This window comes from Ascaphus truei, chromosome 2, assembly GCF_040206685.1.
Source record: "Ascaphus truei isolate aAscTru1 chromosome 2, aAscTru1.hap1, whole genome shotgun sequence".
Classification (NCBI taxonomy): domain Eukaryota; kingdom Metazoa; phylum Chordata; class Amphibia; order Anura; family Ascaphidae; genus Ascaphus; species Ascaphus truei.
Window position 1 is genome coordinate 395,249,879 of NC_134484.1, and position 72,089 is coordinate 395,321,967.

Sequence of the window (72,089 nt, forward strand, 5' to 3'; positions counted from 1 at the left end):
GTTCGTGTTTTTAATTATTTAGTCTTAGAATACATTCTATTAGACCATTCACAATGTGTTTTGTTTACATTGCTGTTTCCCCATGGCACAGACAGGCTCCCAGACCATACCCACAGGGGAGGCGAATCTCCAGCTGACTATACCATTGGTTGCTTATCCACCTATGGGATAGCTAGTTTTACCACTCTCGCGAGATTTGGAGCCCCGTGACGTCATCGTTGGGGGCGGGAGCCCTAGTATGTAATGGGGAATACAGCTGACGCGAGCCTACTCTTTGATAAAGGGACTTAGGTCCTGAAACGCGTCAGAGTGTTTTCTGTACTCCCTATGACCACCTAATAAATTGCTATTATTTTGCCAAACTGGTTTGCAGCCCCCACTATTTGCACTGCTGTGCTCCGACCACCGGACCCCACGGGACCACACTCTCTATAATTAGCTAATGCTAAAAAACGTGCCTTAAATTAAATGGTGTGCATACTTAATTGCGCCTACAATATAATAAAGTGCACATACAATATCAAGTGAACATGATGACTAAAAAACAAACAAATAAAGCAGCCTAAGTTGCCCCACAGTGCAGGTTATCTCCTCAACCTACACACAAAACTCATACAAAAACCATATGGGATACCTGGCGCTTAATACAGTAGAAAGTGTCCATACATTGCAGTCCTTTAAATGTCCAAATGATGTTCCCAACCAAAATGACGATTGCAGTTGGATTCGTTAGTCCCCACTAATAAAGGGTTCAAGAAAAAACACAAATTGCGCAGTATATCTGGACAGGTGCATACAGGACTGTACGACCACAGTGAACTACTTACAAGATAAAGCTTGCAACTTTCAGTTGAGAGGATCTGTGCTTCAACCTCTTCCTTGCTGTGATCACGAATCCCACGCGAATCTTCTCAATCCTCCTCTTCTTTAGCCTCTCCCAAGTAGATATTCGGAAGGCATGATAAGGAGAGAATACAGCAAGATAGTGTGGAAAGTACAACACAATTTATTAAAACATATAAAAACAGCCAAATGTAAACTCACATATGGATGCAGTAACACGTGCAATACTATGATGCCGTCCGCAGCTTGCTAAGGTGTCCCTTTTGCTTGTTACTAATCAAGTACAGCTGTTTGGCTCTTCTCAGCAGTAACTCAGTGCCCAGGACTCTCTTTGCCCTCCCTGGTATGTTCCGGGACTGGTCCCACTGACGTCACTGCCTGAGCGCCGTTCAAACAACTGGGAACCTCCTCTGCAGACGGTGCCTCTAGAACTCCTCCCCCCTAACGCGTTTCGTGATGTGGGGACGTCACTTTTTCAAAGGATAAGGAGCTACTGCCAATAAGCCCTATTATAAGCCTTTATACCTCCAAGAAGTAATTAACCCATTGGTGTCAAATTACATTGCATATACATATGACAGAAACGTATTAAAACACAATAAAATGCATTAATACAAACGCAATACATTACTACAAGTCAAAAGAGATTAACTCTGGGATTCAATGGCTTGTATAATGGAAACAGATAGTTAATAAAGATATTAAATGCATAGTGGATAAAGAGTGATTTCTAATCCCTTAGGAAGGAGGCTAGATCAAACTCTATATTGAATATCAAAAGGTGTTTTTTTTTTTCTTTCTTCCCTCCTAACTCTGTGCTGTTAATTGACCAACTGGAACAAGCTGATATATTGGGGCGGGGGGAGAGTCATGTGACTGCTTTAGATGTATAAAAACACATACTCCCCTTGTATTGGCAAGGAAGCATTGGCATCTTAAGAGTGATGCATTTAAAGTGATCATTTTAAGTGATAAATATAGTTAGACTATAGTTTGACTAGAGGTGACTGGGGACTGCATCTTTCTGCAAACTCTTTTACTCAAGACAACATACGGTAAGCTATTCAGATCACACTATGATCCCATGCTTGCTAATCTGCATATTTTAACCCCCCACCCCTTTACAACTTATTCACTGCAGTCTCTCCCAAAACTGACTGCACAATACACTGAAACCCCGAATTGACTGTAGCATTGCAATACAGCTAAACATTTGACAAGGAACAGGCACAAACCTGCTGTTTAGTCTGCATACACACACTCTACTCACAACAGCTCATTGCAGCACTGCCTACCTCTGGCATCATGAACCTGCTATGTATTTAACTTTTTTCTTTCTCCTGGCCTCATTGAGATGTTACTCCCTCTATCCACTACAAACTCCTCCATCCTGGCCCACACCCAACATCACCATACACCCTGGACTACTCAAAAGCCTTGCAATATCTACTGAATGTTGGTGGAGAACTATAAAAACCAGCACACCAACCACTGCTCACTCAAATGGCAAACACCACAAATTTACAACCCACAAACAACTATCCAAATTTCTTCTCATACTACTACTCTCTTTAGCAGGTGATATTGAACCTAACCCAGGTCCTCCCATTCCAGCTCTGCCCCATGCCCCTGAGAATTCCACCTTTAAATTCCAAAAAGTGCTATCTGTCGCCCATATAAACATCCGGAGTCTGCTGCCCCAACTGGACGAACTAAGGGCATGGTGCCTTATGCATAAACCCAAAGCCATCGTTCTTACAGAAACATGGTTATCTCCTAAAACCCCTGATGCAAATAACGCCATTCAGGGATACTTCATTTTTAGGAGAGATAGGTCAAAGAGAGGAGGAGGGGTGTTATTTTATATTGCAGACACATTACAATTTACACTGTTAAATTGCCCACCAAGCCCACCCTCTTTTGAAATTCTAGTTGGCAAAATCTGCCTCCCCTTTTCTAAGCCCATCTTGCTCGCTGGCATCTACCGCCCCCCTAAAGCCCCTCTCACAATCCCTGACTGATATCACCCAGTTTCTTGGCTCCATTTCCTCTCTGAATGAGAAGAGTGAGCTGCTAGTTCTTGGGGATTTCAACTTCAATTGGCTTGACCCAAAAACCACAAAATCCAGATACAACTCAAGTCACTTAACCTATCGCAACTCATTTCCCAACCAACACGGACAAACCTGAAATCACATAACCATTCCTTGCTAGACTGGATTCTCTCCTCAAACCCCAGCAGAATCCAATCCTCTGGCATCCTTCCTGATATTTTCAGTGACCATGCAATAGTGTACTGTGTAAGGAAAATTAAACCGCCCCATTCAAGCCCTAAAGTTCTCCTCACTAGAACATTTAAAAACTTTAACCCACAACAGTTTCTGGATGACCTTACCAACTGCCCATGGCACAGAATCGATTTAATTCCCGACCCTGACTCTGCGCTCGACTATTTCCAATCCGAGTTCTTAAAACTCTGCGATACCCATGCTCCACTACGCAAAATAAGGGTACGGGGGCCCCACCTTCCATGGGTTACAACTGACCTTATTGCACTCTACCAGCTCAGGGATACCTTGTGGAAAAGCTACAAAGTAACTGGCACTACCAAGGATCTCAATCACTACAGATGGATGCGGAACATGTGCACAAGGCAAACAAGGCACGCAAAAGCACAATATTACTCTGACAATCTCCACCAAAATACATCAAACCCAGCTAACTTCTGGAAGGTTATCAACAATATATTCCAGCCTCCTAACCATCAACAACCAAGTAATATCACTAAGGGGGATATTACTCTGACAAACCCCACTGACATTGCAAATGCATTCAATGATTACTTTGTGGGGTGTGCCACTAACTTATTAGCGAAACACAGCCCAAACCACAAACCTGAATCTCATCCTGGGAGTACCCCTATAGTCCCACCCTCTCCCAACACTGCCCACAATTTTCAATTTGGCCCAGTATCTAAAGAGGAGATTACACAAGCACTCTTCAAATGAAAAATAAGCAGCCAATATGGACCTGACTTACTACAATCTAAGTTCCTAAGACTTGGTGCCCCAGCCATTGCCAAACCAATTGCTTCCATAGTCAACTCTATCCTGTCTGCAGGCCATCTCCCTAAGACCTGGAAAACTGTCAGAGTTGTCCCAATCTTCAAAAGTGGGGACAAAAACACTGTCTCAAACTAGAAACTACAGGCCAATCTCTCTTCTCCTAATGCTATCCCAAGTCATGGAAAAATGTGTCCACTCCCAACTAAGCGATTACTATACCAAATTTCCTAGCCAATTCCAATCTGGTTTTTGCCCCAAACACTCCACCGTAACCACCCTGCTAAAAGTTTGTAATGAAATCCAATGTGGAATGGAACAACTCAATGGTGCAATATTCCTAGATTTTGCAAAGGCGTTTGATACTGTTACATAGTTACATAGTTACATAGTTACATAGTAGATGAGGTTGAAAAAAGACATAGGTCCATCAAGTTCAACCTATGCTAAATTTAGAAAACAGATACTTTATCCTATATCTATACTTATTTATTGATCCAGAGGAAGGCAAACAAAAAACCTCATTAAGGGGAAAAATTAATTCCTTCCTGACTCCAAGAATTGGCAATTGGATTATTCCCTGGATCAACATCATTCCAATGTATACTTATTTGGTATATCCCTGTATACCGTTCACATCTAAAAAGATGTCCAACCTTTTTTTGATCAAATCTATTGTATCTGCCATCACAGTCTCCATGGGTAATGAATTCCACATTTTAACTGCCCTTAATGTAAAGAACCCTTTCCTTTGTTGCTGGTGAAATCTCCTTTCCTCCAACCTTAAGGAATGGCCCTGAGTCCTTTGTACTGCCCCTGGGATGAATAGTTCTTTTGAAAGCTCCATGTATTGTCCCCCGAATATATTTGTATATTGTTATCATATCCCCTCTTAGATGCCTCTTTTCTAATGTAAATAAATCTAATTTAGCTAGCCTCTCCTCATAAGTTAGATTGTCCATCCCCTTTATTAATTTGGTGGCTCTCCTCTGCACTCTCTCTAGTTCCATAATGTCTTTTCTTGGATTGGTGCCCAAAATTGTACTCCATATTCAAGGTGTGGTGTTACTAGTGCTTTGTAAAGGGGCATAATTATGTTTACTTCCGTTCCATCCATTGCCCGTTTGATGCAAGATAAGATCTTGTTTGCCTTTGCAGCTACTGCATGACATTGGGCACTATTGCTAAGCCTGCAGTCTACAAGCACTCCTTAATCCTTCTCCATCAAGGATTCCCCCAATATATCTCCATTTAATTTGTAAGTCACCTTTTTATTCTTGCATCCCAAATGAATAACCTTACATTTATCTGTATTAAACCTCATTTGCCATTTACCTGCCCACGTTCCCAGTCTCTCCAAGTCCTTCTGAAGAGAAATTACATCCTGCTCTGATTCTAATACCTTACACAATTTAGTATCATCAGTAAAGATGGAGACTTTGCTCTTGATCCCAACCTCAATGTCATTAATAAACAAGTTAAAAAGCAGGGGTCCCAGGACCGATCCCTGAGGTACTCCACTCACGACTTTAGCCCAACCTGAAAAAGTTCCATTTATGACAACCCTCTGTTGTCTGTCCTTTAACCAGTTTTCAATCCAGGTGCATATATTATTACTGAGTCCAATTTTCTTTATTTTGTACACAAACTTCTTGTGTGAAACCATATAAAAAGTCTTTGCAAAATCTAAGTAGACCACATCAACTTCATTACCCTGGTCTAAATTCCTACTTACCTCCTCAAAGAAACAAATAAGGTTAGTTTGGCAAGATCTTTCCTTCATAAATCCATGCTGACTATTACTAATAATTTTGTTTTCCATTAGGTATTCCTGAATATGATCCCGTATTAAACCTTCAAGTAGTTTCCCTACTATTGAAGTCAGGCTTACAGGTCTGTAATTTCCTGGTTGTGATCTAGCTCCCTTCTTAAATATAGGCACCACATCTGCTTTACGCCAATCTTGTGGTACTGAGCCTGTGGAAATGGAGTCCTTGAATATTAAATATAATGGTTTGGCTATTAGTGAGCTTAACTCCTTGAGAACTATTGGATGTATGCCATCGAGCCAGTTGCCTTATTTACTTTAATTTTTTCAAGTCGCTTATGAACTTCTTCCTCAGTTAACCAATTGGTCATTAATATGGAGGTTGTGGCTTCTTAATGCGGCACTACAATTGACCTTGATTCTTCCCTGGTAAACACAGAGGCAAAGAATTTTTTTAATACCTCAGCTTTTTCCTTAACTCCAATAATCTGCCTACCCATCTCACACTGAAAGGGTCCTATATTTTCTTTTCTCCTTTTTTTGTTATTAAGGTACTTAAAGAACTTTTTAGGGTTGACCTTACTTTCTATTGCAATCCTTTTTTCATTATCCATTTTTGCTAATTTGATTGCCCTTTTGCAATTTTTATTATATTCCTTATAATTCTGATACGATGTCTCCTTCCTTTCTGACTTATAGAATCTAAACGCCTTCCTCTTCTTGTTCACTTCCTTCCCTACCTGTTTATTTAGCCACATTGGATTTGACATATTTCTTTTATACTTATTGCCCAAGGGTATACACTGATAAGTGTGCTTTTCTAACAATGTTTTAAAGACTGCCCATTTATCTTCTATATTTTTCCCTGCAAAAACTTAATCCCATTGTATTGTTACTAGATTAGACCTCAGTTTATTAAAATCTGCCTTACTAAAGTTTAAGGTCTTTGTTGAACCCAAGAAATCTATTTTTTGATCATTTATTTCAAATGAGACCATGTTATGATCACTGTTACCCAAATGTTCCAGGACTTGAATATTTGTTATTACTTCTACCTTGTTTGATATGACCAAATCCAGTATTGCCCCTCTCCTGGTTGGTTCCTCAATAATTTGGGTCATATAATTGTCTTTAAGCACCCCCAAAAACCTGTTTCCTTTGTTGTAACGCTAATCTCATTGCCCCAGTCTATGTCTGGATAATTAAAATCCCCCATTAAGCAAATATGACCCAGTTTTGATGCCTTTTCCATTTGCAAAAGTATTTTAGCTTCCTCAATCTCACAGATATTTGGTGGTTTATAGCATATTCCCACAAACATTTTCTTAATACTTTTACCTCCAGTGCTAATTTCTATCCACAAAATCTCTACATTTTCATCATTCCCTTCATAAACATAATTCCTTATAATAGGTTTTAGATCCGGTTTAACATATATACATACTCCACCTCCCATTCTATTTGTTTGATCCTTCCGAAAAAGGGAATAACCTTCTAAATTAACTGTCCAGTCATGAGTTTCATCCCACCATGTTTCAGTAATGCCTATGATATCATACTGCTCCCTTGCAGCTATTAATTCAAGCTCCCCCATTTTATCTGTCAGGCTTGCATTAGCAAGCATGAATTTACTGCTGCGGCACAGTTTATTCGAGCATTTGCCCGTTCTGTGCCGCAGCAGTAGCCTGGCGCGCGCCCGAGTGTGACGGGCGCGCGCCGAAGCAGCGGAAGAGCGCCCTCCGATCGGGGCTATGACGCGCGGCACGCCGAGGGGCGGCCACTAGCAAGCCGGGAGATTTCCCGGCTTGCGGTACCGACCACACTTCAATAAAGTGTGTCGGTAGTGTAAGTTTTTTTTCAGCCTGTACTGCTCCTTCCTTTCTGCGCCCACTTTGTTTAGTCTTTAGAAGTTTTCTAGTATTATTTGTAATTACTATGCGTGTCTCACTGCTTGTCAAACTTGCACTTGCCCCCATTCTACCTCCATACCACCTTGTATCCTCCTCTATTCCATTTAGTTCATTATCTGTTTCATTCCCCTATCCCCTCCATCCTAGTTTAGAATCTCCTCCAACCTTTTTAGCATTCCCCCCACTAGCACAGAAGATCCCTCTTCATTGAGGTGCAATCCATCCCTAGAATATAGATGGCACCTCTCAGAAAAGGAGTCCCAGTGCTCTAAAAACCCAAACCCCTCCTTCCTACACCACTTTCTTAGCCATGCATTAACCTCCCTAATCTCTGACTGTCTCCCTGCGGTAGCGCATGGCACTGGTAGTATTTCAGAAAATACTACCTTGGAGGTCCTTACCTTAAGCTTTTGGCCTAGATCCCTGTAATCATTTTTTAGGACCTCCATCTTTCTCTAACTTTGTCATTGGTGCCAACGTGTACCAAGACCGCCGGGTCAATCCCAGCCCTCCCCAACAATTTGTCTACCCGATTCACAATGTTCCGAACCCGAGCACCCGGGAGACAACAAACTGTTTGGATCATGCGGTCCCGGCAACAGATTGCCCTATCTACCTTCCTAATAATGGAATCCCCTACCACCACAATCTTTCTTAGTATCTGAGCATCCTGAGTCGCCACTGTGCTGGAGGAACTATTCCCCTGGCTGCTAGAGGAATTAGTCTCCCCCAGCCTTGCCATTTCTGCCCCGACATTCCCAATATCTTCACTCAACACGGAAAATCTATTGGGATGTGTCCGCACAGAAACGACCTGCCTCTCCCTATTGCCCCTGCTTCCCCTTCTAAATGTCACCCAGCTACCTATCTGCTCCTCACTAATGGCAACCAAGCTATCTACCTGCTCCTCACTAACAGCACCACCATCTGCACCACTAGTTGATTTATAATGCTATCCTGCTTAACAAACTCCAGAGCTCTGGAATAGGGAAGCATGCATTAAACTGGTTTCAGTCCTACCTATCAGGTAAATCCTAACATGTGTCCATCTCAGGCTCTAACACAAACCCCCTGGATATCACCTGTGGTGTCCCACAAGGCTCTGTTCTGGGGCCCCTACTCTTTTCAGTGTTCATCAATGATCTTCCCACAGCTTGTAAGGAAGCTTCAATGCACATGTATGCAGATGACACAATCTGATATGCACACAGCCATAGCCTCTCCGATCTTGGACACATACTCCAGTCTGACTTTTTGAGACTCGAAAACTGGATTTCCCAAAACAAACTGTTTTTAAACACTGATAAGACTGTAACAATGATATTTGGGACCAAGACTAAATTTTTAAAGCTTCCAGTGACTGAGCTCCAGATCAGAACCAACGCTAACACCACCCTAACTCCTGTTACTAGTTTCAAATAACTGGGCATATGGTTTGACTCCCACTTAACATTCGGAATGCAAATTGATACCCTGACATTCAAAATCTATGCAAAACTAGGTGTACTTTACAGGATCAAATCCTCCCAAAGTCTGCTGGTCAGAAAGAGTATCAGTGGAAAGGGATTAGGGCTCTCCTAAAGGCTCACTCAGAATTCTACTAGGATGTGTCTGATATATTATACAGGCACATATAAAAGGGCACACAATAAAACAATATATATGTCTTCCTTTGTTTTGCGCTCCCCTACTCTTCCTTCCAGAAAGAGTATCACACAGCAGATGCTAATGTCAATTATCGACTATGGAGACATAGTATATGGCTCGGCACCTCAAATCCATCCTCTACAATTCAATCTGCCATTTTGTTCTCCAATGCAACTACAACACACATCACTGCTCACTTGAGTCTAGGCACAAAGTTCAGCTTTCCTATCTTGCCTTCAAATTCTTTCTGGGCAAGCTACCCATCTATCTGAACAAGCCCCTCACCCCTTCCACATGCAGCACTTATAATCTGAGATCAGACTCCAAAAGACTGTTCATGGTCCCAAGGCTCAACAAAGTATCCGGCCGCTCCTACTTCTCTTACCATGCACCCCAAAACTGGAAAAACGACTCTCACTTCCTCCACCAGTTTAAGTTCTTTCAAAACTAAGGCTGTCTCACATTTTAATCTGGTCTGTAACTGTTACATATGCCTGTAATATATATTTTCTTTAACTGTGCTTGCAAAGTCTTGTATATAATGTTTACCCTGCTCCTTATGTAACTATGTATTACCCTGTTCCTTACTGTATGTAACCATGTTTTATTTGTCTTACCTCTATGCCCAGGACATACTTGAAAATGAGAGGAAACCCTCAATGTATTCTTCCTGGTAAAATATTTTATAAATAAATAAATACTTATGGCAACAAATACCGCAGCTCCATTGAAAACAATTGTAAAATGAGCATTCTCTTTAATGTACACACTATTATCCCCATTATTTTGTGCACCAACCAGCGTTAATGGGTGTAATAAAGTCTGCTACATCTGTTGGTTTGTTTGCCATGCACTTCTTTGACCCAGGCATTGCTTGACGAGTTGTGTTAAAGTGCTTAGGAAGCAAAAATTGACCTCCGTTGAGTGGTTATATGTATGTCATTATCTGTCAATATCTGTCATTACCCAGAATCCTGGTTGCAGTGGATGCAAAGTGTTTTTTGTATCATTGCTGTACACTGCGTGGTGGAGGGTTATATTAGTTTTTAACTCAATATAAACTTACTTGTGTACAAGGTTTATATATTATTATGATGATGTTGTGATGGTGCTCATCTCAAATCAGGAAGCGGCCCTCGGGCTGAGGTACGGATGCAAATAAACCAACCAAAGCCCAGGGACAGAGTTCTTGAAGAGTATTCATAGTCGGTATGGAAGAAGGGGTCAGGGCTGGCGGCAATGGTGCGGAGTCCAGGTTACAGGCAAAAGGTCAAGGCAGGCACAAAGCAACGAGATCTGGGTCACGGTCCGTGGTCAGCAACAGGGATTCCAAACAGGTAACAGGAACAGGTGACAGCATAGACCAACAGGAGCTGCAAAAACACAGAACTTTGCTTTGTGACTCCCACCTTATATAGCAGGCTGCCAGTAACCAAAATGGCCACATTGAACAGAAAGGGCAGGCAGCCTGGAAAACACGAACTGGCAGCAAAACCCGGCACAGATCGAAAAGAATCCTTACAGATGTTTGGGTATATGCGTTATCATTACAATGTGTATGAACGTGTTTTCAAAGCTTGAATTCCATAAAATTGGCAAACTTGGCTTAAATATCGAAAATGTGGACATTATTTTCTTACCTGAGCAAAATTTCAGCCACAAACAGAGAAAGGTTAATCCTCAGATTCAGTTATTTTTCTCTTTGCACTCTTCTTCTTTTTTCTTTTTTTTTTTAATAAACTAGCCAGACTTTTTTGTTTGCAAAATGAAAACCCACCCATTGTGCACAAAAGTTTACATTTGGAAAATCCAAAGAAGTTTTCCTGCAAATTTTGATTTTTTTTTTCATAATGTTTACAAATCTAAAACCAATGGATTTCCAGCAAAACCGAACGTGAATTAGATTGTAAGCTCTCGTACCAGGGACTCCTCTTCCGAAATGTTACTTTTATGACTGAAGCACTTATTACCATGATCTGTTATTTTTATTATTTGTTATTTATATGATTGTCATGTGTATTACTAATGTGAAGTGCTTCTGTACATGTACACTAATCGTGCTATATAAATAAAGACATACATACATATATATACATACAGTATGTGAAAATATTTTAAGACACGAGCCAAAACATCAGTGAATGTGTCTACCCATAATAATATATTATAATTGTTTTCCCAAACTGGTGTGGCCACCAAACAGTGTGATATAAAGCAGTGGGGTGGGGGGATAGGATTGGGCTTTTGCACTGGGTTCAGAGATGGGAAAACGTTTTGTCAAAGTTTAAATCTGCTGCAAAAATTGCATTTTCGCTCATAGATAGACTTTCGCAAATTTTCCCCCAAAAGTTTTGTTTGCCTATCTTCAAAATACATTGTGTTAGCATGCAATTCCACCTTTCACCACAAATAACTTTATAAAGTTTGTCCCAAACCTAAAATATGGCATTTTCTGGAAAGGAGATAGAGCAAGAGAGATCGTAGGAGAGAGGGGGAGAATGAGTGAGATTATTTACATACCTAAATTAGCATTTTTCCCAGGTATCTCAGATGTTCTCCTTTCTGTGCACAGCACCTTCAACTATAATAATCTCTCTCTCTCTCTCTCTCTCTCTCTCTCTCTCTCTCTCTCTCTCGCTCTCTCTCTCTCTCTCTCTCTCTCTCTCTCTCTCTCTCTCCTCTCTCCCCCTCTCTCCCCCTCTCTCCCCCTCTCTCCCCCTCTCTCACCCTCTCTCCCCCTCTCTCTCTCTCTCTCTTTCTCTCTCTTTCTCTCTCTCTCCCTCCCTCTCTCTCCCTCCCTCTCTCTCCCTCCCTCTCTCTCCCTCTCTCTCTCCCTCTCTCTCTCCCTCTCTCTCTCCCTCTCTCTCCCTCTCTCTCCCTCTCTCTCCCTCTCTCTCCCTCTCTCTCCCTCCCTCTCCCTCTCTCTCCGTCTCCCTCTCCCTCTCTCCCTCTCCCTCTCCCTTTATATCTCCCTCCCTCTCCCTCCCCTCGGATGAGTTATTGTAGCAGCCACTGCTAGCATTACAGCATATGAATGAGTATTGATCTGGGTCCCCAGACCTCTGGATGGTGCCTTGGCTCTCTGGTAGACTTGAGGCCTAAAATCTCTCTTGCTCAGTCAGACCATGAGGGACTGACTGCATGTCTCACTCTCAGCTGGGAGGAGCTGATCTTCTTGCTTCCTCACCCCAGGAGGGTGGGATCTGAACTCCTATAATTTAGTACTTCCTCTCTGATGTACCAGAAGGGGAGGAAACAAAGTCTGACCACTATTGGCTGTACACCGAGCTTTGTGGCACCACCTCTTCTGTCACAGTCAGCATGAGGGGGATGGGGGCGGTTAAAGCCCTAGGATAGCCTGCCACAACCTGTAGTTACAAATGACTTACAGTATGTGACAGGAGGCAGAGAGGTAGTTTGGACAAGCCATGGCTACATATAAGTATAGCACCTTAGAATCTAAAAGGATGCTCTCTCTCCCTCCATGGGCAAAACTCATATTTCAGGGTCTGGATGAGTTTGCGAATAGTGGCTTCTGATGGAATGGAACACATTCACACACTTTTTTTTTAACAAAAACTATGCAGTCATCATTAGGTAACTAATGCTAACATTTGAGTAACACAAATACCCCATAGAGCATCGAAATATCAGGGCATGGGACCGCAACAGAAAAAACTCCCTCCCAGGAGGAAAAACAAGTATTTTAAGCCACACGATTACAGGTCACAACGTGCAATTCTGGACTATGCCTTGGCTTCAGAAATGGGGATCTAAATCCACTTAACAGAGGACATTTCAACAGGCTGCTGCAAGTCATCAAGCAGACTTTTCAATAGGAGCTGCAGAGAGAGATTGAGTTCACTGAACACAGAATGGAGGGAGTGGTAAAGTACCAGCATGAAGGTGAAGCAGGGGTAATGATGATACTACAGCACAAGGTAGCTATGTTAAAGGAGGTGTTGGAAGACTCAGACAATCAAAAATTAGAATATTCCAGAGTCTGTTAAGCCCGACTAGCTGGAACACTACACAATGACTGATGCAGACACCACACCCAAACACGGTCACAGAGCAGCTTTTAATTTACAGGGTGCATACAGTCCTAGGTCCATGAGCAAGGGATGACCACAGCGATGGATACTATTATGAGGCTGCACTACCCCCACATGGTCTATCTGTTTCTAGAGAAAGCAATACACTCTCCTGTTATTACCTATGAAGATATGAAGAGCACAAGCTGCAGTTTTCAGGGACCTGTCCCCAATCACATTAGCAAAGAGATGTAACGTTAGACCGATTAACCAAATCCTGGGTAACCCAAATTTAATGAGTTTAAATACTGGTGGGATTTCCTCTGAAAATAATGTCAGGGGGCTCGCAAATTAGGGTGTACATCGGGCGGAGAGCCTGGCGTTCCTGAGGCACTAAAACCTTTCGATGCCCTAGCTGGAGGAGGGCCAGGGAAACCCACTTAACTGCCAATGATTGCCACAAAAATATTGGATGTCGGAGGAAGGGAGAGGCCATGAGGAGGAAGGGAGAGGCCCTGAAGGCTACATTGGATTACCTACCAACTAGAGGGGTAGGCTAGAGACCACCGAAAAAGAGCACCACATGAGAGAGAGTAAAGTTTTCATGGAAACATTATGCCCACTAAACACAAAACAATAGGAACTGAAAATATGGACTTGGAATATTCTCTTATATAATCTTGCTTATCCTGATTAAGGTATATCTGGCTGTCCTGTCCTAACCTCCATGATCATGTGTATGTTTTTCAGTCACGGTAATGTTCAATTAAGGTTTCTTATGTTTCTAACATTTGAAGTCGCACTTGTCCCCTATCATCTAAGAGTTATTATATGTTTTAATGTTGCCATGGGGATGCGTCGCCGCAGAGAAGGTAAGTGAAGTTGAAGATGTGACGGTGAAGGGGTCCCCAGGCAATGAAATAAAGGCATTCTGATCGGCTTGGTTCCCCTGAGTCAGATAAAGTGACTATAGAGTGTCAGTTCTGCAGCCCAGGGCTGGCTGCAGTCCTATTAATATGTAATAACATGTCTAAACTGCACCCGCTAGGAACAAGGGGCTCCTGTCAATGTTTAAAGGGTTAAGTGGATAAGCCCACACATAATTAACTAGCTAACTTTTGATAGGAAGGTCCTAGCTTTCTGATTGTTGTTATGCAGCGTGCTAGGGGGTAAACATGTAATCAGGTATAGTTTTGAGTCTCTAACATTTATTTAGAGGCATAAATGAGAAGTAGCTCTGAGTTTAGTATTTTAAAGTTATAGGAACCGGGACATTTACATTTCAGCCAGGCAGGATAGTGGATACATTAGGAATTTACTATTGTTATTTATGGTCAGACATGCCAGGGATGTCATGCTTAATGTAAGTCCGGACTTCTGAGACTCCCTGTGGAGATGACTCCAGAGTGTCTGTAAAAGTCCAGGGCTTCAAAAGGTACTGACCTGGTGAAAGTGCTAAATGTCAGGAAATTAATATAAACAGTTTGCCTAGCAGATGTCCGGGCATCCTGGAGAAAGGTAGACATTCTGCCATCGTGCAAGGGGGCTTGGTCAGTTATGCTAAGCAGGTTAGGTGTGAGGTTAGCGTACTGCTGCGGCCAAGTTTATTCGAGCATTTGCCCGTTCTTGGCCGCAGCAGTAGCCTGGCGCGCGCCCGAGGGTGACGGGCGTGCGCCGAAGCAGCGGAAGAGCGCCCTCCAATCGGGGCGCTCTCCCTACCGCTGCCGGGTCCGCCGGGTCCCCCGGAACCCCCTGCCGCCGGCCCTCAAATCGCGGGACACCAGGGCTCCCTCGGGGAGCCCTGGAAGCGCGTGCAGGGGGCGCAGGCTCCCGAAGACGCGTGACCGCGCGTCTATGACGCGCGGCACGCCGAGGGGTGGCCACTAGCAAGCCGGGAAATCTCCCGGCTTGCGGATCTGGCCGCACTGCAATTAAGTGTGTCGGCAGTGTATGACCCTTGGCATACCGTGAAGCCCTTTGCCTGGCTGCAGGAACAGTTGGCAAACTTGCCATTGTGTGGGAATTTGCTTCCCACGCCAAGATTGGCTGTGTATTACCCAGATAGGCTTGGGAGGGTGGTAAAAGCCCGTGCAGGCTATCAAGTGGGTGTACAACTGTGTTCTTCTGTGATCCATCTGAAGGTATAGCGTGCGGTAGAGAGACGATTCCATCGCAATCAAGGATTGCACCCGCTACGACAGTTCATTAGAACTAAGGACTTGTAAATGAATTCTGCAAGAGCAGAACGAAGATATTTCTTTTGGCGGAGAGACAGGGGCTGCAAGCGGCTCCCCTAGCCAAAGACGATTTTGTGTCTCTTCTCTTGTTTGCGTATCAACCCCGCTCCTTTTAATTGATACCTAGAGATTGTATTTCGTGGACTTTCGTTCTGGAAACCATTTATTACATTTTACCTCATTCCCGTAAGTGTTATTTCCTGTTATTTTGTAAATCAAGCTGTGTGTTTATTGTGTGAATAAATTACAATTTATTTTATCTCTCGTTTTGTTCAATCAAAGGATTCAGGTATTTTTGTGTGATAAGCACTGGTCTCCCGTGACAGAAGAGGACTCACACGATCCCCCAGCATTCATTTAAATGCCTTGGAGGAAGAGTGCGGGGTCTCTGCAACCACCGTGCCCCCCCTGAACAACTTTGCGCCCCCCGTGGGGGGACACCCCCAGTTTGTGCACCGCTGAGATAGACCAACATAGGAAAGATGATACAGTACATAATGATATTGTGTACACAATTACAAAATATCAAAGACTCCTATATACTTGACTGTTGACACCCCCGCACCCAAAGGTGTAATAATATACTATAACAGATCATAAAAAAAACAGTATATATGTGCACGGATGAAAACAGATCAGGAATATGAATGAAGAGGCGATTACCAACAAACAGGTTATCAAATTACTGTTAAATTATGAAAGTAGATAACAAAAGACGGAACCCCTGCAACTGTCTAAATGTAAATGTGTTGGTGCTCCCTAGGTAAGTGCATATAACAACAGAGCGGAGAGAAGGAACCTAGTAAGGGCATTCTAAACACATAGGTGGTATGGTGAACACTTTAAAACATACACTTTATTCAAATAATTTAAAATAATGGGTGATAAAATAAGAATTAAACGTTTAGATCCTTCATATGAACACTGAATGTGGTGTTCTGGATCAATGAATGCTGACTGCAAATATCCTCTATTAATGTATGTTGCAGTTTGGACCAGTGAGTATGGGGAGTCACTGTCCAAATGAACCAAAGCACCCTAAATGTCGCTGCTGTAACAGTATGTGCCAGTATAAACAATCCCTAATCCCAAAGGTACACAAACAAAAGAGACCACCACCGGGACGACCGATCGTCTCCGGGATTAGTAATTTGAGTGAGAAGGCGAGTGTCTATTTAGATAGGGTACTGAGACCGTTTGTGGTAGCACTCCCGTCATATTTGAGAGATACCACGGATATCCTCACATGTATTGATGATATCGTGGTAGAAGAAAACACTCTCCTTATAACTATGGACGTGGAGTCGCTTTACAGAAGTATAATCCATGATAATGGTATACAAGCTACTCTATACTATCTCAAAACAAGGGGACTCCTGTACACCAAACACAATTTATTCATTGAATCACTGCTACGATTTGTATTGACCAGAAATTACTTTCTGTTTAACAACAAACTCTACCACCAGGTACAGGGCACGGCGATGGGTACTACATGTGCCCCGTCATACGCCAACCTGTACCTGGGGTGGTGGGAGGCAGAAGTAGTATTCACAGAAGAGAATGAGATGTATACCACCCATATCATCTTATGGGCAAGGTATATTGATGACATCATCATCCTCTGGGGTGGGTCTCGTGCCAAATTTGTGAAATTCAACAATAAACCAATAAACTCAACTGTAATTCCCTTAATCTCCGACTCACTTACGACATTAGCACAGACAGTATAGTTTTCCTAGACTTGAGGATTACCCGTGCAAGTAATGGTAGAATTGAGACCACAACACACCGCAAAACCACCGCAACGAACAGTTTACTACATGCTGAAAGTCATCACCCACACAATCTTTTAATGGGCATTCCAACAGGCCAATACCTACGAGTAAAGAGGAATTGCTCGAGTGATGAGGCATTTGAACAACAAGCCCATTCCATGCGCGAGCGTTTCCTCGCTAGAGGTTACAGCAAAAACAGCGTAAAGAAGGCCTATAATAGAGCAAAACAAACCCAAAGGGCATCTTTGCTCAATCCCACTCCAAAACCACATGAGCCAAAAATTATCCGTCTTATTGGCACGTATAATAGACAATGGCAAACTATTGCCAATATTGTCAGTAAGCACTGGCATGTCCTTTTGGAGGATACGGACCTGTGGGGGGGTCTTGAAACAAAGACCAACTATCGTTAGTAGGAGATCAACCAACATCAGGGACCTTTTGGTCCATAGCCATCTTGAACCTATCTCCTCTGGCACTTGGCTCGAAAAAAGATCCCCGGGCAATTATAAATGTAAAGGATGCCGTGCTTGCCAATATGCTCAGGTTACAAAAACATTTGGTAACTGGGATGACAGCAAAACATTTCAAATTCGCCACTTCGTAAACTGTCGTACTACAGGGGTAATCTACCAGGCGGTGTGTCAGTGTGGTAAAAAATATATAGGAAAAACAAGCAGACAATTAAGAAGGAGGGTTCTTGAACACATTGGGACAATATGCAATCAAACTGACACTCCGCTGGCCAAACATGTTAACACCGCCCACTGAGCATTAGAAGGGGGGATTGGGATCGAGAACTATTGAAAAAAGAGGCAAAGTGGATTTATACACTGGGCACGTTATATCCACAGGGCCTGAACGAAGGCTTTATGTTTGCACCATTCATTGGTTGAAACAACACAGGCACCCCCCCCTTCCATACCCTTAATACCACAAACCCCCCCCCCTCTTGTGTATACATGAATTAATACGTGTATATATACATATACACTCAGTATATATCCATCCACTGGCCCCCTAACAACGGGATTAATAAATACACTGACATCTGTAGATTACTGTTTGGGTATGATCACGTGGACAACTGTGCTATTATGCCATCAGCACTGATCATGTTCTCAATCAGTGGACTAAATACATATCCCTGATTCTATCAATATCCCAAAGGTTAAATGTTCAGACCCCCGCTGCCATCTATGCTTGTAAAATTACCAATTCTGTGTATTACCCCCACTCCCCATGTAACTACTCAAGTAATGGTCTTGAGATACCTGCCACCACTTTATAGAACAAAGGAGACACAAAACTTTAATTTTTATTATACTTACCCTAGTGCCGAGCGTTGCTATGACAACGCGTGCCTATTTAAACACATGGGCTATCATGGAGGCGGGACCACCTTGAGAAAGTGTCAGAGCGACGCGAAACAGCTGTCGGTGGAGGACGCACTTCCGTGACGTCAGCGCTTACCAGTGCGGTGTTGAATACAGCTCAGAGAGAACTCCTGCAAGGGTGAGCTGTATCTGCGCCTCTTTACCCCCACTGAGATTTCCCCCCACCCGGCTAACTAACGTTCGGTGGTGTTCATTAATACACCACGCCGGGTGGCGTCTCTGCTACTTACACTGAGTACACATAGTAACATAGATTATGCGTTTTTGTGTTTTGGGTATACCAATGAATTGGGCAGAGGTCTCAACACAGAACTAACGCGATTACTAATAGAATTCAGTACATATATCTGCATAAGGGGTCACGCGCCATTAACACCATCAGACTCTGTTCACAAATTGTTTCATCAACCTGACAGAGTGTTGATTATTGTATTCACTCTATCCGGTGTGTTAATATGTTTGGTGGTGTTTATTAATACACCACACCGGACTGGGGCTGTTTATACTGTAGTAGATTACAAAAACATTAAGAGGATACAACACTTTGGTATATATGCTTGAGGCTCTGTTCATTTACACACTAACTATCTAGTGAGTCCCAGGTTTGATTTCTAGGCAGACTCCAGATAATTTAGTCTGAGCACTACCCTGCATTAACCCCTTCCTTACCCGGCTAATTAAAGATACGGTGGTGTTCACAAATACACCACACCGGGTGGAAGGTAGATATAGCTCTACAGCATTACACCAAGCTTAACCTCTTCCTCACCCGGTTAACTAAATATTCGGTGGTGTTCATGAATACACCACACCGGGTGGGAGGTGCCTACTTTGAGTGCCACAGTATACATATCTGAATCTTTAGATTTGATACGTTTAATATATCAGTGTATACCGTGGGCACATGAACCCTACAACAACTGCACTATTTAGTGTTAACTACCTATACAACTTCGTCCTACCATATGGTGCAGTTTCCACGGAAGTTCGTGGGGAGTATCTCCCTAGTTTAGAATCACCTCTGTGAGAACTCCTGAATACGCTAAAACATTGGATTATAAACAGATTATGGGCCTCATGCAGTAAGCGACGATTATGTGAAATCGGCAAGCTTACCGATTAGTCATGTTATTGGCGATTTTTCCTCTCCATATGCAGTAAGTGCAGAATACATTCAAAATCAAGCCGAAAACAAATCCGCCCACTCTCACGATGATTAGCCGATCACACACAGGTGTATCGGCGTGCGTGGCGGGGTGCTGTTAGGTTGCCCAATCACAAATCTTGCTGAATCAGGCGAAACAAGCATGTATTGGATAGCGCGCCATATTTAAAGGCAACGTGTACTGCTAATCATTCTCTCTGTTGTTGGGAGTGAGAGAGAGAGAGACGCACAGAGCTGGCTGATTGAAGATTTGCATATTGACTGAGAGACTTGTTGTGTATTGGGTGAGCTTTGTCCATTGTTGTTTTGTTTACATCTTTGTTTTGTTTTATATGTGGAAGTGTTTAGTGTGATTGGCTGTACATTTGTTGTCTGTTTTTTGTGAGTGCTGTAAGTAGGCCCGCAAAGCGTGGGAAGAGTGATGCTGGTGGGAGTGGGAGTGCTACTCGTGCGAGTACGTGTCGGAGTGAACGTACTGTTCAGGGGAGTGATGTTGCTGGTGCTGCGAGTGGTGTTGCTGGGAGTGGGAGTGCTGTTGCTGGGAGTGGGAGTGCTGTTGCTGGGAGTGGGAGTGCTGTTGCTGGGAGTGGGAGTGCTGTTGCTGGGAGTGGGAGTGCTGGTGCTGGGAGTGCTGGTGCTAGGAGTGGGAGTGCTGGTGCTAGGAGTGGGAGTGCTGGTGCTGTGAGTGCTGCTGGTGGCGCAGTTGCTGATGGGGTGTCTGGTGGTGGCGTGTTTGCTGGTGGGCAGCTTTTGGAGGCTCTTCCATTGGAAGAAGGAGAGTCCAGTCAGCACCAGCCAAGCTCTGACCCTAAACCTGCTCGGAAGAAACGTGTGGAGAAGCCACGTAATCCTCGCTTCAATGACCAGGAAAATACAGCTCTTGTCACTGGGATTCTGGAGCACTATCTATGGACATTTACTAGGTAAGTGTACCTTTACATTTATTATTCAAATACATGTGATCCTAGGTCATCTGAGTTTTGTTCATATGCAAATATGGGTTCAGAATATCTTTCTATGTTAATTAGTGTGGAAACACAGCTTTTTATCATGCGTTACAAGGACAACTAAACACAGGCGGTCAATTTGCCATAACTGCATACAATATGAATGCAAGCTTGCTTACATGTATAGGTTTAGTAGTGAATGCTCATGTGCTTCACATATTACACCTAAAACAGCATGTTTGCTATCTCTTGGAACAGCTAGCAGTGTAGGAAACTGGTGCTTGTATTATTATTAATTAACCTCATATATTTGATATGTTTTTCAAGGGCGGACAAGTGCATCAAGCAGAAAAGAAATGTGGGACACAATAGTCATTGGTGTCAATGCGTGTGGGAATCATATCAGGGACAAGAGGAATTGTCACAAGAGATTTGACGATATTAGGTCAAAATTAAAAAGGAAAATACAAGACCAACGCGTGCATGCTACTGGCACTGGAGGTGGGCCCACACCACAACGTCTGATATTAACTCCATTGGAGGAGCTGCTTCGGGCAAAATTACTTCCCGTCGTCGTGGAGGGATTGGCTGGTGACCGTGATATTGGAATTTATCCCTCACAATTTCCACCAGGTGAGAAATATTACTGTACTAGGCGTGTCGTTGTTTACAGTTATTTTGCATATTTACGCAGCTTTTTATAGTGTCTTCCCAATATAAACATACCTACCTCTATATATGTATATGTCTGTTTCTCTCTGTCTCTCATATATATATATATATATATATATATATATATATATATATATATATGTATGTGTGTGTGTGTGTGTCAAATTAGACATATCTGTTGTAGTCCTACTAAAAGCAGTAACTAATATACCACGTTGCATTGCGTGCTCATTTGCATGTGAATTCCCACAATGCATTGCTGCATTGGAAGCAATTTATGGTGGGCGAAGATGGGGAACAACAGGGTAGCACACATGTGTAACACATGATAATGAGAAATTATTAGTAGCTACAGGTACAGAACATAAATATGTATAATATTATTGTGTATTTTATTTATTTTACTCCTACAAACACGACATTACTGCCTATTTTAAACATGCATCAAATATATTGCATGCAACGGCCTACAAACATCACTTGCACTAACACATCTATAGTTGTTTATGAAAAGGTCCATTTTTGCTTTATGTCATATACAGACAGCATAATGAGGCACACGTAGCATATGTTATGTCATTGTGTTCATAACTTAAACACTGCAGACGAATATTTAGCTCCTCTAACATTGTGTTAAAGCAGCTGCAATTAATATCTCATCACAGCATACACTTCAACAGAGGGGGTGGGGTTCAGCACACACACAAATTACAGGCTCATTTTAGGGTCAACTTAGTTCACACCATTTTCACCTGTTTGAAGTAATTGAAAGGTGTGGCTGATTAGGCTTTTTGGGGAAGGGAATACCGTTCTTACAACCTGACTACCACAACTGAAGTTAATCACACTCATTTGAAAGCTTAACTCTAGCTACTAAATGCCCCAACAACTCATTAGTTATCAAACCGTACGTCACACATTAGTTCACTCATATCTATAGTTGAACTACTATCAACGACACATTATCACACACTGCATGTCTTGTCTTGTTGAGTGACAGCCACATTCAGGTGTGCCACATCTTCTATTAATGTACCACACATATCCTGTACCAAAAACAAAACTTTTTGCAATATGACCACCTTCATGATAACCATTGTGAATGGTCATCTCATGATAGTTATGTACATTATGGTACTGATATGACTACACAACATATGATTTTTATGTACTAATTTAATCTATTTATCCTCACGCATTACTGCAGAAACATAGTATGTTGTATGTTAGGGAACTCAAAAGTTCTAAGTACACAGGCATGTACATTGTTATTACAACTATTTATGTTCACTTTCACACACATTTTCGGTTAAGGAACTGATGCTGTTAGGTACTCATAAATACAGAACATACAATAAGTGTTTGTTCAATATTTACACATGTAAATGTAAAACTAATGTTATTGTTATATGTAGTTGCCCCTGGAGGACATGTGTCACCTGAGATGGAACAAGTGTCTTCACCTGGGTCATGCAGCTCAACACACCTAGAAGGTGAGTGTATCAGTTGGTGGCCATATAATATGTGCACTTCTATATGTTATGTTGTCATGTTCATTATTTGTTTTGCACATCTTCTTTAAATAGGATTACTTAGTGTCAGTGAAAATTAAGTGTAAGGCAACATGTATTGTGTTAGTGATGTGAACTATCATGTAGGAGTTCTGAGTTTAGAGCAAGTTTTCATTCATTCATATTTCATACTGAGTCCAAACATTATTCGTAAGTCAAGGTAGTTTTTAATGTGAGGTTATAAAACGTATGGAAACATGTTAGGTGTTACTTATGACACAGTAGAATTACATAGTAACACAGCAGAGATTAACATGCCATTTAATAATGTGTACATTTATTTTTAGAACATGATGATGAGGATGATGAGGATGATGATGATGATGATGCCGCCATAGACACAGAAATACAAGCAAGTGAGCATGAAGAGGTTCCAATTGAAACTGTTTTACCGCCAAATCGTCCAGCAACTACCACATACGATGCAATTGTAGCTTCTGAGGGAAAAATTGTGGAAGCAGAAAATCGTCGCCATTCTGACCTGATGACAGTGCTGTAAAGGATGATTGCACTGCAGGAAGAAACAGTATCACAATTGGCACATCTCCACAGAGTCTTCATTGAAGTGCCTAAACAGTTGCAAAAAATCAACACCTCATTCGAAGCATTAGTTGTTCAGCAAACCCAAGCAAATTACTTGAGAATGACTAATGTACCACAATTCAACTTCAACACCTCACAGGCAGGATCTTCACATGCTGGTCAGTTTTCACCACATGCATCTGATCTTCATTCCCCAGGTCCGAATGTTACCGGTCAAGTAGCAGACATTGCTTTGCACGTTCCTGACGACATCCTACCGCTGCCATCTGTACAAAATCAGCAGCTGACACCTACAAAGGAGGCGACAAAAACAAAACAGCACAAGCAGTTACTACTGACCAGTTTTTGGACAAAAACAAAAAAAGACACACATGAAACAGACCAACCATCACTTGTGCAGTGTCTACCAACTTGCTCACATGTGTCAGTGGGCACAAGCCCTGTCCGTGAACAGTCACTGCCCAAAAGCACTGTAGGTGAGTCACTGCCCAAAAGCCCTGTAGGTGAGTCACTGCCCAAAAGCCCTGTAGGTGAGTCACTGCCCAAAAGCCCTGTAGGTGATTCACTGCCCAAAAGCCCTGTAGGTGAGTCACTGCCCAAAAGCCCTGTAGGTGAGTCACTGGCCACAAGCCCTGTAGGTGAGTCACTGGCCACAAGCCCTGCCCGTGAAGTGCCAGAGGCCACTCAAAGTGGCTCTGTTGTGGCTAAAGTTGTTGCAAAAAGAAAAAGGAAAATCCAAGAGACAACAAGCAGGCCTGTTACTCGCTCTCAAAAGGAACAAAAAAAATAAATGTTATAATTCACTAAATATGTCTTTGGCCTTGTTTTGTTGACTTCAGATTATCTAATTAATATTGTATGTATGCTGAAGACTGTGTTGTTTCCAAACTTTCAAGTATGTTCTTGTACACGTGAAGTTTTGGAAATTTTAACAGTCGTAATTAATGAATAGTGTTATTAATATTGATGTATGAATCGTGTATTCAGTAATGGTCCACCAGGAGCCAGTTGCTAAGTTTAGAGAAGCTGCCATTGACTTTGCAGCAAAACATTGCATTTGGATGTGTTACTTGATGTAATCATTGCATGTGCATATTATTCACATGCAATTAAAAACACACATCTATTTAACTGCAAACATCTTTATTGTCCGTGTACAGCAGGATTATGTGTAAAATATTACTTACCTTGGCCTTGCTTGCCCATTGTAATGTTGTCCTTTAATCATTTATGTGTTCTTGTTTCAAGAACATCTCTGAATGTATACTAATACATATGTAGTATGTATGCATATGTGTACACACACACAGTGTGTGTGTGTATGTATATATAGTACTATGTAAACTGGTATATATGTATTTACAAAACAAATACACTTCATGCTTCCTTGTGAAAAGACACTATTTTAATAATACAGGCCTAATGTTGGAGAACTATACTAAGTGTGAGCCTCTAACAGTATTGGGCTCAAACAAATGTTTATTACTTAATTCACTCATATTTATCACCATTTAAATAGGTTTCATACAAGGCCTACTTACTGCCATCAATATGTTGTGTGTACTCCTGCAATATAAAAAAATTAAAAAAAAAAAAATTATATATATATATATATATATATATATATATATATATATATATATATATATATATATATATATATATATATACACACAATATACATATATATATATATATATATATATATATATATATATACACACACACAATATACATATAGTACAATATACACTTTATATATATATTTATGAGAGAGATATATTTATATATATATATATAGATACACACGTATTTAAACTCATGCAGACAGGGAGTTAACCAGACTTTCAAATACACACAGAAATGTATGCGGGAAAGAAACATTTCATTTTGCAGGTGTGTGTATTTAATGATATGGCTGTCTAAGCACTATTTTCACACAGTGCTCTTTGTTATTTTTCAAGAAAACTCAATGTTACTTAATTAAAAGTGTAGGAATGTTTAGAGAAACGAGATAAAAAAAGGATACATGTTTGTCCCACAAACGGCTATCAGAAACCACAAATGTTCAACCAATTAAAACTACAGATCCAATTGGCGTTTGAAATAAGGAGTAAAAGTTTATACTTTTGTTGACCTTGAAAAGGAAACACAGCAATTTGTTAGCCATTGAGCAGTTTCATTTTTATGAGCAAAGAACAGATACCTGCACACATCTTTTGTGCTAATCTGCAATGGCTGATGAATTCGTTAAAAATATGAATCCGCAATTAGGGTATAAATACATGGTATCAGAAGCGATTTTGTCCACTTGCGGACACAAAGCGAGCACACGCCAAATCTATGATTTGATTCGAGCAAAATATCCTTATTACCAAGACCGTGGGCATGCGCGCAATTTTAATTCCTCAGTAAGATTCACTTTATCAACTAATGACTGTTTTGAACGTGTGCAGGATAAGCTAGAAGACAAGTATGGTTTCTGGAAGATTGCCAAGGAAAAACATTCCACCGTGGAAGAGGGCACACATATTGTGCTTAAAGGCATATTTATTCCTAATGCCAATAGCAATGGATCCGCTACTACTGTTCCATGTGAATCGATACCTGCTGCAATATCTGCACCCTCCATTCCTGAAACCCACATTGTACAAGAACAAAACTACTATGATTATGTAGCAAGCCTTTCAGCTGAAAATGCATTGGAATGGGTACCCGAAGAAATGAACCTACCTCCGGACCAATTGTTTGAAGAAAGCAGTGGCGATTCCTATGAGCGCTTCATGGAGGAGATGTGTGTCATACTGGATTCAGCGTTTGGGTCAAGCGTGGATGAAAATGCCTTGCATTTCTGGAGCGACCAGTTGCAGGCAGACGAAGAGTTAATTCTAGAAGAATGGTAAATATAACAATCGTTATGCGTTGACTCTGCGTTTAAATTTTTTTTTTTTTGTAACCACCATTTTCACTTTCAATGCGTGGATACAGCGTAACATTGCAGACTGCATAACATGTAGCGATCACAAACAAATTGTTTCCTAATACAATATAGTAAAACCTGAAAGAGTAGTACACATTGCTGAGGGAATAAATATACGTACTTTCCTATCCCTTTAAACATATTAGCAACATTTTACCATAACTCTAACACATACCTGTTTTGTTATCATGCAACATCTACAACATTTAAAACCGGGTCCACCACGCATGACGTGGGACCCTTGTCATGGGCCAAGGCGTCCTTAAAAAGGATTACGGATGTAAGTCCCGCCCCCAAGCGACGTGCACGCCTCAAAGCCTATTGGCTGTCATGTTTTGTTATAGTAACGGTAACTGCAGTGTGTCATGCGTGCGGCTCAGTGTTTGTAGGCGTCAACTGGGCGTTAGCCAAATGTTAATTGAGTGGGAGGAGTGTTAGCGTGCGTTTCACGCTGGCTTAACATGACGTCACACGTATTGCATTTGCGCATTGTGTTATCAGCCGTGCTTTCTGTCCAAACACGTCTGTTTAAAAAGAATACAGATGTACTCGTTTAGAACGAATGTAGTTTCGTCTTCATTGTATTTGAAATAAAGATTTTATGTTTACTGGTATTTTCAACATGTATTGAACGCACAACGTACGCTTTGTTTTGCGCATGCGCTAACAGTTAGTGGAGCCAAGCGTGAAGTGCGTGCGCACACTAAGATGTGCGCGCACATTTTTCAGTATACAGGCAACGTTCACTTCATATACATAGTTATGCCTGCTACCAATTTAAAGAAAAATTACATACTGATGTACACTTGTACTTCTAACATATAAATGACTGACGTGTGTATGTACACAATCATATAGAGCTGTGTAACGCGTTGTCACGGATACATATATAGTAAGGTGCCATCTTTGACCATCATGTGTTTACTGTATTTCAGAGATTTCGGGGAAGATACAATCGGATCAATGTATGATTTCAGAAGAGTCTACCTTTATATGAGATGATTGTGAGGAGGAGCCACCGACTACTATACTACATATGGAACTAATTTTATATTGCTTGCAGCGCTTATTAACAAACAATTAAAAATGTGATACCCTTATGCCTATATTGCATAAGCACTTAATTAACATAATGATGGTGCAAAATAGTGCAGCTAGAATTTTTCTTGAGTGTTCTTTAATTACTACTAACATTTTATGCCATGGTGTGTTTTATATATAACAACCATTCCCACTCTGCTAACACATTTGTGTATTCTATTGTGTAATGGACTGTCTGAACTATGTAACAATAATAATAATTATAATATGAGCATGTTCATGTATAGCGCTGCTAGTTGTACGCAGCGCTTTACAGACACATTTTTCAGGCTGAGGTCCCTGGCCCGTGGAACGTACAATTTATTTTTTGCCGCCTGAGGCACAGGGAGATAAAGTGACTTGCCCAAGGTCACAAGGAGCCGACACCGGGAATTGAACCAGACTCCCCTGCTTCAAACTCTCTGTGCCAGTGTGTGTCTTTACTCACTGAGCCACTCCTTCTCCCAATGTAAAGGACACTTACAATTAACTAGCCATTTCTTGATAAAAATCTCTTGTTACATGGGTATGTTGATAAAATGGTTTGGGACTGTAGCAAATAATGTTATTGGCTAGATGTTGTGGTCCCCTCCAATGCATGATCTTCTGAATATTACATCAACATCATGTAATGAAGTACGTTTCTGTGTATATTTCATTTACCTAACTAACTATAGTTTACTGTGTTTATTAAACGTTATATAAATAAATAGTACAGTGAATATGATGCTATAAGCTACCATAATAAAGCTGCTGTTCTCATTTGTCGATGTTATACATGGATCCTACACAAATTGATACAGACACAAACAGTTGTGTTAAAAAGTGTGCCTATGCTAATGTGCACGTGATTGACGTTTATATTTAGAGAATACTTGATAATTATCATCATGATAATGATGAAGTGACGTGAATTACATTCCAAAAAAAATTCCAACATTCTAATTGTGGGAAATTATAAATGCTACATTACAGTAACATTTGGGACAAAATTGTGGTTTTGTTTACACTTTGCCACTTGTTACATGTAAGTCACATCCACACACGTGTGACTTATACATAAACATGTGTGAAATGTTAATTAATGTTGCCTATTAATTTATAGCATTAATAATCACCTACATTGCAAAATATAAGATGTACTACGCATTGTTGTGATTACAGGCATTCATGCATGGAGTGTTATGATCACTCAATTGCATCCGTGATTAATGATCTCCCGTAAGTAAACAAATAAGTACAGTGATCCCCTTTTCTCCAAACACCTCTATATTACATTAATGGAATTTATAAGGGAACATACATAAAATGTGATGAAATGGGAGTAATCATTTTCTAATACAATGCACATGAAACCTCAATAGTAGCTAAATGCATGTACATGATACAGAAAGTACATGTATGTTACATTTTTCTTTAAACCAATATGTTGGGTTTTCACTTCAAATACTTATGCGAATATTGTGGTAGGCACATCTTATGCCATGATGTCAGCAAATATACATACCATGATCAGTCATACTGGAGATATACCTATAATGCAATGGAACAATATGTAAATTGCAAACATTGACATGCCACCTTCAGTACCGTAAGCAACACAGCAAAGTGTGTATTTGGTGTTAAATGTGCAACACCATGTATATTTAATGACATTCAACATGTTAAGCAGCCTGGTGTACACATCATATGGATGTACATGTTACACTGCACCAATAACATTGTATGTAAGCATACTAGAAGAATGAATGAGTATGGGCATACTATTGTGTTTGCATAAGGAACAACACAATGCTAAAATATTAGTGCTTTGTTACCCCAGTTGTATTCACATACACACAACTAATGTACAATGGAAGAGGGATTATATAACCTGTGCAACAATAACATACCGGTGCCACATCCCTTTGTGCACACAGCAGAGAAAAGAAAGGTGTGCAACCCATATTCATCTGTGTCCTAACAGAAGGTTATATAAAAAAACATTATTGTTAATATAACATAATTAAACTATAAAAGTAGTACTAGGAACATATCAGTTTTTACTTACAAGAAAAAAATGAATTGATGAGATTCTAGCGTGTCTGGCCACCACTGGCTGTTTGTTCATTTTCAGCAGCTACATGGGTGGGATGCTCGTCTACCAAAGGCTCAGCTAGGCCTGATTGTACATTGTGCCTGAGTGCAACATTGTGCAAAATGCAACAGGCAAGGATAATATCAGACACTTTTTGAGGCTTGTATAGAAGAGCCCCACCAGTTCTGTCCAGACACCTAAATCTGGTCTTGAGTAGGCCAAATGTCCTCTCTATAACAGATCTTGTAGATATATGGGCTGCATTGTACCTCTCCTCTGCTTCAGTTTGAGGGTTTAGCACCGGAGTCAAGAGCCACGGCCTAATTCCGTATCCTGAGTCACCTATAATGAATGGAGCACACATAAGCTGACATTAGTGATCAAATTCTACAATGCCAACATTCCTAAAGAAAAATGTGTTTTGTGTTAGAACATGTAAATGTGTACTCACCCAGCAGCCAACCATATTCAAAATGTCCCTCTTCGAACGCATGGAAGACTGAAGAGTTCCTCAGGATAGAGGAATCGTGACTGGAACCAGGGAATTTGGGTACCACATGCATTATCCTCATCGTGGCATCACATACCACCTGTACATTGAGTGAATGGTAGTGCTTACGATTGCGGTACACATGCTCACTCTGACTAGGTGCAATCAAAGCAACATGTGTGCAATCGATTGCACCCAGCACAGATGGTATCCCTGCTATATTATAAAAGCCAGTCCTGACTTCCAGCCACTCTGTTGCCTCTGTAGGAAAATGAATATAATTCCTAGCGCGTCTATTGAGTGCATAGAGAAACTGGGTAAAGGCCCGCGAGAATGTAGATTGCGAGACCCCGCCCACTATGCCCACAGTTGTCTGGTATGACGCGGAAGCAAGATAATGTAATGAGCACAGCATTTTAACAAGCCCAGGGACTGCACGACCTCTGGCTGTGAAAAAATCTAAATCTCCCCTTATCTCCTGATAAAGAGATAAGATTGCTGCTGAACTCAAACGATAGCGACTTACTATCTCCTCCTCACTCATCCCATCTAACAGGGTTCTCTCCCTGTACACACGCGGACGAGGCACAACTTGTCTCCTCTGTCTTCTCCTCTGATCTCCTGTCCCTCTACCTGTCCCTCGGCCTGTCCCTCTCCATGTCCCTGTCGTATCCGCGTGCCTGTCCCTGTCACTGTCCCTCGGTCTGTCCCTCCCTTGCCCTATATCATTCTCTTGATCATCAAGCATGTCATAGAAAAGAATGTTCCTCCGTCTCCTAAACAATCGCAACATTTTGAAATGAGTAGCTGTGAATGAGCAGGTAATGGGCGTCCTTTAAATAGGTATGTGATGATGTCAGGTGACATAGTAAAATGCAAGGTGTTACATTAACATAATAAAGTACTTCTGTGGCAAGCTGTGTGCAGTTGTTCTTAGAAGTATTTGTTGTGTGTATTCTGCAGGGAATGATGATATTTGCCAATGATGTGACGTGAAGCTTTGTACAAAGATTGCTTGCAAATAAATAGTGTAATGTGCAATGCATGTAACACTTGTGAACGCAAGAGTCAGTCATGTAATTAGACAAAAAGGCTGAGATTGACGTGGGAAAAGTTTGGTGTAACATGTGTAATTAGCCATGTTATTGTCACATGTTGACAACAATGAATTTTCGTGTGCATATGCATGCATTTCTGTAATGGGGATAGTTGCTATAGAATGAGTTTACAAGGTGTCCCAATGATGAATTACTGTACATGTGTGTATAAGTTAGGTTGAAGTGCTTGTAATGCAACGGTTACAATGTAAACATGCAATGTGATTGAGCGTCCAATAAGTGATGTCATGAAAATAGGGAGGACACAAACCTAGATGTAAACATGAGAAGACAGATGTACATGAACGTTTAAAGATGCGTGACACATTACAAGCATTGTGTAATGTAAAGGAACATGAATATACGGTGTATGTGTGACATGTGTGACATGTGTGACATGTGTAACATCATGTAAATAATTGTCGCTCAGTACAGTAAAATGTGTGATATGATGTGAGGTTCTCCTTTAAGAGTTGAGTATAGTATTTTCCCTTGACACATCATCACATGATGAGTAATGTGACCCGCAAATGCTGAAAACATGTAAAAGTACAATGTTATGCAAATAATACACGTCAGCTGTGACACAGTGCAGGGAATGCCCCCACACTGTAATGCAAATCCCCTTTGTATTGTGAGCAATGAAACGTAAACAGTACTATACTGTTATACGTCCCCGCTCCATTGACTCCATTGATATACATAAGATTTTTTTTTTCTAAGTGCCGTTCCGGCAGCCTTAGCGATCGTTCTCCCCTCCAAACTGCCAACTTTAGTTGGCGGGAGAAATTGCCCATAACATCTCAATTTCGTAGTGCCGATCAGCCCCGATAAGCTGATTTTGTTTCTTGAATCCAGCCGATTTAAAAAAGTGGCGATCAGTGGCGAAAACAGGCTTATCGGCAGCCGACTGGCCATAACAAAATTATCGGCTCCGAAACCTGCCGAAATCAAGCACTTATCGGCGCTTACTGAATCTCAAACCCAATTTTGGCTATAAAATGCCGAAAAATACCTTATCAACGCTTACTGCATGAGGCCCTATGTGTAAATGACATGTTGATACCAAAATTACACTATGTATCCAATCCTTGGCTCATAGTAGCCTTTTTAACTCATTCTTTACCTACGCGCCGTTTCTAGGGATTTTTTTACATGTATCATGGTTGATTCATATATATTAAGCACTTCAATGTACTGGTATGCAAACACCCTTTGAATCAATTCAGTCAGTGTAGGTACATATCTATATGTTTGGTTCGGTTTTCCGTGATAGATATAGAATCATTGTTACAGCTATATATACCACACTGAGGCATCAAGCTAAACATCCATATTGCTGATGCCAGGAAATTACTATTCCCTAGATTCTATTGTCAACCAGCCTTGGTTCATAGGACTGGAAGTTACCTGTTTAATTTGCTTTTTAATAGTTTTGTGTTCACTGTTACCCTAAGTATTTATTAAAGGTTTAGTTATTCACACACTTTTTTTCACCCTACGAGTGCTTGTTCGAAAGGGGTTCTTCCACTTGCCTTGGCAAGTATCCTATGTGTTATCTAGTTATACTAACCCCTGGCACCGTTCCTAGGACAGTAGCAAGAGCTCATCTCCCCACTCCCCCATTTCCCTCATTGCAAATCAACAATTAGCGGTTACCCCGTATTCTTTGTAGCTCTTAGCACGCCATTACAATATGGCAGGTTTTCTTACGACCATTACTGACTTTTCCAGCTGGCAAAAAGAAGCAAGTGATATGTTTTCATCAGAGTCATGCACCAATCCCACCCCAAATGATGACATCAAAAGTTACTTTATTAATTTAGAACGTCTACGAATAAAGCAAGCAAAAATGTGGTGGGAAATCACCAGCATTGAAAATTACCTTCTGAATAGTATTACACCTAGGGGATTAAGGGTTAACGTGGCCCCCTCTGCCCCGCCCTCAGAAGTGGATTTTCTAAAATCTTGGGAGAAAATCCTAACTCAGTGTTCCATACAATTAATGGAACTAATCATATCATATGAAAAAGATAAATTAGCAAAAACGACCGAAGAGCTCAATAAATGCCTGACTGACGTTCCAACATGGAAAGGGAGTGAGGAATTTGATACATTGGAGGTTAAATTAAAAAATAATGTATCTAAGTTCACCAATGACCTTAAAGCGCGGAAACAACGCAAATATTTACGTGACTAAAAGGACTATACAGAAGGCTATGTGTTCAAACACAATAACCCCAATAAAAAAACATCCAGACAGACACCATATGACTCCAGCACTGACTGGGACACGTCCAATGATGAGGGTGAGCCTGGGTCTAGACGTACAGGAGCTGAAGGAGTCCTCAAGAAACAGATAAATGGGGAGCCAGAGGCCAGGGAGGGAAGAGGAAGTCGAGGGGGAGACGCAGGTATTAACAAATATTCAAGAGGAGAAGAGTCAAGTGATCAATTTATCTAAACTGGTCCTTGATGACTTCCAGTTTAAAGTCCTCTCTAAAGGCCTGTCATTCTCCCCCTCTTCAGATTTTAACATCTTTGAATGGGTGAAAGATGTTAATCTGTTTGGACGTAACTTATTGCTTCATAAGTTCTTCAAACGGAGAGAGGACTATATAAACAAAAACTTGGGTCTTCCAGATTTAGACCAACTTGACCGTGAAAACCTTCAAAACCTAGCCTCACTCGAGGAAGAGTCGAATAGACCTATTGGTGAAGGGCCATTTACGGACATTAGACCTAGAGCCACATTTATCCCCCCATCAGGTATCTGCCCTAACATCGAGGTCTTTACCAAACTGGTTGTGAATGATTTAGAACAAATCAGATATGCCCCCAATACGGGGAATCTCACCATCTGTGAGAGGAAAGCACTTAACGATCTAAGGGCAAACCAGAGCATTGTCATTAAAGCATCTGACAAAGGGGGGAACATTGTGATTATGGAAAGAGAGGAGTATATCAAAGAGAATCTCAGACTTCTATCTGACCGTACTTGCTACGAGATCCTACCAAAAGACCCCACTATTCAATACAACAAGGAACTAATTACCATTCTTAACACAGGTCTGACAGAGAAGGTTATTAGTAAACGTGAATTCAATGCTATGTACAATAAAGTCCCCAAAATAGCCACTTTTTATAGCCTCCCAAAGGTACACAAACAAAAGAGACCACCATCGGGACGACCGATCATCTCCGGGATTAGTAATTTGAATGAGAAGGCGAGTGTCTATTTAGATAGGGTACTGAGACCGTTTGTGGTAGCACTCCCGTCATATTTGAGAGATACCACGGATATCCTCACACGTATTGATGATATCGTGGTAGATGAAAACACTCTCCTTATAACTATGGACGTGGAGTCGCTTTACACAAGTATAATCCATGATAATGGTATACAAGCTACTCTATACTATCTCAAAACAAGGGGACTCCTGTACACCAAACACAATTTATTCATTGAATCACTGCTACGATTTGTATTGACCAGAAATTACTTTCTGTTTAACAACAAACTCTACCACCAGGTACAGGGCACGGCGATGGGTACTACATGTGCCCCGTCATACGCCAACCTGTACCTGGGGTGGTGGGAGGCAGAAGTAGTATTCACAGAAGAGAATGAGATGTATACCACCCATATCATCTTATGGGCAAGGTATATTGATGACATCATCATCCTCTGGGGTGGGTCTCGTGCCAAATTTGTGGAATTCACCAATAAACTCAACTGTAATGCCCTTAATCTCCGACTCACTTACGACATTAGCACAGACAGTATAGTTTTCCTAGACTTGAGGATTACCCGTGCAAGTAATGGTAGAATTGAGACCACAACACACCGCAAAACCACCGCAACGAACAGTTTACTCCATGCTGAAAGTCATCACCCACACAATCTTTTAATGGGCATTCCAACAGGCCAATACCTACGAGTAAAGAGGAATTGCTCGAGTGATGAGGCATTTGAACAACAAGCCCATTCCATGCGCGAACGTTTCCTCGCTAGAGGTTATAGCAAAAACAGCGTAAAGAAGGCCTATAATAGAGCAAAACAAACCCAAAGGGCATCTTTGCTCAATCCCACTCCAAAACCACATGAGCCAAAAATTATCCGTCTTATTGGCACGTATAGTAGACAATGGCAAACTATTGCCAATATTGTCAGTAAGCACTGGCATGTCCTTTTGGAGGATACGGACCTGCGATCAACCAACATCAGGGACCTTTTGGTCCATAGCCATCTTGAACCTATCTCCTCTGGCACTTGGCTCGAAAAAAGATCCCCGGGCAATTATAAATGTAAAGGATGCCGTGCTTGCCAATATGCTCAGGTTACAAAAACATTTGGTAACTGGGATGACAGCAAAACATTTCAAATTCGCCACTTCGTAAACTGTCGTACTACAGGGGTAATCTACCAGGCGGTGTGTCAGTGTGGTAAAAAATATATAGGAAAAACAAGCAGACAATTAAGAAGGAGGGTTCTTGAACACATTGGGACAATACGCAATCAAACTGACACTCCGCTGGCCAAACATGTTAACACCGCCCACTGAGCATTAGAAGGGGGGATTGGGATCGAGAACTATTGAAAAAAGAGGCAAAGTGGATTTATACACTGGGCACGTTATATCCACAGGGCCTGAACGAAGGCTTTATGTTTGCACCATTCATTGGTTGAAACAACACAGGCACCCCCCCCCTTCCATACCCTTAATACCACAACCCCCCCCCCTCTTGTGTATACATGAATTAATACGTGTATATATACATATACACTCAGTATATATCCATCCACTGGCCCCCTAACAACGGGATTAATAAATACACTGACATCTGTAGATTACTGTTTGGGTATGATCACGTGGACAACTGTGCTACTATGCCATCAGCACTGATCATGTTCTCAATCAGTGGACTAAATACATATCCCTGATTCTATCAATATCCCAAAGGTTAAATGTTCAGACCCCCGCTGCCATCTATGCTTGTAAAATTACCAATTCTGTGTATTACCCCCACTCCCCATGTAACTACTCAAGTAATGGTCTTGAGATACCTGCCACCACTTTATAGAACAAAGGAGACACAAAACTTTAATTTTTATTATACTTACCCTAGTGCCGAGCGTTGCTATGACAACGCGTGCCTATTTAAACACATGGGCTATCATGGAGGCGGGACCACCTTGAGAAAGTGTCAGAGCGACGCGAAACAGCTGTCGGTGGAGGACGCACTTCCGTGACGTCAGCGCTTACCAGTGCGGTGTTGAATACAGCTCAGAGAGAACTCCTGCAAGGGTGAGCTGTATCTGCGCCTCTTTACCCCCACTGAGATTTTCCCCCACCCGGCTAACTAACGTTCGGTGGTGTTCATTAATACACCACGCCGGGTGGCGTCTCTGCTACTTACACTGAGTACACATAGTAACATAGATTATGCGTTTTTGTGTTTTGGGTATACCAATGAATTGGGCAGAGGTCTCAACACAGAACTAACGCGATTACTAATAGAATTCAGTACATATATCTGCATAAGGGGTCACGCGCCATTAACACCATCAGACTCTGTTCACAAATTGTTTCATCAACCTGACAGAGTGTTGATTATTGTATTCACTCTATCCGGTGTGTTAATATGTTTGGTGGTGTTTATTAATACACCACACCGGACTGGGGCTGTTTATACTGTAGTAGATTACAAAAACATTAAGAGGATACAACACTTTGGTATATATGCTTGAGGCTCTGTTCATTTACACACTAACTATCTAGTGAGTCCCAGGTTTGATTTCTAGGCAGACTCCAGATAATTTAGTCTGAGCACTACCCTGCATTAACCCCTTCCTTACCCGGCTAATTAAAGATACGGTGGTGTTCACAAATACACCACACCGGGTGGAAGGTAGATATAGCTCTATAGCATTACACCAAGCTTAACCTCTTCCTCACCCGGTTAACTAAATATTCGGTGGTGTTCATGAATACACCACACCGGGTGGGAGGTGCCTACTTTGAGTGCCACAGTATACATATCTGAATCTTTAGATTTGATACGTTTAATATATCAGTGTATACCGTGGGCACATGAACCCTACAACAACTGCACTATTTAGTGTTAACTACCTATAGAACTTCGTCCTACCATATGGTGCAGTTTCCACGGAAGTTCGTGGGGAGTATCTCACTAGTTTAGAATCACCTCTGTGAGAACTCCTGAATACGCTAAAACATTGGATTATAAACAGATTATGTGTAAATGACATGTTGATACCAAAATTACACTATGTATCCAATCCTTGGCTCATTTCTAGCTACATAGTAGCCTTTTTAACTCATTCTTTACCTACGCGCCGTTTCTAGGGATTTTTTTTACATGTATCATGGTTGATTCATATATATTAAGCACTTCAATGTACTGGTATGCAAACACCCTTTGAATCAATTCAGTCAGTGTAGGTACATATCTATATGTTTGGTCCGGTTTTCCGTGATAGATATAGAATCATTGTTACAGCTATATATACCACACTGAGGCATCAAGCTAAACATCCATATTGCTGATGCCAGGAAATTACTATTCCCTAGATTCTATTGTCAACCAGCCTTGGTTCATAGGACTGGAAGTTACCTGTTTAATTTGCTTTTTAATAGTTTTGTGTTCACTGTTACCCTAAGTATTTATTAAAGGTTTAGTTATTCACACACTTTTTTTCACCCTACGAGTGCTTGTTCGAAAGGGGTTCTTCCACTTGCCTTGGCAAGTATCCTATGTGTTATCCAATCCCTAATACGCAGAATATACAGCACTCTAGCATACATAAGGAACCCTAGCCAGGTCTGCCAAAAAACAGTGAGGTAGTGTGACTGGCTGAATGAGTGGGATCCTGGCTATTAATATAGCTAGTACAGAGCTAGGAATACTGTAGATAGATGATAGAACACAGGGTTTGTATATAATCAGCTCAATATCACTGGCTATGAATATAACTCTAGGAGAAGTGATTATGAGTCTAGGGAGCAAAACAATAAGTCCCTAACCACAATGTGGGTATAACATACTAGGCTCACATACATAGTAACAACGGTAGTGCTGACTCAGATCAGGTAGGTATAAAGTCTGTTGTAACAGTATGTGCCAGTATAAACAATCCCTAATACGCAGAATATACAGCACTCTAGCATACATAAGGAACCCTAGCCAGGTCTGCCAAAAAACAATGAGGTAGTGTGACTGGCTGAATGAATGGGATCCTGGCTAATAATATAGCTAGTACAGAGCAAGGAATACTGTAGATAGATGATAGAACATAGGGTTTGTATAAAATCAGCTCAATATCACTGCCTATGAATATAGCCCTAGGGGAAGTGATTATGAGTCTAGCGAGCAAAGCAATACGTCCCTAACCACAATGTGGGTATAACATACTAGACTAGACGAAACGTGCACGTCGGCAGATGGGTGCACGCGCAGGAATTCTCCACACACATGAGTCAGCTGACGGCAGTGTTCGTTAACAACTGCAGCGCGCTATTTTTCAAATTAGGTGCTTCTCTGCGATCGGATGATCTATAGGGAGCCCACACGAACCAAGATACCCTTCTCCCTGCTGTCACACGTAGCAGTAAGCTGTTTATTTATTTCAGCATTACCATGTCTTTATCTCCTACCTCTCACTGAGTACTGATCCTTTAGAGATCAACTCTGACAACAGAATTGGTGTTGGGTCAGTACTGCTTACCTCCTTATAGATAGATTGGTTATCATACACACCACCTACCTGAGAGATGCTGAACAGATTTTATACCTACCTGATATGAGTCAGCCCTACCGTTGTTACTATGTATGTGAGTCCAGTATGTTATACCCACATTGTGGTTAGGGACTTATTGCTTTGCTCCCTAGACTCATAATCACTTCCCCTATGGCTATATTCATAGGCAGGTATATTGAGCTGATTATATACAAACCCTATGTTCTATCATCTATCTACAGTATTCCTAGCTCTGTACTAGCTATATTATTAGCCAGGATCTCATTCATTTAGCCAGTCACACTACCTCATTGTTTTTTGGCAGACCTGGCTAGGGTTCCTTATGTATGCTAGAGTGCTGTATATTCTGCGTATTAGGGATTGTTTATACTGGCACATACTGTTACAGCAGCGACATTTAGGGTGCTTTGGTTCATTTGGACAGTGACTCACCATACTCACTGGTCCAAACTGCAACATACATTAATAGAGGATATTTGCAGTCAGCATTCATTGATCCAGAAAAACCACATTCAGTGTTCATATGAAGGATCTAAACGTTTAATTCTTATTTTATCACCCATTATTTTAAATTATTTGAATAAAGTGTATGTTTTAAAGTGTTCACCATAACACCTATGTGTTTAGAGTGCCCTTACTAGGTTCCTTCTCTCCGGTCTGAAATTATGAAAGTATGAAATAATTAAATTGTAATAAGGACTGTGTTCTCCTAAATACTTTCCCACATATTTTACCAAATATTTTATATTGACATAAAGGTTTTATAGCTATATTTAAAGATTACACAATGATTTTGGAGAATAGAGTTGCTAATTAACAATAATTCTCAATTCTAAATAATGTGGATTCAATTATTCAAAAATACCTTATTCATTAGTTATGGAAGCAGTAACATACACACATTTTCATTGGGACCTATACCAAATACGACTTCAATTATACACCTTTCCAATAATAAACATTTGTTTCTCTCTTTTTTCTTTTTCTTCCTTCAGGATGGATCCCAAGAGAAACGTGTTTTAATTGAACCATCCTAAGAGATTCTTTCACGACTCTCTTCAGAAACATATTCCTACAAAGAAATGAGTAAACATTAATACTAGAGAACAGAGGGAGGGTCACTGGATCACAAGAAATGTCCCAGGTCCCAATCCGTGTTTGGAAAGGAGAAAAAGAGAGTCTTAAAAATTGTTTTTATCCTTTATTTATTATTTATTTTATTTATTTATAAAATATTTTACCAGGAAGTTAATACATTGAGAGTTATCTCTCGTTTTCAAGTATGTCCTGGGCACAGAGTTAAGACAAATAATACATGGTTACAAATACAGTTACATAAATGAGCAGGGTATACATTATAAACAAGACATTGCATGCAGTTAAAGATAATATATATTATATGCTTATGAAACAGTTACAGACCAGATTAAAATGTGTGACAGCCTTAGATTTGAAAGAACTTAAACTGGTGGTGGATATGAGAGTCTCTGGTAGGTTGTTCCAGTTTTGGGGTGCACGGTAAGAGAAGGAGGAACGGCCGGATACTTTGTTGAGCCTTGGGACCATGAATGCAGATTCTATTTGAACGAGATGCCCAATTTGTAAGTAATTGTATAATGCAACATTTGGCATTGAGAATAACGATTGTAAATTAGGGAATGACTTGATGGTATTTGAACCTATCCCATCTTTTACCCTGGTAATAACTTGTTGGATCCAAAGATTTGGGCGGTTTCAATTGTACCCCTGCGAGAAAGTGGATTTAGAGAATAAGGGTACAGCATATAAAAAAATAAATTAAAAAAAGTGGCATTTAATAATTTTTAGATTTAAAAGCGTCCCATAAAGTGCATGGAAAGGCTAGAATAGGGGGGTGGCGTCAGACCGGCACACAGGCAGGGGGGCAGAGGTCAGACAGGCACACAGGCAGGGGGGCAGAGGTCAGACCGGCACACAGGCAGGGGGGCAGAGGTCAGACCGGCACACAGGCAGTGGGGTAGAGGTCAGACTGGCATACATTCATTGGCCAGGGAACGACACAGTGAGGTCAGACCCGTACACTGGCAGGTGTCCTCACACACCGTGGAATAGAAGCTGAAAAACTGGAGCGGTTCTTGCGTTAGAAGATTGTGAGTGGTCTTCATGCCCAGACGAAGGTATCTGAACAGGGGAATGGGTATTATGTACAGGCCCACTGGGCACCTAGACTTGGGTTGATATTTTGACCCATGCCCCCTCCAGCAGCTGTTCCAGAAGACGCCTCCGCTGACCACAGGTCTCCCCCACGATGAAGACAGTGAGCCACTACTGGTACGTCCTCTTCTGAACGTGATCAGTCAGGATGTTCTACCGCTCAGCCTGTCACCATTTAACAGCCAGAGGCAAAATAACCAACACCGTCCAGTCCTCTATATAGCTAGCAAGAGCAACCAAGTAACGGAGACACTATCAAGTCACCCAGCTGCAGTCCTAGGATGGACTGTCCCCTTAACCCGGTCACAGCCATTAGTACACTTTGCGCCTAGTAAGGACCGCTCCACTAATTAGAAGTTTGAGGAGCACTCAATTCATTGTTTGTTGAACATGTGAACATATGAACACGAATAATTTGAATCTTACATTTATATCCAAAATGAGCGAGACTGAAATTGATTTTCTTTATCTCACCATACAGTATGTAGAGGATAATGGTATGAAGGTCAACACCTTTTAAAAGCTAGTAGACAGTAACAATTTTATATTACAATCTAGCAAATTTATTTGGAACTAATGTCAACCAAGTATTACGGAACTATTGTTGCAGTCCTTAGGGAAGGAGGGGGACTAGTGGTAGGTAACATACTGTACTTAGATATTACAAGGTGACACAAGTAAGTAAATAAATGTATTGGCACCTAAAAGAGAGCATAATGTGCTGGGTTGGGCCTTGAAGCTGAAATACAAAAACCTGGTAAACTACTAAATATTTTGTGGCTCCCAGAGAGGACTAGGTATAAAAGTGAGCCACAACATCTAATCATTACAGATATGTGAATTTTGTGGGATAATAATAGATGTATCTTAGTAGTGTCCTCCCCCTATTCACAAATGACCCCAATACTACAAAAAACATAAATTTCTTCCAGGCTTGATAGAGGAAGATTTTAATATATGGAAAGGGGAAGGCTTGCTCCGAGATATCACCCAAAGAGGCAAAATGACTCTCTTTGACATGCTTAAAGATAAACATCATCTTCCCAACTCCACATTCACATTTTGGAGGTAGATCCAATAAAGACACTTTATAAACAGAAATACTCTATAGGCCAATATTAACCCTTTTTTTAATAATTATGCGAAAATGCTTTGGAAGCGTCTAATATTACCTTCACAGTTTATAGACTACTAGTTCCCATAGAAGTGAACCAATAGACAAATACATGGTACAATGGGAGAGAGAACTGGGAAATATTCTAGACCTAGAAGACGGGGCTGACATATGGGAGGCGACTGTGGCACGATTATTGTGACCAGAAAGGAAAATTCTATAAGATGGTATCTTACCCTAACCATATTGGAAACAATGTTTCCGGCCTTCTCCCCTCTTTGCTAGGGAAGTTGCAGCCAAACTGCCTCCATGACACACATTTGGTGATCTTGCCCCTAACTCTCTAGATTATGAAATTAGATTTTTAACATGCTGGCCCAACTGACAGGGATACAAAACACCATGGTCTTTTCTGGTGTGTAGACAGACACCAAACATGGATAGGCACACCCAAAAACTAATCTCTCATATTTTTAAAGCACCAAAATTGCAGCTGGAATTCTCACAATGTATCAACATTACACCAAGTAAAGAATAAGATCTGGGAAGTACAGTATTATCTATGGAGAAACTTACAGAATATCTTGCAGACAAAATGGAAATTTTTTAAAAATATGAAAACCCTGTCTGGCAGGTTGTAGTTCTACCTGATGATTTAACCCTTTATATATATATTACTGCAACTATTTTCAACTGTGGATGCTATTTAACACTTTGTTAATATCTACAATATCTATATACTGTATAGTGACCAAAAGATTTGACCATTATAAGGAAATCATGATGGAAGCTAGACTAGTGGGGACCATTAACAACTCACATCCAGTTGTACCTTCCTCCCCACTGTACCTGACCCTTTCCCTATTCCTTCTCTATCCCACCCATGTACGTTTTACCTTCCATTTTACCACCTGACCCCCTTTCCATACTACCCCCTGAATTCCCACAGATTTTTTTTTCACAGGGTTTACAAAAAGATGACACTTCCTTGACCTATAATACCCAGTACATGTGGCTTATGTAACCGACGATGATAACAATGTTCTGTTACAGTATATTCCATGTTCCGCTTACCTTTCTAATTTCTGTTCTCCCTAATCCTAAATACTTTCAATAAAATTTGAGCTTTATAAAAAATATAAACTATTTGTGCAATATTCTAGGGTCATATTTTGATTCATTCGCTCAGCCTTATTTGCAGTATGTGGTATTCACTTTTCTTTGATGCATTCATTATTGCATTTATTTAATATTTTGATTGTTTATTGTACAGTATGTTATCTATAACAGCTTAAAGATGAGTTAATCATAAAGTTGTGGTCTTCATAGAGGATAATGGAATAATATATTTTACTTATTCTGAAAAAGTGACGTGTCTCATAAGATGTTAAAAATTTCCTTTGCCTTGTAGATGCATATAGTAATTTATGTTCATACTGTATGAAAATGAAAAAAAATATTTTGATTGTAAACTTAATTGTTTTACTGACCTTTCTTGACATATATATCTTCTGTAGACTGAGTATGGCAGAAACAGAAGTAGAGGTTCTGATGAGTCAATACATTAATTATTTGGTTATTATTAATCTCTTGGTTTTTAATAATGTGTCTATAACAGGAATAACTCATCTACAAAGAGTGCAGTTGAAACGACTTCCAGTATGGTGCCAGAGGGTGAAGTCACATCTCCCTGAGCTCCTGCAGCCCCACTGCTCCTACACAGATCAGTAGCTTAAACAACCAGGACAAACTACAGTATGTAAGGCAGTAGATACTAAAATAACTGCATGCTCATGTGAACAGCAAAAAGTAGGCAGACTTTGCATTCTCCTGTGAGGGTGCAGGCAGTCTCTGTAGAGACATCGGGCTGAATATAATCCCCACAATCAAGCTGAACAGTGCAGGGGCAAAGAACAGGAAAATCTCCAACGCAGGACAGACACTTGAAAAGTAAGGAGAAGCATTTATATGGGGAAATTTCTCTCCAGGTAGATGCTTTCCAAATATCAGCAAAAGCAGGATAGAGTTAGGAGAAAGTCAGAGCACACCAAGATAACTTCAGAGCAAATGGGGGAGCAGCATGCAGACCCAGAGGAATTAGATGTGTCCCAAGAGGTAGACACTCCCAGGTATCTTACGTGAAGTTTAAGAATGCTAGCAGGGGGGAAAAAACCAACACATACGCTGTGGCTGTTTTGAGCACATACGATAGAAAATGGGCTCAAGGCCTTAGTGAATCGCGTCTCCGGCTTCACTTTTTATCGAACGTGCTTTTTTTTCCCAGCCGGACGCAAAAGCACGGAGCTTAGTGCATAGCCTCTTAAGACTGAAATTTGTATTATTCATGATTATTTGCATTTTTCATTTTTCCATGATTATCCTGATAAAATAAAAAAAATTACCTTTACATTTCTCGAGAATCATTTAAACCCCCCCACCCCCCAAAGAAAAAAAAAATGGCAAAAATTGTTAACTTATCAAAAACATGGTTCAGATTATGGTTTATTTAAATCAGTCCTTAAAAAGGGTTTATTTTATTTTGAACTTGAAATTCAATTTGAATGTGTGGGGTATTCTCCATGAAGGGCTTATCACAGGTTAATTGCTTTGGGTAAAGTTTGGCTTTGTGTGTGGATAAGCATTTCTATTCACGTTGGTTTGTTTACAAGGAAGGCTTTTTGTGTAAAGGGGTGGTGGTGGGGAGGGGGGATTGAAGGTGCTAGTTACCACCAGCCCTTAAACTTCCAATTCTCTTGGTTGTGCGTGGAGGAGTCATTTGAGAAGGGATTATCACACGTGCGCATGTGTTAAGCCCGAAGGCCTCAAGAAGACTCAAAGACACAATTACTATAAACAAAGCCTCAAAGTTTAAACTAAGCCACAAAGCTACCCATTACAAATGAATGGTTTGGGAGAGGTGTCGATAAGAAGTAGAAATACTTTACCCTTGTGTGTGTGTGCGGGGGGGAGGGAAGAGTGCTGTATGCTGGATTATTAGTTCAAAGAAATATTTTCAACAGGGCATCATAATGTTTTGATCCCCACACCCCCAAATAAAAACCACAGTATGCCACCCACCTCATAAAGTATGTACATGACTATTTATGGATACTAGGAAACAGCGTTCCTAGTGCACCGTGCTCAGCTGTAGGGAGTCTCTAGGCATCCAATTAGTATACAGTATACCCTCTAAATGAGGAGAACAGGCCAACACCACTCTCTGCAAATGTATATGTGAACAGTGTCTCTATTCATATCTCCTAAGATGTGGGGAAAACTGTGCTTTGTTGGTGAGAGTCAGTAACAAATCTCTGACCTCCCAGTATTCAGTATATAACTTTCCCCTGGAGAGAAGACACAAAGTATATGACTCCCAAAGCGTAATGAGCTAATGGGGGTACTCACAGTGGAGAGTTGTCTTGTGCGGTGAATCCCACGGCGTGCATCACGTTGAAACAGGCAAACAACAGGATATCCTCACGGAAGAAAACGGAGCACAGCAATGCAGCAATGAGGGGGCTAGATACTGGTATAAAAGTCCTTTATTCCATGTTAGACATCATGGCATGGGATAGGTTAAAAATCTCGAACGCGTTAGAGATTTTTAACCTATCCCATGCCATGATGTCTAACATGGAATAAAGGACTTTTATACCGGTATCTAGCCCCCTCATTGCTGCATTGCTGTGCTCCGTTTTCTTCCGTGAGGATATCCTGTTATATACATGACTAGTGTAGAATTAAAAAGCTACAGTAGTGATTGATTCTCAGAATATCAAGAATTGTTACTGTATGCAAGCCAATGTCGAGAAACGGAAAAAAAGTTGTTTTTTTCAGACATGAAATTCAAATTGAATGAGAAGTCCTTCACGCATGTGCCTAAATGTGATGACACGAACATGCGTTTCAACAAGGTTCTAATGAGACATACACATATGCGCATAAATGTGATAACACGCACACACACACAGGCATACAGACATACAGTACACGCATGCGCATAAAATAAAAACAGTAGGAAAAAAGAGCAAGCCTATCAAAAGTATTGATTAATAAATAAAACATAAAGAAATGTGATGACATGCATAAAGTATGCGTTCCAACAAGGTTCCAATCCGCATGAGCGGAAAATCTATTTTATATTCAGAAGGAGACGCAACGTTATATTTTTGTAATACTGTACTTCTTTTCCCTATAGCACCCTGTATACTGTACAGTACTGTGTCCTCATATTTTTTATGTTTATGGCTAAGGAGCCTCAGACTAATGTATACAATATGAACTCGTAACATTAATCTATGCTTCAAATATAAATCATCAAATTACAATTTAATTACACACACACAGACTTGCAGAACAGTACGGCTGTACTGTGTAGGTTGAATTGCTATTAGACTTTTAAGACAACAGCTCACGATCGGCCACTTGAGTTTCTAGACGGTATTGCAGACACTGCTAAAATGCAATTTTCACCGCCCGATAAACGGATTCTGCACGGGATAGAAAAACGATAGAAAGCCCAGTCATTTGCTATACTGTTGGAAAACATAGCGCGGCATGACCCGATATTCAGACTGGTAGCTAATATTTAAGTCTCAAAAAACAGATTACTTGGGTTCAACAAATACTTAAACTTTAGAAAGGCAGATTTTACTAAATTGAGGACTAATCTACAAGTAATACATTGGGATGATGCTTTTGCATGGAAAAATGTAGATGATAAATGGGCAGTCTTTAAAACATTGTTAGAAAAGCACACTCATAAGTGTAAACCCCTGGGTAATACGTATAAATGTAATGCCAATATCAATGTGGCTAAATAAACAGGTAGGGGAGGAAATTGAAAAGAAGAGGCAGGCATTTATATTCTTAAGTCAGAAGGGATGGAGGCATCATCAGAATTATAAGCAATGTAACAAAAATTGCAAAAGGGCAATCAAATTAGCAAAATGTGGATAATGAGGAAAGGATTGCAATAGAAAGTAATATCAACAAAAAAAGTTCTTTAAGTTCCTTAATAACAAAAAAACGAGAAAAGAAAATATAGGACCCTTTCAGTGTGAGATGGGCAGACAAATTATTGGAGATAAGGAAAAAGCCGAGGTGTTAAACAGAATCTTTGCCTCTGTGTTTACCAGGGAAGAATCAATTTCAATATTAGTGTCACAGGACGAAGCCACAACCTCCATATTAATGAACAATTGGTTAACTGAGGAAGACCTTCATAGGCAGCTTGATAAAATTAAAGTAAATAATGCACCTGGCCCCATTGGCATACATCCAGGAGTTCTCAAGGAGTTAAGTTCAGTAATAGCTAAACCATTACATGTAATATTCAAGGACTCCAAAAACAGGCTCAGTACCACAAGATTGGCGTAAAGAAGATGTGGTGCCTATATTTAAAAGGGATCTAGGTCACAACCGAGGAATTACAGACCTGTAATCCTGACTTCAATAGTGGGGAAACTACGTGAAGGTTTAATACGGGATAATATTCAGGAAAACCTAATTGAATACGAAATTATTAGTAATAGTCAGCATGGATTTATGAAGGATAGATCATGCCAAACTAACATTATTTGTTTCTTTGAGGAGGTAAGTAGGAATATAGACCAGGGTAATGCAGTTGATTTGATCTACTTAGATTTTGCAAAGGCTTTTGATACGGTTCAACACAAGAGGTTGGTGTACAAATAAAGCAAATTGGACGCAGCAAAAATATTTGCACCTGGATTGAAAACTGGTTGAAGGACAGAAAACAGAGGGTTTTCATAAATGGAACTTTTTCAGGTTGGGTTAATGTCATGAGTGGAGTACCTCAGGTATCGGTGCTGGGGGACCACTGCTTTTTAACTTGTTTATTAATGACGTTGAGGTTGACATCGAGAGCAAAGTCTCCATCTTTGCTGATTATACTAAATTGTGTAATGTAGTAGAATCAGAGCAGGATGGAAATTCTTTCCAGAAAGACTTGGATGGACTGGAAACTTGGGTAGGTAAATGGCAGATGAGGTTTAATACAGATAAATGTAAGGTTATGCATTTGGGAAGCAAGAATAAACAGGAAACTTACAAATTAAATGGGGATACATTGGGGGAATCCTTGATGGAGAAGGATTTAGGAGTGCTTGTAGACAGCAGGCTTGGTAATAGTGCCCAAAGTCATGCAGTAGCTGCAAAGGCAAACAAGATCGTATCTTGCATTAAACGGGCAATGGATGTGCTGTAAGGGATGTAAACATAATTATGTCCTTTTACAAAGCATTAGTAAGACCACACCTTGAATATGGAGTACAATTTTGGGCACCACTCCTTAGAAAATAGATTATGGAACTAGAGAGAGTGCAGAGAAGAGCCTCCAAATTAATAAAGGGGATGGACAATCTAACTTATGAGGAGAGGCTAGCTAAATTAGATTTATTTACATTAGAAAAGATGCATCTAAGTGGGGATATGATAACTATATACAAATATATTTAGGGACAGTACAGGGAGCTTTCAAAATAACTATTCATCCCAATGGCAGTACAAAGGACTCGGAGGGGGGAGGGGGGTGGTGGCATCCCTTAAAGTTGGAGGAAAGGAGATTTCACCAGCAATAAAGGTAATGGTTCTTTACAGGAAGGGCAGATAAATGTGGAATTCATTACCCATGGAGACTGTGACGGCAGATACAATAGATTTGTTCAAAAAAAGGTTGGACATCTTTTTAGAAAGGAAAGGTATACAGGGATATACCAAATAAGTAAACATGGGAAGAATGTTGATCCAGGGAATAATCCAATTACCAATTCTTGGAGTCAGGAAGGTATTTATTTTTCCCATTATGAGATATCATTGGATGATATGACACTGGGGTCTTTGTTTGCCTTCCGCTGGATTAATAAGTAAGTATAGATATAGGATAAAGTATCTGTTTTCTAAATTTAACATAGGTTGATGGACATATGTCGTTTTCAGTGATCATGCTTCGTGTGTTGTATAAGGAAAATCTAACCACCCGAATCAAGCCCTAAAGTTCTACTCATTAGAACATTTAGAAATGTTAACCCACAATTTCAGGCTGATCACAATTTCCAACTGCCCGTGGAACAGAATCAACTTGATACCTGGCCCTGATTCTGCACTTTATTATTTCCAAATAGATTTCCTAAAACTCTGGGATACTCATGCTCAGCTACACAGAGTAAAAGTACAGGGGGCCCACCTTCCATGGGTTACAGTCAACCTTATGGTGCCTTATCATTTTAGGGGTGGCTTGTGGAAAAGATACATAGTAACTGCCACTACCAAGGATCTTAATAAATACACATGCCTGCAGAATACATGCACAAGGTAAACAGACTAGAAAAAGCCCAGTATTACTCAGACAATCTTCACCAAAATACATAAAATCCAACAAACTTCAGGAAGGTCATCAACAATATAGTTCAGCCTTCTAGTCATCAACAACCATCTAATATCAAAAGAAAATTTGAGACAGAACAAAAAAAAGAGCACACAGCACAAAATGTAAAATATATCTTATTATTTAAGTCAAGATGGTTACTGCACCGACACACTTTATTCGAGCAAATACCCAGTATGTACCTGGCAGATACCTGGAATGCGCCGCTCCTCACCTCTGACAAGCCCCGTTGCGTTTGGCTTCCCAGCCTGGGTTCATGCCTGGCTGACGGGCGGCTGATCTGTTAAATGATAATGATTAGGATTTAATAGGTTGCAATGCTTCGCGTGTCTACCAGATGGCATAAATTCATGAATTGAAATGCAGTATATATATATATACTGTGCAGTATTGCAGCCAGCGGGAATAAAATGCTTCAATCCCTGCCTGGAAAATAACGCAATGCACTCGGGCAGAAAACAGTCACAAACCTCAATACACCCGGGTATACCCGAATTCGTGGGACTAGCCGAGCTCGAATAAAGTGTGTCGCCAGTGTATAAATGCTTACAATGTAGCAATTCTTTACATCATAGAAATTTGGACTTTATGTGGAAGCTATCATTCTAGTGCAGTCTCTTTCCTCATGTGTATCCATCTCGATGTTAGCGTCTGATCTCATTTTTGATCCTTCACACTCATTCAGGCTCTCACTAGCAAAACAGAGTTCTTCAAAGTCTCTGAACTGGCTGCTTCTCCACATCCTACGCGTTTCACTAGATACACTTGCTTCCACAGGAGCTCAAATTTTCAAAGACGCCTCTCGCTGCACAGCTCTCACAATTTATTGCAGTGTTTTTAGTAAACATTTTATTTAAGTTTGCATGAGCAAGGGGTCTCCGGAGCAGAACTGTGTTGATTTTAGGTCCGGAGACCCCATGATTCCCGATATTCAGGCCCTGTTATGGGGTGCCGGTATCCCCATACAATGTTTAAATGTCCCGCATCACGTGACCGGGACATTAAATGTGTAGGAGATACCGGCACCCAACAATGGGTCCTGTATCTCGGTAATCACAGGGTCCCCGGACCTAAAATCAACACAGTTCTGCTCCGGAGACCCCTGCTCACCCACACTAGTATTCAAATAAAAATAAAAAACAGTTTCATTACCTTAGCGGCTAGCTGCTAAGGCAATGAAGGGGTTAAACTTGTATAGCCTGTTTATTGGGAGCAGAGGGGGTGGATGAAGGGGTAGTAACCCCAGGTGTGTGGTTAGATCTGCCGGGATGGTTGTGGTAGGTGTTAACCTCTTCACTAGCATTGCGGCGGTAACTGCTATGGTAATGAAGTGGTTAACCATTCCCACTACCCACCTGTTAGGCTTAAACACCCACCCTTGAGGCAACTAGCCCTTTACCATATCCCTCTACCCCCAATAAATATTCAAAAACACAGCAACCCTAATACCCACCTCCTCTACCCCCAACACATACTGCACCGTACAGTAATAGACAAAATTACTATTATCCAGATCTGGAAAATAGTACATTTGCCCATTCAAAATAAAACATTAACCTGCCAGCAGAAAGTAAATATAACTTCTTCTTACCCCTGCCAGAATGAAGGTCATCCTCATCACCATCCTTAGCGTCCATGCCCTCTTTTGGCAGGAACACAACAATAAAATACAATCTAATTGCCCCTAACCCCTTAATCACCTTATCGGTTAGTAACCACTAAAGTAATTAAGGGGTTAACCCCCCTCCCACGCTACCCACCTGGGTGGCCTAACTACCCACCCCGGGAAACTATCCCCAGCCTCTACCCATTGATTGCACAAGTGGTACATCATGCCCATATAATATGAGCATTATAAGCCACTGTAGCAGTCAATGGGCAACCCAAAATAAACAACTGCGCCAAAAAGACACGACAATAAAGAAATACCCAAGGACCTAAACACCAGAAGAATAAAAGAACTAAAAAGCCTAAACAACACATCAATAAAATTAATCTAACACCAAAACACCAGAATAATATAATTAATCTAACACCTAACCACTAGGAACAATAAAAAAACATCTTTCCTCTAACCAGCAGAACAATTAATGTTAACAAATAATGACAAGACATACAATGACAAACAGTTTAAAAAAATCACACAAAAAACAAAATAGTAATGTACCAAGATAAAAGTGTGCAAAACTTTCCTACATTTATAAAAAAATAATGATTCATAATGATAAATTTTAAAAATAATCATTCCAAGATGATATCTTACACTTTTTCGTCTACAGTAGATCCCCTAGCATATTCAATGAATATGTAATAGTGACACAACATATCCCTAGAGTCATAGCATAACGTTTTACTGTATATATACAAATGCAGCATTATGGCTGGTCACGCGGCAGTGAGAATGGACTGGTCAACCATGGGTGTCTGCAGCACACCACAGAGTAGTCGGTAATGGCCCATTGAGATTAACACAGCAGGGGTTCCTGCGTCTGAATGGGATTCGCGTTTTGTTAATTCTACCAGGTTGCACCTGTAAGAGATGTGCTGTAAGCTTGAGACCGAATCAGTCACTCTACCTGCGCCACTAATAGGTGTTCGCATGGCTTTTATTTAATTTTAATAACACAGTATTGAAGCTTGGTGTCCTCGGAGCTGAACAGCATTAACTTCCTTCCTGAGTTACAAGCACTGTTATGGGCTGCCTTTATCTCCCTGCATTGTTTAATTGTCCCAGTCACATTTAAAATAAAATAAAAGCTGTGCGATCGCCTATTATTAGAGGTGCGCAGGTAGAGTGACTGATTCAATCTCACTGTTACTGCGTGTCTCTTACAGACAGGTGCAACCTGGTAGGATTCACACAGGATGACTAATATTCAGATGCAGGGATCCAAGCTATGTTAATCCCGAAGGGCTATTAAGTCACTTTACTGGGACTCCTTAAGCATAGATGAAGAAAACAAAGTGCCACAGCTGATCTAGGGGTGGCAGTACGACAAACTATAATGCTGCATCTGTAGATACTGTACATCCTGTGTATTTGAACCTGCTGGCATGTTCCCAGGGGTGAAACAGAGCTGTAGCCCCACCCCCTTCTCACATGGGGCTGATTTAAAACAGTGAGCACTTTTCCTGCTGGTGAATTGGGTATGTCCCTTTGTAATACACCAGAGGGTGCAATAACATTGGCTATACAGTATCTGAGAAAGTTCTCAATCATGGCTAAAAGAAAGGTTCATCTATTTAATAGTCATTAGCCTGACTGATGATTCCCAGCCATTACATGGCTCTTTCTTATATTTTTCTTTTGCCCATGATTGAGGACTTCTGATATATTCTTTAGTGTTTCAAAATGGTTAGTATTTCTAAAAACCCACATACAGTACAGTATTTATGGATTGTAAGATAGATAGATTAATCAACTACATTAATAATAATTACTCCAGAGAATATACAGTAGTGTCAATGATTAAAAGTATTGCATCTTGTTAAGAGTATGTCTAAGAAAGTAGCAAAGCAAGTCATGTAAAAGTTATGTTTACAATTAGAATTTGAAAGAAAGAAAACTCAACGCAATGAAAATAATAAAAACATTTCAGATAAAAAAAAATTGTGATGGTCTTACAGAAGTCATTTTGGGCTCTCACCTTAATCCTAAATCTTTTTGTCTTATTTTATGTTTTTATCATGTGGATTTGAATTCTTCATTAAAAAAAAAAAAAAAAAAACACCTAGGCGACCTTTCCAAAATTGTTCACGCAAGATTTCTGGCATGAACAAATGTCAACTGTAGAAATTACATGCTCCTTTTCTTATAGTTCAATAGTGTAACAGATTTTGCACCAATTTATTTCTCTCGTATATTTTTGCAAAGAAATGAAAAACTTAAACTTAAAAACATTTTCCTAAATAATTTATCTACAAGTGTCACGGGAGACCAGGCATTTACACCTTTATACTGGGATCGTATCACTGAGCAAAACCAAAAAGTAAAACAAATTGTCATTTACTGTATTCCATTAAAACAGAAATACACACAATGGAGTAGAAAATACAAGAGAAAACACACTTACTGGGGATCTGGGCTGCAAAACTAGCCTTTCCTACAGTAGGTGAAACAGTCCATAAAATAAAGTCTTTAGGTTGACCGGGACGTAGTCTGAATAGTCCTGGAACTCAAATCGGCAGTTCCTAACGCCACCGCTGTATCTCTTCCAGAGATGCCAAAATCCCTTGCACGGGAGATAGTGCCAAACGTCCTGATATTGTTTTCGGCTTGTAATTCCAGCCGCGACCGCTACTTTTTCTTCTCAGATCTTGGCCCTGAAAAGTGGAATTTAGAAAATGTCTCGCCTTGAAATTTCTGAAGTCTGCTTGTGTCTATTTCTTAAGAGCATGTTTTGGTGATTTCGAATAAAAGACCTTCTTGTCTTCTTGCTCCACGCCCTGGTCCTCTTCTTGGGAGGGGAGGTCCTTCCTTCTCGGCGACTGGCTTAAAAATGAGATGACATAGGCTTTTATAGGCCTATGACGTCACATTTTCGTCATATGGTTCCCACGGCCCTGATTGGGCCGTGAAAACCATGTGATTTTGCAAAAAAAAAATTAATGATGTCATTGAAAGGAAATGACGCCAGCCAATCAGATTGGCTGTGCTTCATTCGCTTTAAGATGATGTCATCAAAAGCAAGATGGCCGCCGTCACATGGTACGGGAGCCAATCAGAGCGTGTGAACGAAATCCCAACTTTGATTTGATTAGGTAAATGCAACCTCAGATGAACAACAATACATGACATACACTGGCGACACACTTTATTCGAGCTCGGCTAGTCCCACGAATTCGGGTATACCCGGGTGTATTGAGGTTTGTGACTGTTTTCTGCCCGAGTGCATTGAGGTATTTTCCAGGCAGGGATTTAAGCATTTTATTCCCGCTGGCTGCAATACTGCACAGTATATATATATATACTGCATTACAATTCATGAATTTATGCCATCTGGTAGACACGCGAAGCATTGCAGCCTATTAAATCCTAATCATTATCATTTAACAGATCAGCCGCCCGTCAGCCAGGCATGAACCCAGGCTGGGAAGGCAAACGCAACGGGGCTTGTCAGAGGTGAGGAGCGGCGCATTCCAGGTATCTGCCAGGTACATACTGGGTATTTGCTCGAATAAAGTGTGTCGGTGCAGTATTACACTGTGTCATGATTTATTTAACAAAAATAAAGCCAAAATGGTGAAGACATGTGTGAAAAACTAAGTATACATTATGATTCAATAGCTTGTAGAACCACCTTTAGCAGCAATAACTTGAATTAATCGTTTTCGGTATGACTTTATCAGTCTCTCACATCATTGTGGAAACATTTTGTCCCACTCTTCCTTACAATGTTGCTTCAGTTCATTGAGGTTTGTGGGCATTTGTTTATGCACAGCTCTCTTAAGATCCAGCCACAGCATTTCAATTGGGTTGAGGTCTGGACTTTGACTGGGCCATTGCAACACCTTGATTCTTTTCTGTTTCAGCCATTCTGTTGTAGATTTGCTGGTTTGCTTGGGATCATTGTCCTGTTGCATGACCCAATTTCGGCCAAGCTTTAGCTGTCGGACAGATGGCCTCACATTTAACTTTAGAATACTTTGGTATACAGAGGAGTTCATGGTCGACTCAATGACCGCAAGGTTCCCATGTCCTGTGGCTGCAAAACAAGCCCAAATCATCACCCCTTCACCAGGTTTTTGTGCTGATATGCTGTATTTGGTTTTCGCCAAATGTGGCGCTGTGCATGATGGTCAAACATCTCCACTTTGGTCTCGTCTGTCCAAGGACATTGTTCCAGAAGTCTTGTGGTTTGTTCAGATGCAACTTTGCACACCTTAGCCGTGCTGCCATGTTCTTTTTAGAGAAAAGAGGCTTTCTCCTGGCACCCCTTCCAAACAAACCATACTTGTTCAGTCTTTTTCTAATTGTACTGTCATGAACTTTAACATTTAACATGCTAACTGAAGCCTGTAGAGTCTGAGATGTAACTCTTGAGTTTGTTGCAATTTCTCTGAGCATTGCACGGTCTGACCTTGGGGTGAATTTGCTGGGGAGTCCTCTCCTGGGAAGATTGGCAACTGTCTTGAATGTTTACCACTTTATAATAATCTTTCTCACTGTAGAATGATGGACTTTAAATTGTTTGGAAATGCCTTATAACCATTCCCAGATTGATGGGCAGCAACAATTGCTTCTCTAAGATCATTGCTGATGTCTTTCCTCCTTGGCATTGTATTAACACACACCTGAATGCTCCAGACGAGCAAACTGTTAAAACTTCGGCTTTTATAGAGGTGGTCACACTTGCTGATGATCAATTAATCAAGGTCATTTGGGGGCGTGTCCAGGACGTCGTCGAAGATGGCTGTGTGAGAGAAGAGCTCCACAAACCCTCGTAAATAACCCTAATTAGAAGAGCTTTTCCCCCAAAACAAGTGACTAAAAAACGATCCCCTTAGTCCACTGAACATCGAGGCATGGCTAACAGACCGAAAGTCCAACCGACCCAAGGGGTTTCGAGGTTTATCTCCCCCACGCATCGGGGCTCCGATGCGGGAGCTAAGAGACAAGATGGCGCCGTGCCAACAAGCGCACGCGGCCCAAAGCAACCAGCACCAGGCCGGGACCGGCCGGAGGACAATGCGGGTCGAGAGGAGGAAGTAACCTGAGAATACATGGAGGACTTAATGACCTCGATACTTGAAAAGCTTCATACATCACTACAAGCTGATTTAAAAGCGGCAGTAACAGAACTAAAACAAGATATTACAGGCCTCACAGAGCGCACAACAACATTGGAGCATAAGATGGACGAGGCCCTGCAGTTACAAGCAGCAACAGACGATGACATTTTCCAGTTAGGAATGGAGGTTAACTGCCTAAAAGATAGCTTAGAAGACCAAGAGAACCGCGACCGGTGGCAAAACATAAGGATCCGCGGTGTCCCTGAAATGGTCCTCCCTGGCCAGCTCAAGACCTACCTTATGGAGTTTTTCAACACAATCTGTGCCGAACTGAGCGACAGGGACCTTGAAATGGACAGAGCACATTGCGCGCTGGGACCGAGATCGGAAGACCCCAGTCGCAGGAGAGACGTGATCGTCCGTATGCACAGATATGCCACCAGAGAAAAATTGGTAGAGGCCTGCCGCGAAAGAGAACCCATCAACTTCAAAGAGGACTCCATACAAGTGTACAGTGATTTATCCAAAATCACAATTAACCACCGTAAAGAGCTACGACCTTGTCAGGAATCCACTCCTGGCTTTGGCTGGAGCCCATCCATCCGGAGCTTTGCAGGTTCCAGACAAATTATTCCCTGCTTCTGCAATCACCTGCCTCCTGCTGCCTCCTGTGCAGCTCTGGTGTGATTGGCCTCCTGTGCTATTTAGTGCCTGCCCCGCCCTCAGGAAGTTGCTAGACATAGACTTTGCAATCCTAGTTGCAAGTAACTGTTCTTGTCACAGATTCCCTGTTTGGCCTGCTGGGCTCCTTGTGCCTTGTATCCTGCGCCCTGTCCCCTGCTGCCTAGGGTTTCGTGCATAGTAGCCTTGGCGCTGCTTCCTTGTTCCTGGCAGACTTCGCCTTTGCCGCGCGGATGCGGCTACAATGGTTTCCTGTGGCATGTCTGCACCTCCTTGTTCCTGCTTCCTCCAAGTGGAGTTCACTCCTGGCCTTTCCTGACGCACTGCAGCACCTTCGCTGAAGCATCTCCACTGCAGTGGCTTCTCTCAAGGTTCTAGCCTCCTGTGCTGAAGTACCTTCACCCAAGATTTCCTGTTGATGACCTCGGCTTGTTTCCTCGACCACCACTCCTGTGCTGCCTGCCTTGACCCCTGCCTGGATAACGTTAACCCTACCTTCTCCAATCCTGACCTGGCTATGTCTGATTATGGAATCCGCACTCCGGAACTGACTCCATGGCCTAAGGTCGGAGTTTATGCATCCCCACTTCAGCCCCGCGGTCCGGTACCAGTTTGTGGCAAGCACGTACGTTACAGACCTCTAACGCTCCTACTACGGGACAATGCTATAAAATATAAATGGGGTTTCCCATTCAAATTGGTGGCAAATAAAAATGGAAAGTAGCAAATAAAAATGGAAAGTACCTCAGCATCAGGCACCTTGAAGAGATGGCGCAGTTCGCCCGAGCGCTGGGACTGAACCCCCCCCTGCTTGGAGTGCAGAGACATCCCAGTCCCAAAGAACAGAGGCTGAGGAAGCTCCCATCAGAACCTCAAAAAGGATAGCAGAGATGCGACAACAGGAAAATAAATAAATAAAGGTTCAGTGCTTCATTGTTACCCGTTCTACCCACTTACCGTTTAGCCCTGTTGGCTATGGAGACACCAGGAACCAGGGAGATGCCAATCAATGAACCCAGATGTCCCCACATGAAGGAGCCAAATCGCAGACAGGAGGTGCAGTCCGGTTTCAGCTTAACTCTGGGGAACCCCTGAAGAAGTGCGCATGCGCACGAAACGCGTTGGGTGTTTTAGAGATCATTTGGAGAGAGAACACTACGAGGAGCAGACCCCAGCATCAATCCCCAGTTCTAGCGGACAGCAGAGACGTGCAGCGAGGAGTAAGCAGCGGCGAACAACTCCACCCAGCGAGTGACGTCAGTGCAGACGGAAAATCTCGCGAGGGTTGGCCTGCAGGGACGCCAAGCCCGAGAGATATCGGAGGAAGCGCCGGCGGCCATTACAGAAGTAACACGCGCCAGAGTTAAGCTGAAACCGGACTGCACCTCCTGTATACACTGCTTGAACTATTCGAATTGCTGTAAGTAGGATTCCGGTTTTACACACCGGATCCTGGATCTGCTCCTTAGTTCTTTATCCCTTTTTAGTATTTGTTCTAATAAATCTCTGTTTTATTGTCAGCCTTTCTGTTAGTGTTGTTAGTGGTGTAAGTCTTGTATGTGTGAGTTATATGTTTTTCTTATGCAGTGTCACGCTATGATTTCTCTTTTTATCTCCCCTGCATAACACCATGATTGCTGCTGTGGAGTCTGCTGTTTAACTACCGGATCACCATCATTGGACACTGCAGTAATTCTTTGGACTCACTATCATTATTGGACATTATAGGCGCCGGTCTGTATCATTTTTTCCATTCAACCAGACGACGCTGCGGACTACGACAAGGAGGTGGGTGACCGAGGAGACCGTGTCCCCCACCCCTCCCTTTCTTCTGCCTTCCCCTGGAGTGCCGACCTTCTTACGGAGAGGAGACGAGAGGAGATGTGCCCCTGGAGTGCCCAGACGCTGCCCGCCATTGAAGGGAGGGGGAGCGTTCCCTGAAGGGATGACTGGTGGGGACTGGGAAAACTCCCTCGACTAGCAAATACGATTAGTCCAGATGAGGGGCTTCAGGCCTGAGACCCGCATCAACAGGAGACCTGGGCGCTAGAGGAATCCACCGGAGTAACCCCCCCCCCCCGCCCTCCCCCCCGCACGGCAGATATGCGGCTACCCGAGACAGGACAACCGGCAGCCTGAGATCTCCAAAGGTTTTACAAGGGCATGTTCTAGCCCCAACTAATCACCAGAGTTGCAAGTAACAATAAGTTATGACTTTATTGTCTGGCTCAAGTTCCACTGAGCATAGTTAATTGTAGAATAGCCATGCTGAACTCTAGCATAAACCAGTCACACTTATTAGCAGTGGTTGACAAATCAGCAAAAAATCTACTCGCCACACAAAAAAATCTACTCGCCACCTAGTACCAAACGTGTGCTGCTTGGGCCAATATTTACTCGTCCGGGGGTTAAATCCACTTGCCCGGGGCGAGCAAATATATAGGTTTGTCGAACACTGCTTATTAGACAGTTTTTCTATTCACTTGTCTACGGAGCAAGAAATGTTCCCCATCACTCACCCTCCCCATTCCTTTCCTTCCCTCCTCTCCCTTCCCCCCCTTCCTTCCCCCCCTTCCAAAAGCCTCCGTCAAGACCTATACCAATACGGTTGCAATATACAGTTCTCGCTGCATGTACTGTTGAAAAATAAGATCTGAAGCAACCCTTTTGCAATATACAGTTTTCGTTATATGGTTTGCCAAAATATAAGTTCCTTGTTGTCCATTCCCCCCTCCCCCACCCATCCCCCCCCTTCCCCCTCTCCCCCCCTCTCCTCACCCATCCCCCCTACCCTTACCCCCCTCCTAAAAGGCTGAATCAAAACCTACACCAACCCAGCTATAGTACATAGTTTTCGTTACATGTATTGCTGAAAAATAAGCCTCTACCAGCCCTGTCTCAATGCACGATATTTGTTATATGTCTTGCTGAAATATAAGTTCCTCGTGGACCCCCTCCCCCTCCTTTTTTTTATACCTCCCCTTACCCCCCTACCCTCCCCCCTCTCTATAAGATCTTAACAAGTTCAATACCAGTTATGTCGCAAAACACAGTTATCATTGAATGCTTTGCTGTACAAACTGTTCCCTACCGCTCCCCCCCTCACCCCCCCCTTCAAAAGGTTTTACTAAGGTTTAAGCTTGTTACCACTTGATGTATAGGACTCACTGTAGATATGGGTGTAACACTAATCCCTGCCTCCCCCCTACCCCCTCCCTACCCCCCCCTATAAAATCTTAACAAGTCTAATATCAGTTATATTGCATGGCACAGTTACCATCGAACGCTTTGCTATATAAACTGTTCCCTACTGCTCCCCCCCTCCACCCCCCCCCCCAAAAAGGTTTTATTAAGGTTTAAGTTCGTTATGACATGATGCATAGAGCTCACTGTAGACACTGCTGTAACTCTAACCCCTGTCTCCGCCCCCCACCCCCCTTCCCATAAGATCTTAACAATTTTAATATCAGTTATGTTGCAAGACATATATACTATTACATGCTTTGCTGTATAAACTGATCCCCACTGCTCCCCCCCTCAAAAGGTTTTACTAAGGTTTAAGCTCGTTATGACATGATGCATAGAGCTCTCATTGAAAGCACTGCTATATAATCTGTCTCCTACTGTATCCCCCCTCCCCCCACCTCTCTCAAAAGGTCACATTAAGGTTTGAGTCAGTTAGAATGCAACGTACAGCTTTCACTACTAATATAGCTGTAACAGTAACCATCCGGTTTGTCCCCCCCCCCCCATTCCCCTCCCCCAATTGTCCCCCCCACTCTCCCCCCTACTTCAACACACCACTTTCCTTTCATGTATACTGTACAAATTGTTCCCAGCTGTTCCCCCCACCCCCCCATTTCTCAAAAGGATCTCCCAAACGGTCCAGTCAGTATTGATGTATCACACAGTTTTCGCTGCAGGAATTGCAATCCCAGTTAACTATGTTGTAACGCCCAGTTCTGGCGACAGATATTGTTTTACCAGTCAGTTATCTTGTTATGCACAGTTCTCGCTGCAGGTATTGTCATGCCAAAGAGTTATGTTGTACACTACAGCCTCCACTGCAGATCTTATTGTACAATAAGGTTCCCTAGTCCACCCCCCCATCCCTTCCTTTCCTCCCCCCTTTCCTCCACCCTCCCTCCCTTTCCTCCCCACTCCCTCCCCCTTCCTCCCCCTTCCCCCTGTCCTCCCCCTCCCTCTCTTTCACCTGCCCTTTCCTCCCCTCCCTTTCCTCCCTCCCTCCCCTCCCTTTCCTCCCCCCCCTCCCTTTCCTCCCCCCTCCCTTTCCTCCCCCCCATCCCTCTTTTCCCCACCCTGTTCTCCCCCCAGCTCTTCCCCTCCCCACCACCACCCTCCCTCCCCCTTGAAGAGATAATATTAAAGAACCTACATGACAACATAAACGAAAAGGGGAAAAATATCAGCTAAACGTATTAGAGGGTCTGGACCCCCCTGATATCCGCCGGCCTGTGTCGCCAGACCACCCCCGAAGGGGCTTTTAGCCCGAATGCCAGTCGACCATAGGACTGGCAACACTTTGTTAAGTTCTAATGTAGACCTAATTTCTACTACTCTCCATCTGCTGGTTCTGTCCCAGCCGATCTTTATCCTATCCTCCTCTCATTCCCCCTCCCCCCTCCTCCTCCTCCTCCTCCTCCTTGGCCCGCCAGACCTGGCTCGCACAAAACCTACATACACCCTATGTGTTTGCTGGGGCAAAACCTAGCCTCTAAACTACCGAATCAAGACCTCCCCAGTGGGAAAGGAGAGGTCCTACAGTCTTACACTGGCGACACACTTTATTCGAGCTTGGCTAGTGCCACGAATTCGGGTATACCCGGGTGTATTGAGGTTTGTGACTGTTTTCTGCCCGAGTACATTGAGTTATTTTCCAAGCAGGGATTGAAGCATTTTATTCCCGCTGGCTGCAATACTGCACAGTATATATATATAAACTGCATTACAATTCATGAATTTATGCCATCTGGTAGACACGCGAAGCATTGCAGCCTATTAAATCCTAATCATTATCATTTAACAGATCAGCCGCCCATCAGCCAGGCATGAACCCAGGCTGGGAAGGCAAATGCAACGGGGCTTGTCAGAGGTTAGGAGTGGCGCATTCCAGGTATCTGCCAGGTACATACCGGGTATTTGCTCGAATAAAGTGTGTCGGTGCAGTACATAACAAAAAGACCTAATGGCTAACCCAGCCACAATCAAGAAAATCTTCCTAAATGTAAAAGGCCTACAAAATAACAGAAAAAGGAGGTTGGCTCTCCAAGATATGAAAAGATCAGGGGGTGTTATCATATTCCTGCAGGAGACCCACTTCACATCTCAAGACCCACCAAATTTATTTTAAAAAGTGTTCCCAATGAGCTATTTTGCTTCATTTAGTAGTAAGAAAAGAGGAGTAGCTATTCTACTCCGACAGGGAACACCATTCAATCATGTCAAAATAACAGTGGACCCAGAGGGTAGATTTTTAGTGGTATACGGCTCACTTGCTGGCTCGGCGATTGCCCTGATCAACATATACGCCCCCAACGAGAACCAAACAGAATTCATAAAAAAAGTTCTCGAGGGTGTTAACCCTGGATATCTGTCATCGGTTTTGGTCGGAGGCGACCTAAATATGGTCCTGAACACCACCGAGGACAAATCATCCGCAATAGGCCGCCCCCATACAACCCACTCCCAACAAATTGTGAAAAGGTTCAGGGGGATAATCAATGATTTCTCATTGGTGGACATCTGGAGGTCCCAACATCAGGGCCAGCGAGACTACACCTTTTACTCAGCACCTCACCAGACCTATTCCCGTATAAACTACTTTCTGGTAATCAAGAATGTTCTAGAGGCCGCCTCTAAGTCAGATATCGTCCCAATTACCTGGTCAGATCACGCCCTATCACCTTAACCCTCTCCATCCCATTTGTAAAATTAAATTCCTACTCATGGAGGTTAAATGACTCCTTATTGAACCATCCTGAGATAGAGAAAGAGATCAAAACATCACTTAAGGATGACTTTTTCTTTAACTCAGGATCAGTCACTTCCCCAGCAATCCTATGGGAGGCCCATAAGGCAGCAATCAGAGGTAAATTCATCTCTATTGCATCCCATAGGAAAAAGGTCAAACTAAAATTGATCAAAGATCTCACAGACAACATTGTCACACTTGAGCAATCACATAAAGCTAACCCATCAAAGAAAATCTACAAAACATTAACCGCAGCCAGATTAAAACTAAAACAGGCCCAACTAGAAGAAGTAGAAAAAGCCCTCAAGTGGACAAATCAACAGTATTATGACAAAGGCAACAAGGCCGACAGACTCTTGGCTAGCAGACTAAGAGGAATACAGAAAATATCCCAAATAACAGCGATCAAAAATGGGTCTGGTGAGATACTGTACAATATAGAGACAAAAAAATAGCAGCAGAATTCACTAAATTCTACACCAAATTATATAACCTAAGAACCCAAAAGGGACACCCCGAACCAACAGCATCGGAGTCCATAAAAAATATCTAGACAACTGCCACCTTCCCACATTAACAGAGGAGGAAAATGCAATACTTAATGCTGAGATATCAAAAGAGTTGTCTGAAGTTGTCTAAGTCCCCAGGCCTGATGGGTTCACCAATGTTTACAACAAGAGATTTTTACCAATACTATCCGCACATCTATTAAAAATGTTTAACTTTTCATGGAAGGGAACCCAATCCCTACCTCAATGTCTCTAGCCAATTTAGCCATTATACATAAAGATGGAAGAGACCCGATGCAATGTGGAAGCTACTGTCCAATCTCCCTCCTGAACAATGACCTCAAATTATATAGTAAAGTTCTAGCAAATAGATTGAATCCTATTTTACCCAGACTTATAAATATAGACCAAGTTGGGTTTGTCATGGGCTGGCAAGCCTCAGACAACACCCTTAAGATAATCAATATAGTAGACCACGTACACCTCACAGGAACCAAAGCAATACTGCTAAGCCTAGACGCAGAGAAGGCATTCGATAGAATTGACTGGTTATTTCTAGACACCCTACGAAAATTCGGCTTCAAAGACACATATCTAGAGGGTGTCCGTAGACTTTACCAAGACCCATCAGAGATGGTGAAACTCCCAGGTGGGCAACCTACAGCGATTCAATATTAAAAACGGCACAAGACAAGGATGCCCGCTATCCCCTCTCCTCTTTGCACTGACCATAGAACCCCTGGCATCAAAAATTCGAGATAACGTTGACATCCAAGGGATAGAAATTGGAAATAAACCATATAAGATATCTCTGTTCGCAGATGATATAATTCCAACTCTATCCAAACCCCAAATTTCCCTCCCTAATCTCCAAAAAGAACTCCTGGAGTTTGGTAAAATATCAGGATATAAAATCAATAGCGACAAATCTGAAGCCTTAAACTTAAATCTGCCAGAGCCAGAGGTGAAACTACTTAAACTAAATTTTAATTATCGTTGGAGTTCCTCATATATTAAATATTTGGGAGTAAATGTATCAAGGAACTACCAGTTCCTATACAACACAATTGCCCAGCCCTATTCCGGAAAATTAAAAATGACCTAGACAAATGGGAAGGTTATCAATTATCATGGATCAGGAGAATGATCTCGGTCAAAACATACTTCCCAAATTGTTATATTATTTCCAGACTCTCCCAGTCCACATACCTGGCTCAGAATTGAAAAATATCCAGAAACAAATATTTCATTTTTTTTGGCAGGGTAAAAAACCCAGGACCGCTAGGTCAGTTCTACTCTCATCAAAAGGGGAGAGGAGGCCTTGGAGTCCCAGACATCATAAGATATTACCAAGCCACCCAGCTAAGACAGGCAGTAGTATGGAGTGCCGATCCATACCAATATTGCTGGTTAGATATAGAATCACAATACGCCGGCACGCCTTCTCTGCCAGCATGCCTTTGCTACCTGAACAGGGGAGATACACAAACTAGTAAATTTAAATTAGGACCGATGAGGCACACGTGGGAGACTTGGATGAAATCCAAATTTAAATATAAGCTCACAACCACTAACTCCCAACTCATTCCATTTTTCAAAAATCCTAAATTTCCTCCTGGTTGTGAACTCAGACAATTCGACCAATTTAAATCAAAAAATATCAGGGCAATCGCTGACTTTCTGAGTCAAAGCCAGTTCCTAAGCTACCAAAGATTAAAAAACAAATATGAAATTCCAGAAATGAACGCGTTCAAAAATCTCCAGATTCGACACTTTATACAAAACCTATCCCCAAAATTAGAATTTCCCCTCTCACTAGTTTTGAAAGGCTGTTTAGGAACACCGCTCATCAAAATGGTCTCGCGGAAATGGAGAAGTCGGCAGACCCCCCTACCCATGACTATATGCTCAAATGGGCAGCTGAATTGAATATAGTTATAGACAGAGAGGACTGGGAAAGTATATGGGAATCTGCCTCAGGAACTTCAATATGTACCACAACTAAGGAAAACATTTATAAAATACTGTTCCACTGATATCTTACTCCAGTCAGATTAAGACAAATCTACCCTCTGGCCTCCGATCTATGCTGGAGAGGCTGCGGGCAAAAGGGGGACATGGCCCACATTTGGTGGTCATGCCCAGAGATATAGAAATATTGGCTAACCATACAAACTATAATAAAAGAGGTCACAGACCTCACAATACCGATAGATCCGCTGACCTATTATTGGCCAGGCCAATGGAGAATATTGACCGCCCAATAAGAAAATTAATCTCCTTCATTCTTACAGAGTCTAGATGTGCGGTGGCCACCTCATGGAAGAAGGTATCCCCCGCCCCAAGAAAACAGTAAAGAAAGGATCCATGAAGTAATGCTAATGGAAAAACTTTCAGCCTTTCTGAAAAGAACCAAGTCCTTTTACAAAGTTTGGGAACCATGGCTGACCCAACCAATAGGGTACAAACCCCCATACATAAAAGGGAGATGATCATGGCAGAAAAGATGCGGGACAGGTACCTGGTGGACGGGATAGGAGGTCGAGAACCACGCCCCCACTTACTCTTTCCCCTCCCCCTTTCTTCTTCTTTCTCTCTCGCCTGTCCTTTTCGGTCCAACAAAAGGATCGGAGGCCTGGCGAGGCTCTCAATGTGAAAAACAAAAAACCCTGTATTAGGCTAAGATATATCTGCATGTACAGTATGTACATGTAATTACATATACGTATGTACATATGTGTAATTTATACATTGTATATAAATGCCTAATAAATTTTTTTGAAACAAATCAAGGGCATTTGATTAGCAGCACCTGTCTGCTACATAGCATCTTAATTCCTATGGAAGCAGTAAGGATGTACTTAGTTTTTCACACATGGCTTCTCCATTTTGCCTTGTTTTTGTTAGATAAATCATGACACGGTGTAATATGTCATGTATTGTTGTTCACCTGAGGTTGTATTTACCTGATTTTAAGACTTGCTAAGGAATAGATGATTGTTATTACAGCTGCAGCGGCCTGAATTCAAAGTTTTCACCCGGTGTATACTGCTGCGGCCGAGTTTATTCGAGCATTTGCCCGTTCTCGGCCGCAGCAGTAACCTGGCGCGCGCCAGAGGGTGCCGGGCGCTCGCCGAAGACACGGAGGAGTGCCCTCCGATTGGGGATTTCTCCCTCCTGCTGCCGGGTCCGCCGGGTCCCCCGGAACCCCCTGCCGCCGTCCCCCACATCGCGGGACACCAGGGCTCCCTCGGGGAGCCCTGGACGCGCGTGCAGGGGGCGCAGGCACCCGATGACGTGTGACCGCGCGTCGATGACGCGCGGCACGCCGAGGGAGTGCGGCTAGCATGCCGGGGCATCCCCAGGCTTGCGGAGCTAGCCGCACTCAAATAAAATGTGCCGCCTCTGTACATCGAAATACCCCTGCTATGGCGCGTGATGTTTTCCAACCGTACCGCCATTGACTTGGTTTTCTATCGGGTGCAGAAAATTGCATTTTAGCATTGTCTGCAATATACCTTGATAAAGGGCACATGGCCCGAAACGCGTTGGTGTGAAGCCTTTTCCTGCTGTCTGGGGGTGATGTTTGATCCCTGTATGGAATAAACCTTTTTATTGTACTAGTGAGCCTCCTTCTGCGTTTTTGGCAGTACGCTGCCTTTTTCTGCTTTTTACCTATTTTTTTAGTCCAGTTATTATGAGGGCTAGGCACTAAGCTCCGTTAAGTCACTTTTAGACCGCAAAGTGCTCTTCGATCGTGATTTTTGGCTCAACCCGATGCACTAAGCAACTTTGCGGTCTAAAAATGACCTTTTTCAGGGATTTTTTCTAAGTCCAACTTTGCTAGATCGGAACCCTGTTTGCGTGAAATTCTGCCCTTAAGCGTGATGCGCTAAGCAATGCAACCTTAGCAAACGCGAAAGTTGCGTTGATTAGAACACGTCAGGTCAGAGTAGACGCAAAGAAATCTGGACTTAGAAAAAATTCTTGCTTTTTATTTTTGCATGCGCAAAACCCATACAGCAGGCTGGCGGGTGTCCCCGGCTGACCCCGTGGCGGTCCTGACGGAGCCCGGGGGTCGCGCGGGTGTCCCCGGCTCACCAAGCGGGGGTCTCCGCGGGAGTGTGGGGTCCCTGCGGGAGTCCGGGGATACCCGCGGCCGTCCCGGAGTCCCTGCGGGAGTCCCGGGTTACCCGCGGGCCTGCGGTACCAATGTTGCACCTCCAAAAATAAGAAACAACAATTCTAACTAAATACACCCCCCTAACACATACAGTACAATAATGGCCAAAATTACTATTATCCAAATATGGATAATAATGCATTTGGCCATTTTAAATACATATAACATTCAATAAATACAGTCAAAACATATATACACTTACCTTTTACAGGCACCCACGATGAAGGCCGTCTTCATCCTCATCTTCATTCTGCCCATGCCCCTACGGTGCTGCAAAACATGCACAACAATTACAATAGCCAATGTAATGTCCCCTAACCCCTTAATCACCATAGCGGTTATTAACCGCTACAGTCATTAAGGGGTTAACCCACCCTCACCCACCACTCTGGAGGCCTACATAGCCTCCCACACTAACCCCCCACCCCGTGAGGCCTAACCACCCTCACCCACTACCACAAGGGAGGCCTACCCACATACCCTTGGGGCCAATACCCCCTCTCCCCACCCCCAGTACCCACAATAAAAACAATACATAGTCCCACATTAAACATCATTCTATTTATTAAATACATTACCCACCCCCTGTGCCCCCCCCATAAATACATGATTTATCCTTTTACATACAGGGTTCATACCCCAGCCCCACGCGAGTCCCCGGCGGGCTGGCGGGTCACCTGACAGACCTACAGGGTACCAGCAACTTGTTTCACACATGTTCTGGAGGCCTGCTGGTGGGTCCCGCCAAGTGCAATGGCCCCCAGGTGATCTCCTTGGGTCACCGTGGGCCACAATTGGGTCCCCACGGTAGGCCTGCGGATGTCTTGGAGCCCCGGGTCAGACCCACAGGTGTCTGCGGGGCATCGGGTGGTTCTCACAGGGGTCTGGGGAACTCACGAGTGCTCACTATGGGTCCACAGTGCCCCCACGGATGTGGGACCACCGCTTCATCCCCGCACCTACGGGTCAGCGGTGCCCCACAGATGTGGGACCACCGCTTTATCCCCGCAGGTGTCACCTGTGGAACAACCAGTCTGATACCCGTGAGATACCCGAGGAGACCGCAGGTGGTCTCCAAAGGTCTCACGCAGAACCAAGGAACCAACCCTGAATGTAAAATAAATAAACCTGGCCTATACATTCATCCCCCCCCAACACCTACAGTACAATAATGTGTCAAATAACTATTATCCAGATATGGATAATAGATTATTTGCCCATTATGAAACACATAAAATATCCACAAATCAAAGCATGAATTTTGTTTTTTTTTAACGTTTAATTTTTTTTGTGGGTATAGTGCATACAGAGTCTCACATCCCAATAGTATACATTACTAAATATCCAATTTTAACAATAGGCCAAAACATAGACACAAGACCAACTACTAACTAGACATAGTGACAGGACATACCTGACACACAAGACTGGGGCGGGGTACATAGGGGCGGGAAGGGGGATGGGGGGGGCACGCTTAAGAAGTTCTGGAGGTTGAGACTCTTGAACTAGGGTGCAGCTTCTCACTGTTCGTACTTGCTACCACTTGTATATGATCTGGCGGGCCCTACTCTATTCGTCTCTATGTCCATGTCTGAACTGTCTCGTCCAAGGAGAACGCATTTGCTACTATTAATGCAGGATTGTGGCGGCGTCCACCTCCGGGATGTCTGTTTGGGCTAACCAAGGGGCCCATACTTTCAGAAATTTGGAACCAGAGTCGTTGACCCAACTTTTCAACTGTTCCATCTGGCAGACATGCCAAATTCGATTCCTGATTTTGGGGATGGTTGGGATCTCTGTTTGCTTCCATAAAGCTGCGATCTCGCACCTCATGGCGGTCACGAAATGCATGACCAGTTTGTGTGTCACTTTGGACACGCCCTGGGGCCGCCTGCCCACGAGGAACAGCCACGGGTCCAGGGGGATCTCCAAATCATGAATCCTTTGTAACCACTCTCTAATAGATTCCCAAATCGGGACCACGATCGGGCAAGACCACAGCATATATCTGAGGTCAGCGAGTTATCCGCACTGTTTTGGGCAGAGCGGGGAATATCCCTTGACAAATGTAGCTAATTTTACAAGAGTATGGTACCACCGCATTAGGACTTTATATGCGTTCTCCTTCAACGTGGCACATATTGAGCTTTTAGCGGCTGCTTGCAATATGTGGTCCCATTCTTCGTCCTCTAAAGTATCCCCTAAATCTGTCTCCCATTGTCGCATGTATTTCAGTCAGGGGTTGTCTGTAGTGGTTGGACAGACTACCTCCTTATACATCTGAGAAGTTAGTCCCCGCGTGTCCGTCTCTCTAGAACACAGCTGTTCAAAATTAGTTCCTGCTGGACGAACTGGGAATCTATTGTAGAATGCCCTGACCTGGAGAAATCTAAATAGTTCTGTGTTTGGTAGATTTGATTCATCTTTAAGCATGTCGAACGTCTTGATAAATTTCCGTCCTTCCAGGTTTTTCAAACGTGTGTACCCCGCTTGCGTCCATTTTATAAATCTATCGCCCAACAGTCCCGGAGCAAAATCCGGGTTTCCCACTAAGGGGGTCATCAATGATTGTTGTGTTGTTAGCTTACTGCTGCGACACACTTTATTCGAGCAAATACCCAGTATGTGCCTGGCAGATACCTGGAATGCGCCGCTCCTCACCTCAGACAAGCCCCGTTGCGTTTGCCTTCCCAGCCATGGTTCATGCCTGGCTGACGGGCGGCTGATCTGTTAAATGATAATGATTAGGATTTAATAGGCTGCAATGCTTCGCGTGTCTACCAGATGGCATAAATTCATGAAGTGTAATGCAGTATATATATATACTGTGCAGTATTGCAGCCAGCGGGAATAAAATGCTTCAATCCCTGCCTGGAAAATAACGCAATGCACTCGGGCAGAAAACAGTCACAAACCTCAATACACCCGAGTATACCCGAATTCGTGGGACTAGCCGAGCTCGAATAAAGTGTGTCGCCAGTGTAGCTTTAAATTTGGATGTCTCCCAGACCGCCAGCGAGTTCGCCACTGTGCATAGCGGCGTCCTGATCACTTTTTTACAGTGTTTTGGTAACCAGATCAAATTGTGTAGCGCCACCGGCGCACAACATTCTTTTTCAAGATCTACCCATCTTCTTTTAGTGGGGGCCACTGAACAATTTGGCTTAATTGTGCTGCTTTATAGTATGCCATCAAGCAAGGTACCGATAGTCCTCCCTTCATCACTGGTTTTGTTAGTAGGCTTTTTGCAATTCTTGGGCTTTTTTTATTCCAAATAAATTTGGATGATGCGTGCCCTAAGGGCCTGGATCTCAGCCTTAACTAGCCGAATTGGTAGGGCTTGAAACAGATATAGCATCTTGGGTAGTAAGTTCATTTTTATGCTATTAATCCTACCGAACCATGATATCCCATAGCCCGCCCAAACCCTGAGATCCTCCTTCAGCCTTCCCATCATCTTAGGGAAATTTACTTTGTATAATGTGTTGTAGTCCCTGGTGATGAATACCCCTAAATATTTGATTGCGGAGGACTGCCATTTGAAATTAAAATTGAGTTCTATTAATTTTTCGACTGGTTTGGATAAGTTGATGTTAAGAGCCTCCGACTTGGTCTGATTGATTTTAAACCCCGAAACCATGTTGAAGGTTCCCAAGATATCGAAAACGTTTGGCAGGGAGGTAAGTGGCTTTGACAATGTTAAGATCACATCAGCTGCGTATAACGCAACTTTGTGGATCTGCTCGCCCGCCTCTATCCCTGTTATATTAGGGCTTAACCTGATGTGTGCCGCGAGGGGTTCAATACAAAGGGCGAATAATAACGGTGATAACGGGCAACCCTGACGAGTCCCGCTACGTATATTAAATAATTCTGAGGGGAAATCTGGTATCTCACTCTCGCCGTGGGACCAGTATAGAGAGCTAGTATTGCTTCTAGGAGGCACCCTCCAAAGCCGAACGCCCCCAGCGTCTCTCGTAGGTAGGGCCAGTTGATTCTATCAAAGGCTTTTTCGGCATCTAGACTTAGCACCATTGACGGGATATTTTTCTTTTTCGCCAGATCAATCAAATCTACAATCCGTCTGGTGTTGTCTGCCGCCTGCCTGCCCGTAATAAAGCCTACCTGATCCGGATGTATCAGCCCGGAAAGGACACTGCCCACCTTGTTTGCTATTAGTTTAGAGAAAATTTTGA